The sequence below is a fragment of the Ylistrum balloti genome, unplaced genomic scaffold, assembly GCF_031769215.1.
Source record: "Ylistrum balloti isolate Yb309-2 unplaced genomic scaffold, AGI_CSIRO_Ybal_v1 Utg371998, whole genome shotgun sequence".
In the NCBI taxonomy this organism is placed as follows: domain Eukaryota; kingdom Metazoa; phylum Mollusca; class Bivalvia; order Pectinida; family Pectinidae; genus Ylistrum; species Ylistrum balloti.
The window spans coordinates 38681-110769 of record NW_026782973.1 but is presented as its reverse complement, the minus strand read 5'-3'; the positions used below and the strand labels follow the sequence as shown (position 1 = coordinate 110769).

General features: G+C 35.3%; 4 protein-coding genes across 4 annotated transcripts; 3 read left to right on the top strand and 1 right to left on the bottom strand.

Annotated features, from left to right (window-relative positions):
• Nucleotides 1–14676: 14676 nt before the first annotated feature.
• Nucleotides 14677–15429, bottom strand: LOC132564124 (uncharacterized). Its single transcript, XM_060228802.1, has one exon. It carries the CDS (start codon nucleotides 15427–15429, stop codon nucleotides 14677–14679), a length of 753 nt encoding a protein of 250 aa, XP_060084785.1.
• A 3378-nt stretch (nucleotides 15430–18807) lies between these two features.
• Nucleotides 18808–34482, top strand: LOC132564121 (GTP-binding protein Rheb homolog). Its single transcript, XM_060228798.1, has 8 exons — nucleotides 18808–18945; nucleotides 20442–20513; nucleotides 20864–20931; nucleotides 23036–23118; nucleotides 24460–24516; nucleotides 25530–25589; nucleotides 26340–26421; nucleotides 28573–34482. Exons 1-8 carry the CDS (start codon nucleotides 18897–18899, stop codon nucleotides 28660–28662), a joined length of 561 nt encoding a protein of 186 aa, XP_060084781.1. The 5' UTR covers nucleotides 18808–18896; the 3' UTR covers nucleotides 28663–34482.
• A 6659-nt stretch (nucleotides 34483–41141) lies between these two features.
• LOC132564123 (uncharacterized) lies at nucleotides 41142–42836 on the top strand. The gene has a single exon (XM_060228801.1). It carries the CDS (start codon nucleotides 41142–41144, stop codon nucleotides 42834–42836), a length of 1695 nt encoding a protein of 564 aa, XP_060084784.1.
• A 13435-nt stretch (nucleotides 42837–56271) lies between these two features.
• LOC132564126 (zinc finger protein 761-like) lies at nucleotides 56272–63973 on the top strand. Its single transcript, XM_060228804.1, has 4 exons — nucleotides 56272–56510; nucleotides 57762–57809; nucleotides 58162–60077; nucleotides 61908–63973. The coding sequence occupies exons 1-4, from the start codon at nucleotides 56272–56274 to the stop codon at nucleotides 62762–62764; spliced, it is 3060 nt and encodes a 1019-aa protein (XP_060084787.1). The 3' UTR covers nucleotides 62765–63973.
• The last annotated feature ends 8116 nt before the right edge of the window (nucleotides 63974–72089 follow it).

Here is a 72089-nt window from a genome sequence, read left to right as displayed (position 1 = left end):
CCATCCTTGATCTTCTTACTGACATATTTTCCATTGTATCACACTAGTTCTACTAGTAACGATAAGAAGAAATACAGCTGAAATTGATAACAAAAATGAAAAACAAAAAGCAAAGATGTGAAAGTTCATATGATTACAGCAAACTTAGTTAACTCAACGTGGCCGCATGTTCGAGTTAAAGGAGTTTCAAAGTTTGATAAAGATGTTGTATGATATAAACTGTAGAATTGAGAAGGGGGAAATAAGGCTTTCTGGGTCACTGAAAGATAAGAATATTGATAAATAATTCCAGCAATTTATTGCAAGGTTTTATGTACCTTTGTGAAGTTGATATAATATAAAATAAACAAATGACATCACAACACTTATATGCAAGTGTTAGCTAAGACCGCGCAGGGAGCAGGTGGAGATTAATCTATTTCTTAAATGTGTTACATATGGCTAAACTATTCGAATTTCGGGTAAGGAGGTACTTTTAAGAAAAAAATTATTTTCGGGAATATTTTTTTCACTTTAACACTTCAGAGGTTTCCGAAATCGAGTTTTCTGAGTCTTCATTACTAAGATAGAGAGAGGAGTTTGTCTAGACAGACAAAAGATCGATTTAAGCGGGGTATTTGAATTAAAGAAGTTCGATTGCAGTTTTCAGTTTATTTTTTTTTCATATTCAACGATTTAATACAGCCATATTTGATAGGGAAGCAAGCTTAGAGCTTACATCAACCCCTTTCCAAATTTTGGTTTTGTTTGTTATCTTGTTTCGTTTGGGAGCATTTTAGTTTATATCTGTCATTGGATTTTGTCGTTGTCGTGTCGCCGTTTTTGCATTTCTTCTGTTTTATTAAGGTATAAGATACTTCCTGTGTTACAGTGATGTAATTTACAGATGTAACGTGACATCCCACCATATTTCCATTACATACCTAACTTCCGTGTCTACACCCATATCGGGGAACGAAAACACACCTGGAGGTCGTTTGCTGGGTTGATAATACAACAAAGCTCTGTTGCAAAGACCGGCATATACAGATGTATGTATTACATATTACCACGCCGATACATATGCACCAACTCTGATGCCGGTCCGACCCTTTATTTTGTCTGCCATATAATATATCACCATGTAAATGAAACGCAATACGTGACTGTATTGCACAATTTCTACATACAACATTGATGTATGCTGATTGTGACACCTGCTCTCACACGCCTGTGAAAATCAGATACCTACAAATGTACAACGTGCAGCAGCACCTGTTTTCTTTAGTATCGTGAAAGCAGCTTGAAGGTGTTACATTAATTTCAATTTGAAAATTTATGAGTTTTGGGTGAAATTCATAAAAGGCAAGGAGGAAACAAAAGCTGAGCTGCCGCATTTAAAGGAACACTTTGTTTTTATTGATGGTTTTTGCCTAGGAGATTATTCTCATTTGGCTCTGCCTTCAGTGTTATAAGGAAGTGAAATGACCATCTCAAATGTATGGTACGATTTCAGTACGACAATCTATTCTTTAATAACTAGTTTTCTGAAAACATATCGCATTTCACTAACCCCCCTATACTTGACTCAAATAAAAAAGAAAAACAAACGACGCCTGTTTATCACGACCATAACAATCACCTCAACAAATATGCGAAAAACATTAATTAAATTAACATTTCCTTATAATAAACATAATTTCACTTTCATATCTTGTTTCGTCTTGCTTTTATGTCAATTAACAGGTCCAGTATGAGTTACTGCCTCGGGGACTGTGTTATATATCACTTATATCTAGGTTGTCTACTAGAGTAGAGGCTATGTACGCTAAGGACCTCATTTAAAGCAGTAAGTAGGAGGAAGAGTGGGTCGTGTGCTCCCAGTTCTGGTGGGTATATACGTGATTGATACATCTCTTGTTGTTTAAAAGTCGTTATCTTTAAAGACAAGGCGTCAGCAATATATCTAAAAGTGAAATTAAATGACTTGGCTATGTACTTGTGACCAGTTTTTATAAACTCTTCAGTTAATTCTGCACCTCGTATGAAAATAAGAACACAACACCCAACAGAGGCCACAGTTTGTTCAAATACAAATATTAATTATTTCTTTTTTTTTTCGAACAGATTAATTTATGCGTTGACGTCCATTTTTCAAGAGGTTAAACTATATATTTTTTTTGGGGGGGGGGGGGGGGGGGGGGGGGGGGGGGGGCTTTTGTATTGTTTAATATTAAAAACATATGATTACCTGCACGAACACTACACGTTGTAAGATACCTTTACAGAATTATAGAGCACTTAGGTAGATAAAACAGTGGATAATTCTTTTGTAATGCTGTAATTTGTTTGATCTTTTATCTTTTTATCTATCTCAGTTAATTGGTCTTATTGATTTGGTTTTATTAACGTATATGATGTTTTTAATATTTTCATCTTTGATTAAATCTCAACACAAATGCACGTCCGGTAATTTTTACAGACAAAAGCAAAATATTTTGGATTACTTTATAAACTTTTAAGATTACTCTGTTTTATAAAATAGAAATAAGATAATAATTAGCAGATAACCTAAGTATATATATATATAAATTATTAAAATCTATTGATTTTATTCGTAGCACTCAATGATCTTGTAGAATGTCAAACAAAATAATAAAATTGTATTTCTTGTCGTCAATCTAAATTTAATATTGGATTATCATTTCCATTTCTCATTAAGTTGAAAAGGATTCAGTCAAACAGAATGTTTCATTTTGGCATATAGCATCAAGAAATTTTAATGTTTTTTATCATCTGACGTATCGTAAGGATGGGAAACATGGAATTATACAATTTTCAAATAACATTACCATACACAAATCACATATACAGCGTTCTAATGGGAAGAGCTGTTGAATAAAAAAATGAATTTGAAAACGCATTAAACTATTCGAGTTTGGAACAAGTACCCTTTGTACAATCAGGTTGTAGACATAGTTTTAAAATCAGTGTCAAGAAAAAAGGGAAATACATCAACTGAGGCTCTGACTAGAATCTGATAACGACAATAGGGCAAGTTGTACATGACGTGTGAGCAATACATATATTACCTATATACGGGTAGTTTTCTGTGTTGAATAGATCTCCGAGATATGGGCCCTTGTAATGTCAGTGATATCTATCTGTAAAATGTATACACTGGGATCGCGTGGAGTACCGGAAATAATTAAATCCTGAAAACCTATTAAACACACGAATGTATAATAATAGGAAGCTCGGTTATACCGTAGATGGGGGAAAGATGACTCAAAGTGGCGATCATGTCGCCTGATTTCATGTGTTTGTGTAGTGATGCTTAATACTGATACATAATGTAACTAAAGATGCAAATAAGAAATGAACAAGATAAAGAGCATCATGTGATTTTATTGGATGTGCTTAGAATGTGAAACTAAGCGGATGATAAAAAAATCCTTATCATTTTGAATATGTTTATATAGAAAATAAAAAGGTTTTAAAAAGAAAAATATAAAGTAAATTAAGAAAAATAACAAGACCACAAGGACATATTACTTTAGTCCCGAACAAAGATTTTATCATAAGAAAATGAAATACATAGATATCTTAATCGAAAATAAATAGAAAAATTATGAAAACAGGAAAATCAGAAGTAAAACCAGTTTTATGTGAACTTCACCTTCTAAACTTTACACGCTAGTCAACTCTGACTTATCTAAGTAACCTTGATCGCTTGAAAATTCTTGCAAGAAAGTGTCTGTGAACAAAATGTGTGGAATCATCTAACTTTGAGAAAAAATCTGATATTTTTTTCTTCAGGTAAAACAAAAATAGATAACAGCAACAACTGAATTTGTAAATGAATTTGGGAAAAACGTGAACAAATGTAAAACTTTCCACACTTACGATCCATGAAATACTGCACCTGTTCCAGAAGGGCCTCTGCATTCTGCTTTATCTATGACATACAGTTTAACACTATATACATGTATATCCAGTCCTACAAATTACAGAACCTCAAAGTAAAATCCTGCGACGTTACAGTTGTAAAGGATACAGAATATGTCTATATTATCTCTTAAATAATCATGATGGCGAACACAAAATTGAAGTCTGCACACAAACCTGGACATCTCAGACTCCGTGTTGTGTATTTTTTCATCAGCAGTCGATATGTATCGTAGAAACATTCCTCCATATTACTACCAAATTAAGGCATGATGTCACTGTTTTTCATTGTGCGAACAAAATGGTGTACACGTCATAATAAATTAAAACCAGAAATAATTAACAGAACATTTTGTTCTTGTTTTTGTCCAAGTTTTGTTTGTTCTAACATGAAAGTAAATATTGTTTTAGGAATATATCCATTCTGAAAAGTGTTGTCTCTTACCGAATTCATAATATTGAAACTAGATTTTTCAACGTAACAGAGGAATGTGAATGAGAAGATTAATTGTGCGGGAATAAACGAACGCAATAACAAGACGACAAACAGTATCATACAATTGTTCATTGTTTCATGGTCATTTGTGTAAATCATTTGTATTTTACTAAGGAAAAAATGTAATGAATATAACAGGCCTGGTGTATTTTATCCCCGATTACTTATCATGTGGACATAGAAATGAAATGAATTTATACCTTCCAGGAAACAAGACGATCAGACAAAAGACGACACCTGAACAGGTGAAATAGACGAGTAGTTACGGTATTATAGCTTGTGTAGACAGGTAGAAAAAGTGAGTAACATTGACAGGTAATCAGCCAGGTAAGAGAGAAACCGGTACTAAGACCACATCTTTCCCTGTCCCTTCCCACGCGGAATGTAACACGATAGAGGAGCAATACTTTGACATAACAAAGCCGTATTTTGTGTGACTCGTGTGAGGCTCAGTTCGGGAGAGTTGTACATAAAAACATTTGAAATGTTTAAACTTGATAGTCTATATTGATAGGAAATAGAACATGAACACGTTTACATATTATCAAAATTTACGGCTGTTTTCTCTCTTTTTTTCTGTAAAATTATTAATTCTCTTATAAGACATCATATTTCCCCCTTACTCCATCGACTTGTCACGATATAATGTTTTCACATATATCTTAAAGTATTGATCATTGCCTGTACAAAAATGTTCATGAAACTCACGCACTCGTTATGGATTTGTCAAAAGTGGACTTCCCAAAGAAAACGTGTGTGTATCTGTACCACAGGAAAATTATATTTTTGCTGCAACAGGTTTTCTTTACTGGAAACTTAGGATTTCAGCCGTATACAAATAGGAGTTTTATGCTTTCATGCTATAATTCAATTCATATTTAAATTTTATCGCACAATTCTAATATCATAAGTAATTCAAATATATAAACAGTATTATATCATATTTAACGACATGAAACAAATCAAAACGGAATTTGATCAACATTCGTTGAAAAGTCTACGGCATCTCTATCACGATGTTCTTTTTTTTTAAACTGTTGTATGGACACACGAATAATATTGTTCAATAAATATACAGTTCATGGACATATAAATTCATGAACTTAGAATACCCACAACATCAACGAAATGTCGATTTTACACCATTTTCTGCACGTAGTGAACAATCTTTTTTAAAATTCATCCACAGTATTAAAGGAACTTCATAACACATTTAGTTTTTTACTTTTTACATCGATAATTTTCAAAATGTAAATAGACGAAAACGTATAATGAAATCAAATTGAGTTTAAATGTGGGTGTAACATACCAGGACATATGATAAGTAATGGATCAAAGCTCACAACCGGTTCAATAGCTTCAGTTTCAAAAGAATTTGACTTACTTGTCTTAAGTAACATGGATAATCATTATAGATATCACATGAGACGCTGAACACGTTTTCATTACGGAAGTGGCCGAATGCGTCACAATGTCTATTTGTGCTTTCGTCAGTGGTTTTGGGGTGATGGATGGTTAAGTACCGTAGGCTTTATTTACATCTTATTAATCATAGAAGGAATCATGTACAAAGTATATGCTAATTTTAAACAAGAGCCTCTTGAAAGACTATAATCTTAGTTTTTATTAACCTTTGTCACGACGTAGACTGCTAGTACACACATATCTTTTTATAACAATATAACCGACAAACTAAAACATGTCAATATCGCAATAGATTAATTAATCACGTACTTACAATACAATAAAGACGAATGAACATTCCTGATTTGAAATCGATACAAGGAGGGCAAATTATAAACAAGATTTAAAAAACATACAGATCTACTAAAAATTGTAAATGAGTACTACATTAGATAAGATATTCCGGAAGATTGGACATCTACAGCCTCACCTACAATGAAATTCAATTACGTTCGAAGTAATGTCACGTTCCTCAAAGGAGAGCCGATGTAGCTCATAAAAATGTTATTGCACATATAAAAGAGCACCGATCATCATTAGATCACAGGGATCAGATTACAATTTTCGACCAGTCTGTTTACGTTTTTCTGTCTTTCGTGGAAAAATCCAATGCATTCATAACCGTCTTGTATGCGACACGAGAGTGGTCAGAGTATCAAACATTTTTATGAGTTTTGTTTTTCCCAAGAAAAGTTGTTCGAGACAAATGAAAACTTATTAAGAGGTATTCTAATCCAAATTAGAAAACGTTCTCGATACTACGGTAAGACTGCGAAACTTCGAAGGATCTAAAAAGTAGAATCGGTGTTACTTGTTTCTGTAAACAGATACACTGAACTTCGTACGGAAATCAAATCAGCAAAGAAAAGGAAATACTAAGAAAAACAATAGTTACTAATAGAAAAAAAACAAACTAATTAGCAACGATTTGCAAATGTTTTCAGACAGCTAAAATTGTAGAATTGTGCTTAACATTACATGATAATCATGACATCGAGTGTTGTATCTAATGTACAAGCGAGAGGGAGAATGAACAGAAGGAAAAGAAATTAGAGAAAAGAGTCGATAAATGTATATACAGTTACTGTCGTGTCAATAATTTTCGTGGGAGTTTATTTCGTGGATATTCTTATTTCACGAATTTCTTATTCCATTAATATACTGGTAACAGAAATTGTTAATAGTGGTGAATTTCTTAATTGCTATTCATTTTGTTTATTTAATTCACGAACTTTAAGCCAAAAATAAAAGCACATTTGGAAATTTACTGTGACGTCTCAAACATTCAGACTGCATAATGTAAAATGACATTAAATGACAGTTAGTAAAACCAACTCTTTAGAAAAATATGAACACTGGTACAAATCATGATAAGATTGAAAAAAAAATTAATTAACACCAACATGTTTCAATACGTCATCCAAGGTGCTTGTCACGACAGAGCTGTCGTTATCTGTTTTTTTTTACTGGCGAAGGAGTCGACCTCTACAAAACATCCTTAAATAACCTAAGTCTAAGTAATGGAAACGTGACTTTCATAGTCTGCTTATATATGCACGTGTAACACAAAATAGCATAACAGACTTCTATGTGTGTGGCTATGGTTTTTTTTTTTTTTTTTTTAAATCATTTTTTTTTTTTGGGGGGGGGGGGGGGGTTGTGTGGGTTTTTTTTTTATAATTTTGTTTTATTTATTTTTATGGTATGCTATTCATTGTGTGACGGTGTTAGCAGATATCTAGACACTTCGTTTGTTTAGCACAATTTACGTGTTTTAGTTTTTGTTGAAACATAGACCCCCGCATGGGGCCCCAGAGATTTTTTTCAAGTCGTCTTAAATATTATCGCAGTATGAATCATAAAATTTGACGACAGAAACTGATTAAATGATGGGATGACACGTAATGAGGCATTTAATACTGACAGTTTTCTCTATACAAATCTTTCTGGTGAAATCTAAGAAGAAATTTAATGAGAAAGTCAATGACAATAACAACGTTCGTTTTGACGTTTATTGGAGTAGTCAACTTCACGATTGCAGTAAAGGATTACACCCTTATCACCGTCGGCATTACATAAAATGAATTATTATTATTATTATCATCAAATGTTATATTCACGGCATCACTGATAATGAATTATTATTAAATGTTATTTTCACGGCATCACTGATAATGAATTATTATTAAATGTTATTTTCACGGCATCACTGATAATGAATTATTATTAAATGTTATTTTCACGGCATCACTGATAATGAATCATTATTAAATGTTATTTTCACGGCATCACTGATAATGAATTATTATTAAATGTTATTTTCACGGCATCACTGATAATGAATCATTATTAAATGTTATTTTCACGGAAATTCAAAATCGCGAAAAGAAACTGTGGCATTGCTTGTTCAGACTAAGACGTACATGGCAGGCGTTGTTTATTTTGGGTTGAATTGCGATTTTGTTGGCATGTCGATATTCAGCTGCTGCTGCTGCTGCTGTTGTTGTTGTTGTTGTTGATGATGATGATGATGATGATGATGATGATGATGATGATGATGTTGTTGTTGTTTTGTTGTTGTATAACAAACAGTTCGCATGAATGCAGTGGTAATCCATGTTTGGATTATACAGTATAAGCATCAGAATACAACGACTCCAAGAATGAATTAAGAGGCTGTTATCTGATTATAAAGATCCATGTATAACAAAACAATGGTGGTAGTAGTCGAAACAGTTAATTATCAAAACACCAATATTTAGCCGTACAACATTCCTCATTCAGGTTCAGTTCTACAACACTCCAGCTGAATAACATCAGTGATATCAAGAAGTTTACAAATGTAATTTCCAAGATGTCTACCTTGGCGGCCATATTGGACCAACCCGTGAAATAATACCTAGACAGGACTAGCTCAAGATCATTTCAGATAAGTTTCAACTCAATCTCACCGGTGGAACTTGAGGAGAAGTTCAGGGTATGTGTGGTTCAGCGAAATCTTTATTGCGTAATCACGTTACAGAATTGCACCAATAACTTGAGACTTTAAACATGTGATTTTCAAGATGAAGGCCACATTGAATTTCGGACCGACCCGAAAATTAACATCTGGTCAGAACTATGTCGGGCACGTTTAAGCTCATTTCCACTGGTAGAAGTCTTAAACATGTATTGGGCAAAGAAACTGATTGTGCAATCACGTTTCAAAATGGCCTCATGACTTTTGACGTCGCAAAAAATCAACAACAACTTATCAGCTTATCGATCTAAACATTCCTACCAATATGTAGCCCTATGACACGAATGGAACTAGAAATGTGTGATTCAATATGGACAGACCCGAAAAATAAAAACATTTTGTAAGGACTATCTCAAATTTCCGTAAATGGAATTTACAAAGAAATTTAATATGTGAAAGGATTATGCACGGCACACTGCACACGACGACGGACGATATACGCATTACGAGGTGTGAACATGTGATAGATAATTGACAGACCGAGAAGTTGTATCTAACACTTAAGTTGTATGAAAGGGTGATATTCACTTGTGTATCTTTTGTACAATCTTCATCCTCTCTCTCTCTCTCTCTCTCTCTCTCTCTCTCTCTCTCTCTCTCTCTCTCTCTCTCTCTCTCTCTCTCTCTCTCTCTCTCTCTCTCTCTCTCTCTCTCTCTGTGCCTCGTTCCCTGCCTCTTTCCCTGTCTCACTCTATCTCTCTCTCCTCTCTGTCCGTTTGTCTGTCTGTCTATCTGTCTGTCTCTCTCCCTCTCTATGTTCCCCCCTCTCTCTCTCTCTTTCTCTCTCTCTGCCTCGTTCCCTGCCTCTTTCCCTGTCTCACTCTATATCTTTCTCCTCTCTGTCCGTTTGTCTGTCTGTCTATCTGTCTGTCTATCTCCCTCTCTCCCCCCTCCCCCCCCCCCTCTCTCCCTCTCTCTCCTCCCCCCTCTCTCTCTCGTATTACCCATTGAGATTTTAATAACACAGAATATATTTCTCGAATGACCATGTTACTTGCAATTAAATCAATGTATGTTAAATTGTATGAAAGAATAATCTACAGTTTGATTTGAACGTTGTTATAGAGTGCGGGGTGAGAGGTGATAGGGCGCCCTCACGGTATGCCCTATGTATTACGATGCATTTAGTATTGCCCTTAGATAGATTTCAGTGCTCGAAGATAATCAGTTTTGCTTGACTGACACCAAGGTACCCGTAAAATTCAAAAGGCAGTAAAACATTGAAGAATTTATCTTTTTTATATAGAATTTTCAATTTGTGAAAGAAAGAAATTATTAAGGTAATGGACGTTTTCATTGCGATACCTCCCTGTGAACAATTAATTTCGGCTGAGGGAAGAAAATGGATATTTTTCTGGTGGTCTGTGTGCAGTAGTTTTATTGACTCGAACTTGATCGGCTATATCTTCCTTACGACATTTTATCGGCTTGATTTTTACACTAGTCGATAGAACAGTTTGACTTTAGTGTTTATCTGACGAAAACCCGACATTATTAACACTAAGCGCTTGACCATCCCTTCTCGTGGTTTTGTTAATTATTGTAAATATTTGTCACTGACATTTAGCCCCTGTGAATAACAACACTAAATATAGTGTTTCTCTGACGAAAACTTCATACAATCTGTTTATTTCTATTTTGTTATTGTCAGGTTCAACATCAGTCATTTCTTGATAATCCACATTTTATGCTAACTATCGCTCTCTGCACCCAACTTTAAAGTCAGTACATCAAACTTTTAATTACGATCTCGAGATTCATTTGAAGTACATAAAAAGGATTAAACCAGTTTCCTCGCCTTGTCCACAAAGTGGCACACACGGAACCTGCAATTTTACCATGAAATGTTTCCGGGGTGCACAGAACGAAAGTGATTGTAAATCTGAAGTATCGATGACAGATATTTATACTAGTTTACAAATAACTAGAGACATGCATCCCGTCTCCAGGTTCCTGTTAATTACAGTAAATATTTGGAGAATATTGTCACCGACAGTACTCATCCCGTTAACCTCAGGCTGTGAATCAGGGTTTTAGATAACCACCTACTACATAGAATGTTTCTCTAATGAAAACGGCACGTGCTAATTGTTGCACCTGCCTTTTTCATATTATTTTTATAATTATTCGATATTGGTATTAAGCGACTTGACCCGCCTCAAGGTCCTTCAGAACTGCCAGTACAAAATAGAAAAAAAAATAATTGGGATCGACATATTTACATAACTGCATTGCGATGAGGAATCACAGTTGATCTGTTTGATTCATTTAATATTTCAGCACCACGGAAGTAGATCTGTGCTGATTCTCTTAATAGTAACAGACAATTCCTGATAAATTCATCAGTTAAGTCATCGCTCCCAAATTAAAAATCTGATTTTTTCCTTTGTATATAGTCTGGAGTAGAAGTTCTTCTGCTTGTTAAGATACCATCAGACAATGCTATATCCCATAATAATCACTACGTTTGTAAAGACGACATATTTCGTAAGACCAATGTACTTATGCACACTCAGTATAGAACTGCTAGTTTCCATGTATGTCTCTGGAATATTAGCAGTACTTACAACAAACTCCCAGAAAGTATATGTACATTGACAAAGCCAGCAGCCAAATAGTTTATGTTTTCAAGAAACATGGCTGTCATCAGATAACGAGGAAATTAGTATTGATGGCTAATATCGCCATGACGGTGTTGGCACTTATATAAAAAGATATCCTTTCTGTCAGAAGGTCTGATATGGAAATGGATGATATTGAAATTCTTTGTCCGCAAATTCATTTAAAGTGAGGTAACGCTTTAGTATTAACTAATGTGTATCGACCGTCAAGCTGCAACGCTGCTATCCGACTTGAAAATTTTGAACTTTTTCTTGAAGCATGTCATCAAGAAGGAAATGAACTGATTTTACAATTTTAATGTTAACCTTTATGGTGGAAGTTCTGAAACCGTAACTGATTTAACAGATATCTACAATCTCCATCTGGTGGTAAACGAGCCTACACGTGTTTCTGATACCCTGACAGATTATGTCTACGTGACGGCACCGGAATATGTAGAGCTTGTGGAAGTGGTCAAGTATGGTTTCAGTAACCACTACCTTGTATAGTTCGCAAAAGACGGTTGGGATCTAAGTTTGCTTGTACTAAAATGTGATATCGATAATTTAGGATCTTTGATGCCGAGGCTTATACTGAAACAATAGTTAGTGTACAATGGTCCATTATTTAAACAATTAATGATGTAGCTGAGACAATGGACACAGGACAAACATCATTCTTCACTGTTGTGGACGAGCATGCACCCAAGCTGGAAACACGGGAGAAAACCTGCCACAGTGGATAGACGACACTGTTCTGGAAAGTATCAGGGTTAAAGGTTAACTTAAACGTGAAGGTGACCTTGAACCGTATAAAAAAGACAACGAAATCAGGTTACATCTATGATCCGTACAGCAAAATCTGACTATTCCAAAAATGTAACCCAAACTAATTTGAAAATCCTAAAAATCTATGGAAGTTTATACGCGAGGTTAGTCCAAAAGAAACTTTACCTTCTCCAAATATGTTAACTGTTTAGAGCAAGCATGTTTTGAAAAGAGTGAAATAGCCAATCAGTTTAACAAATATTTTACTGGGATTGCTAGTAACTTACTCACAGCTGGATAATGTTACAGCTTCTTTTCAGAAACTGAAAGATTATGTTTATGATAGAACATAGGATGGTACCTCTTTCATTATTCCAGATGTATCAATTGATTTTACTGTTAATATTTTGAAACATCCAGCTGTCCATAAAGCTACAGGTGTTGCTGGTATTAGTACCGAGCTGTTGTTCATACTGAAAGAGCTCCAACTCTTACTAATATAATGAATGTTCGTCTGAAGACCGGTAAATTCGCTAAAGTCACCCCCTCTCCAACCCCTTCCTTCATCAAATGGAAGCACAGCTGATGTTGAAAATCATAGGCCAAGATCGGCATGTTCTTTCCAAAATATTAGAGAAGCATGTCAACTTTATGATGTACAAATATCTTACAGATTATGAATTAATTGTTTTGTCTCAATATGGTTTCCGCCATAAACATTCATATGAAACCGCATTGTTGTATATTGTAAACTGCTGGGCTAGGAACATCGATGATGGACTTTATACTGGAGTCTTATTCTTAGACTTACAATTTAGTTGACCATTCTGTTTTACTTGAGAAACTCTCTCTCTCTCTCTCTCTCTCTCTCTCTCTCTCTCTCTCTCTCTCTCTCTCTCTCTCGCTCTCTCTCTCTCTCTCTCTCTCTCTCTCTCTCTCTCCCTCCTCTCTCTCTCCTCTCTCTCCCTCCCTCTCTCTCCCTCTCTCTCTCTCTCTCTCTCTCTCTCTCTCTCTCTCTCTCTCTCTCTCTCTCTCTCTCTCTCTCTCTCTCTCTCTCTCTCTCTCTCTCTCTCTCTCTCTCTCTCTCTCTCTCTCTCTCTCTCTCTCTCTCTCTCTCTCTCTCTCTCTCTCTCTCTCTCTCTCTCTCTCTCTCTCTCTCTCTCTCTCTCTCTCTCTCTCTCTCTCTCTCTCTCTCTCTCTCTCTCTCTCTCTCTCTCTCTCTCTCTCTCTCTCTCTCTCTCTCTCTCTCTCTCTCTCTCTCTCTCTCTCTCTCTCTCTCTCTCTCTCTCTCTCTCTCTCTCTCTCTCTCTCTCTCTCTCTCTCTCTCTCTCTCTCTCTCTCTCTCTCTCTCTCTCTCTCTCTCTCTCTCTCTCTCTCTCTCTCTCTCTCTCTCTCTCTCTCTCTCTCTCTCTCTCTCTCTCTCTCTCTCTCTCTCTCTCTCTCTCTCTCTCTCTCTCTCTCTCTCTCTCTCTCTCTCTCTCTCTCTCTCTCTCCCCAACATTGAATTGACCTTTGTTCCTTATTATGGTTTCTAATGTACAAATGATATATGATATATTAAATGCTTTCTACCCAAGAACGTTACACCAGTTCCCGCGGTTGAGGAGTCGTCGATACTTTTGGTGTTAATTGCGTAATAATCAGATCCTATTGTATTCAAGAAAGCTAGTGATTTACAAACAAAACGTATGTTCACTTTTAACGGCAAGGTCACAGTTTGTTTCATTCATGTAGACGAGAACATTCCATGTTAGTATGGCGAAGATCCTAAGGTAAAAACATAAGACGGCTTGTAACATATTGTTTTATATGGACAACAAACAGTTCGTTGTAGCACCAGTACTTTTCGGTATCACTGTCGTTATTGCAGTTGTAATCTCAACTGTCATTGTCCCATTCGGAATCGTTAGTGTAGGGATTGTTACTGAAACCATGACGCATTTCCGTTCCTCGAACTTTTCCCGCCATTTCTTGTCGTTGGGCCATGATCGGCAAGAAACACTGATCGGCCAGGATCCTGGACTCTCTACAAAGTAAGCATGGACTGCATAAATACTGACTTACCGTAAAAGAACAATGATGTTGTTCAAACATTTTCAAGCAGGTGACTTTAACTCATTTGCTTTGAACGAATCTTAAGATACTACTCTTGGTACTTTCGGGTTCAATTCCACTAAAATATTAACGCACTGTTTGCTTACGGTAAACACCAATAAAGGCATCAGTATCTTGTTCGAGTTGTTAGCTTGGATTTTCTGTTAATGTACTGTAACGAGTTGATTTTTTTCGACATCGCAATTGATCGATCGGTGTGTTTTCGTAGACCATCACTGATTGGTGGTGTTTGGGGTGATTGGTGGTGTTTGGTGTGATTGGTGGTGTTTGGGTGTGATTGGTGGTGTTTAGGAGTGATTGTTGGTGTTTGGGCGTGATTGGTGGTGTTTGGTGTGATTGGTGGTGTTTTGGGGTGACTGGTGGTGTTTGTGGTGATTGGTGGTGTTTGGGTGTGATTGGTGGTGTTTTGGGGTGATTGGTGGTGCTTGGTGTGATTGGTGGTGTTTGGGGGTGACTGGTGGTGTTTGGGGTGATTGGTGGTGCTTGGTGTGATTGGTGGTGTTTGGTATGATTGGTGGTGTTTGGGGGTGAGTGGTGGTGTTTGGGGTGATTGGTGGTGCTTGGTGTGATTGGTGGTGTTTGGTATGATTGGTGGTGTTTGGGGGTGAGTGGTGGTGTTTGGGGTGATTGGTGGTGCTTGGTGTGATTGGTGGTGTTTGGTATGATTGGTGGTGTTTGGGGGTGAGTGGTGGTGTTTGGTGTGATTGGTGGTGTTTGGGGGTGACTGGTGGTGTTTGGGGTGATTGGTGGTGCTTGGTGTGATTGGTGGTGTTTGGTATGATTGGTGGTGTTTGGGGGTGAGTGGTGGTGTTTGGGGTGATTGGTGGTGTTTGGTGTGATTGGTGGTGTTTGGGGGTGACTGGTGGTGTTTTGGGGTGGTTGGTGGTGTTTGGTGCGATTGGTCGTGTTTGGGGGTGACTGGTGGTGTTTGGAGTGATTGTTGGTGTTTGGGGGTGACTGGTGGTGTTTTGGGGTGGTTGTTGGTGTTTAGGGGTGACTGGTGGTGTTTGGGGGTACGGATGATCAGACAATACCTCCATGTTAACTTGGTCCTTATTGGCCTCCGTAGTGTCACCTTCTTGTGATTACTTACCTGAGAAAGGTAAGGTAGTATACTTTAGGCAGGTAAGGCGGTCCTGTTTGGAATTTGATCTACTTGTACGTTGGGGCTCTGCATGGGAGTTTGATCACCACGACTGTCAGGTAATAATAAGTTAAACAAAGAACGGAACATATGTATGATACATTATTCTCTCTGTATAGTCACACATGCGCACTGTATTACTTATACTGTATAGGTATTGTATATCTCTGTATATCACTTGTAAATGTGTTGAGATATAATTTGAATGGAAATCGCAAAGCATTCAAATATGATTTTAATCGTGTGTCAGTTTTTTACAACGAAACTTGACAGTGTGTAGTTTTACAATAATGTCATTAAGTTGGTTATCGTCTCTCCTCGTTTCCTCCATCAGTTTGGGCATTCTCTCACTCGACTGTCTTTGAACATATCCTCTAATACTTTCGGACGTTCACTGTTACTGGTATTTTCAATTTCAGTGCCTCTAATTTGGTTTGGCGATAAACCCCTGTGATTACTCTGACTATGACTACATTAGTTTTGAGATGTGTCAGATAGCTGGCTGGAATGAAGTGTCCCAACGGGAGCCTAGACACCTGTTGTCCTGCATTTACTGAATACTTAGTCTGTCTTAGACTTATCATTAGAAATAAAGGCTTGAATCACAGTCTTTGGCATATTTTATATAATTTGCAGATGTATTTTCACTAAGAACAGATTTACATTTAGGACAATCAGAAATACCAAGTGGGGATGACTCTATACCAAACCACATTGCATTGTAACATTTTACATATTCGATTATTTTCCTCGCGTATTCATCTCTTGATAGATTGATAACTTTACCGTCTATATATTCATTAAACACTTCGTAATGCGAACGGTTCTGGTTTGTTGACGGGGTTGGGGAATCAGTCTGTGGTGTCACGTTGAACCAAATCGACACGGCATCTTGGATGGTGGGATACATAGGGTGTGAGTAGCTCGTGACATTCTGAGTATTTACAGCTTCAACAATTCCTTAGATATCTCCTTCCAAATCTTGTTAAAATCACAATCATCATCTTGTAACATTGCTGACCTCAGGTCTGGATAGAAGCTTTCTTTTTTACTCTCAACATTACCATTTTCTTTCCGGAGACGGTTTTCTGTGGCACCTACAATGGCGGCCATTTTTAAGCCCTTTAGCCCCAGGCTGCATATTTGAATTTTTAACAATCACATTCTAAATGTAGTATTTCTATAACGAAAACTTAACGAACACACAGCGCGCGCTAATTGCTACACCTGCCTGTTTCTCAGATTCGATATCAGTACTAAGCGACTTAACCATCCCATCTCAACGGGACTGACGGTACTCATTCCGTTATCCCTAGACTGTGAATTTTATTTTTGAATAATCACATTCTAAATATAGTGTTTCTCTATAGAAAACTGTAAGAACACGCGGCGCGCCATCCTCGATACTCGATGTATTAGTATTAAGCGACTTGACCATCTCGTCTCCAGGTTGCTGTTAATTACAGTAAATATTTGGAGAGAAATGTCACAGAGAGTACTCTTTGGATTTTAGATAATTACATTCTATATAAAGTGCTCCTCTAACGAAAACTTATAGAACACCCGACGCGCGCTAATTGTTATATATGCCTGTTTCACAGATTCAGTATTAAAATATTCATTACGGAAATGACTGATACGAAGCAACATGATTACCCGTCTCAACTTTCTGTTTAGACATAGTTGTGACTGATATTCCAGAATGGCTCGTGCATATGTTGTCTAGTCCGATATTTGGCAGTCATTTATTTCATTATTCATGTAAAGTCTTGCTTGGCCTATCATGAGTTGTAATTCTATTTTATAAGCTGAGTGAGGTTTGCTCAACATTCGATATCCAAAATTGTTGAGTTGCGCAATATTCTGCATGTTGAAAGGCCAAAATGTAAAGCTGCATGCACACAACATTAATATCCTGAATGTTGAGTTGCAGAACAATGTTGAATGTTAGAAACTCGCATTTCCTTTCCTTTTGTGAACTATATCAGTGACGAAATTTCACCAAAAGGTACATTCTGTATTTTTCTGTACTGAGTAGCATTGACATTTGGCATTCACACACCTATAAAAGTCATATAACGTCATACACAATCATAACAAACACCTGACAGATGATATTTCAAGAGGTACAATGTATCACCCCTCTGATGGCGTTTGGGTACGGTACGGCCTGCTATATACAAATCCAATGCGGCAAATTAAAAAAAAAAACTAACATAAATTTTGTATATCCAAATAGTCATGGATGATTTAATCTCTATGAAACAAACAGTTCCATTGGCCACTTTTTATGATATCACGCCAGCACATTAACTGTTCGACGTCATTTTTAGTAACGTCATATTTGATTGGCCGAAGTGGCAATTATCAGATGAAAGTGTCCATTATAAATGTAAAAAGAAAAAGATTTTTTATTGAAATTATAAGGATTTCCTCATCTGATTGTCTACGTTTTGTTGATCCATTCCGTGACTTACTTATCATATATATTACAAAACCAAATAAGATAATACGTACTTTTGGCCGGCAGATGGCAGTTGTCACGGGCACTGTCCATGCCTATCGCTCAGTAGATTAAGTCAGTGTTGTAGATCTAATAATGTCGTTATAAAGACTTTAATTCAACATGCCCATCAACATGGCGGCAGACTATGAAGTTTAATGCTATTTTCATTATAAATGAAGGTGTCAGTGATCATGTTCTTGGTATTACTTTCAAAGAACTCCATTTGTGTACATATATATCAGATAAAAAGATACATGTTAGTACTGAGTAGTTGATATGTACTCTTTGTTGCATGTATATGATCTAAATAAAAGGGACTCTGTACATCTAATTCTAGTGTGTGCAGGGATGTGGGTGGAAGAATGGTGGGTTACAACTCTCAATCACCGATGTATTTGTTTTCCAAAAAATATACCCTGTCAAAATGGCACTAAAAACAACTGTGTTCATTGTCACATGAACGTGACTCCTCTTGATTTTCAGTGATATTTCTGTGTATTTTAAAAGCATATATATCTTTCAAAATTACTTTGAAAAGATAAGGGGTAATTAAAAAAAAAAGAAACTTGACATAATACAAAAAAATACCGATTATTTGGTTGTATCGTGTGCTAACATAAAAATGAAAAATTTTGACAAAAAGTATTTATCTCAAACAGGGACGTGTACATCCGCAGTTCAAATGAATATAGCTAATAGTGTTCCTTGTGGTACAAGGGAGGTAACTCTGAGTAAACAATATTGACCGGAAGTTCAAATCCAAAACAACACCAGAAAATGGTGTAAACTTGGAAGAAGAAAAAAGAATCCATTTTCTACATCAAAGCAGATGTAACCAAGCTTTAAAACACACGAAGATGCCAACCAGACAGAGGAAAATAGCCATTATGGGCTTCCGATCTGTCGGTAAGTTTGTAATATCGTCTATTTACGACTTTCATCTTCGGTACTCGAGTTCTTACTTTTTATGTCATCGTGTTCGCTGGATATAAATTTGATATGCTGGAAAATTGCCAAATTAAAGTAGCTTAGTAATGTTCTTGTGAGAATGAGTATCGAAGGACTCGTCATACTCATGATATTTACTTACGTTATCAACATAATTAAACAGAACTGAAAAATCTGCCAGTGCGTAAATTGCATGGGAAGTCTGTCGCTGTATTCTAAAAATAGACCATAGTAAGTATTTGCTGTAAAGCATTATAGAAATAAGACGTACTACATTCAGTTTGTCATATGCCTATCAAATTAAAAAAATCTATATCAAATTAACATGTGATCATGATCAGTTAATTAAAAGGAAAATTATGTATTTTCGGTTTAAGTCCTGTTACAATCTCTCTCTCTATATAAACATAACTTCTTCTCAAGTTCCACCACTGGGATTGAGCTCAAACTGGCATGAAATAATCCTGAGATGATCCTGACCAAGTGTTGTTATTTTTCGGGTCTATCTTGAATCCAAGATGACAGCCATCTTGAAAAACATATTTCAAGTTTCTTCTCCAGTTCCACTGGTGCCACTGAGCTAAAAATTGGTGGGAATGTTAAGGAAAGGTAGCCAACAAAGTGTTGCTAGATTTCGACCTTGTCAAAACTTTAATATGACAGCCAGGGAGGCCATTTGGTAACATGATTTTGCAAGCATGGTTTTCCTTTGCAATACCTATTTCATACTTCTCAAGTTTCATCAGCTGGATTGAACTTGAAAGGTAGCACTTGTTACAGTTACCTATTCCTCACCAAAACTACAATCAGCAACATAGAAAACAGCTTCTTAAATATAAAACTATGAAATAACCCTTCTCCCTGCTGAAAGTTTTTGTAGTCTGATGACCATTAAGGCCCATGGGCCTCTTGTTTTTAAACAGAATGACAAAAGTCACCATTCACTTAATGTAAATCAAAGTGAGTTGTCTATCTTTCTGTTTCTTGTTCCAAAAAGCTAGTGAATTGGACTTAATGTATTGTTCCCTTGCTTTTTGAAACTGGGGACACAGCTCTACCCCTAACAATGTATAAATGAGTGCTTGGAAACCAATGGTATAAGTCTTGAATCTCACCAGTTTAGGGGGGGGGGTGTGCACCCTAATTTGTGGGATAATGGGGAACACTGAATGATGCATAAATTTATTTATACAAATTGATAGAATAGGATGCTTTAGGGTCACTATATATAGTGTTAATGTCAGTTGTGTTATACCCTGCAGAGGGTATTTGTATTGCAGTGAAATGTGATGTAGAATATTGATGCTCTTACTCAGTTCCTGATAAAAGTCTTCATCTAGTTCAGGCCCAGAACATCTGACAGGTTATTATTACTTTATGTGTATTATCTATATAGCTAAAACCTTTCATCTTTATATAAAAATAAATTTACGTGATTTTGTTTCATTTTACAGGAAAATCCTCTGTCACTATACAGTTTGTCGAGAACCACTTTGTGGACTCCTATGATCCGACGATTGAAAACAGTATGAAAAATATTATTATTTATACTTATAACTAAAGATATGCAAATATATAAAATTATGTTTATAATAACTATTGTATATTGTATATATATATATAATAATAAGATATATGATAATGGTATATGTAAAGAATATAGAAAATAAGAATATTTATACATTTCAGTTAAGAAAGTTTAACTAGAATGTTTGTTATAATGACTTGTGTATATATATGATATTTTTATGCATGAGAAGCATTGTAATGAGACACTCTATTAAGTGTTGTGTTTATGTAGGAGATGGGATTTGTTGTTTATACATAATAACAAACTGGACTGTATAAACTGTATCTTGTGGTTTTGTCCTTGCAGCATTTCAGAAAAACCAGAAGATTAATGGTCAGGATTACATGCTTGATGTTGTAGATACTGCAGGACAGGTATTGTAGTTACTAGATATAGACTCCAACATCCGTGTTCTCATACAGTATCTCACTGACCACACAGTGCTAGATTTTTCTGTCTCGTCAAGTCTGTCTGGTTGTTTTAAAAGAGATCATGATTAAAATGATATCATATATCTAGTTGTCAATCTGACAATGCCCTCAAGGTATACTGTGTGGAATTCATCTGGGTTGAGGTAATTAGAAGGAAAATTATAAGTTTATGTGCACTATAATGAGTTAAAACTGGAATATCACATTCCAGCCATGTATACAAGGTGTGTTTGGAATTCATGACAAGTCCATGTGTCACTGTAAACATATATACTGTATATGATAGGTGGGTTGGGAATTCATGACAAGTCCATGTGTCACTGTAAACATATATACTGTATATGTAGGTGGGTTGGAAATTCATGACAAGTCCATGTGTCACTATAAACATATATACTGTATATGATAGGTGGGTTGGGAATTCATGACAAGTCCATGTGTCACTGTAAACATATATACTGTATATGTAGGTGGGTTGGGAATTCACAAGTCTATGTGTCACTATAAACATATATACTGTATATGATAGGTGGGTTGGGAATTCATGACAAGTCCATGTGTCACTGTAAACATATATATTGTATATGTAGGTGGGTTGGGAATTCACAAGTCTATGTGTCACTGTAAACATATATACTGTATATGATAGGTGGGTTGGGAATTCATGACAAGTCCATGTGTCACTATAAACATATATACTGTATATGATAGGTGGGTTGGGAATTCATGACAAGTCCATGTGTCACTATAAACATATATACTGTATATGATAGGTGGGTTGGGAATTCATGACAAGTCCATGTGTCACTATAAACATATATATTGTATATGTAGTTGGGTTGGGAATTCACAAGTCTATGTGTCACTGTAAACATATATACTGTTATGGTAGGTGGGTTGGGAATTCACAAGTCCATGTGTCACTGTAAACATATATACTGTATATGTAGGTGGGTTGGGAATTCACTAGTCCATGTGTCACTGTATACATATATACTGTTATGGTATGTGGGTTGGGAATTCACAAGTCCGTGTGTCACTGTAATACATATATACTGTTTTGGTAGGTGGGTTGAGAATCCATGACAATTTCATGCATTACAGAATATCAGCCCTTGACTTAGATAAATTGATGTCCAACACAAAACATTGTCTTTACTATGTTAGATAATTATTTTGGATAAGAATTGTTGAATAGTAAGCAAATATCATGTGATATGATAGTATTTTCCTATCTTTATTAATCAACTCTTAAGATAATTTATCATTTTGTCTGATATATTCATTGGGAGGGTTGATTAAAATATTTTTCAAACTTTTATGATATTTGTATCAATATTCTGAAGGAGGTTAATGAGAACAACTTTTCTAGAGAAAGAGAAAAACTGAAATTTAACGTTTTACCAGTATATATGAGTAAAGACTGAATCACATTCCACAGAGCTGCATCTGATTTAAAGTTTAGAGAGTATTTTATATACTAATAGATAATTTGTTATACATGGTCTTTGTGATTGAAATCCTTTCTGAAAGTATAAATGAACATTATAGAAAATAACAATGATTTTGTAGCAGTTTTATTTCTGTCGAGTAATAATGATTTCGTAGCAGTTTTGCTTCTGTCGAGTAACAATGATTTCGTAGCAGTTTTACTTCTGTCGAGTAACAATGATTTCGTAGCAGTTTTACTTCTGTCGAGTAACAATGATTTCGTAGCAGTTTTACTTCTGTCGAGTAACAATGATTTCGTAGCAGTTTTACTTCTGTCGAGTAACAATGATTTTGTACCAGTTTTACTTCTGTCGAGTAACAATGATTTTGTACCAGTTTTACTTCTGTCGAGTAACAATGATTTTGTACCAGTTTTACTTCTGTCGAGTAACAATGATTTTGTAGCAGTTTTACTTCTGTCGAGTAACAATGATTTCGTAGCAGTTTTACTTCTGTCGAGTAACAATGATTTTGTAGCAGTTTTACTTCTGTCGAGTAACAATGATTTTGTACCAGTTTTACTTCTGTCGAGTAACAATGATTTTTCTCTTTTCAGGATGAGTACTCCATTCTACCTCAGACTTACTTTATGAGTATAGATGGTTATATACTCGTGTACTCTGTCAACTCGCGTAAAAGGTGAGATATTATACCAGTACATCATCTTTTACAGATGTACTCTGTCAACTCACGTAAAAGGTGATATATTATACCAGTACATCATCTTTTACAGATGTACTCTGTCAACTCGCGTAAAAGGTGAGATATTATACCAGTACATCATCTTTTACAGATGTACTCTGTCAACTCACGTAAAAGGTGAGATATTATACCAGTACATCATCTTTTACAGATGTACTCTGTCAACTCACGTAAAAGGTGAGATATTATACCAGTACATCATCTTTTACAGATGTACTCTGTCAACTCAAGCTCAAGCTAGTCAAATCACTGTCATACAGGAATTAAATGACCTGAAGATGCAAGATGCCTTCACTGTTCAAAGGCTATCATAATAGCTGAGCTGGTCAGTCCACAGAGAAAAAGCCAACTTTAAGACTGATGACCTCCCCTCTGACCAAAGAAAGGTCACTATCTATATTAAGTCTATTGTAATGGTCAAGCTGGTTGTGCACTGTGAATTAGCTTGCATTAAGACTTCCTCTCTGACCAGACCATGGTCAATAGTTATACATAGGTGATGGTAATGGTCAGTCTGGTCATGGGCCTTTGAATTAGCTGACCTTTAGACACAAGACCTCCTTACTTACCAGACCATGGTCAATAGCTTTACATAGACTAGGTAATGGTAATGGTCAGTCTGGTCATGGGCCTCTGAATTAGCTGACCTTTAAATACAAGACCTCCTTACTTACCAGACCATGGTCAATAGCTTTACATAGACTAGGTGATGTAATGGTAAGTCTGGTCATGGGCCACTGATCAACCTTTCTTAAGGTCTAAACATGTTTACCAGCACAGAAGGTTTTTCAATATGTTTAAATGGTTGTTGATAGAGGCAACTTACTGGAGCAGAGAAAAAATGATCTTTTTATACAGGAGACCTATATATAGAGGCTCAATTGCTGTGAGTTTGTATTACGTAGAAAACCAAAAAAATGGCCTTTACAGACAAGTGGCTTTTGTATAAAGGTGGGCTTAAAGACAGGTTTGACTGAATTACGGTGAATTGTATTAATAGACAAGTGGTTTTGTGTAAAGGTGGTCTTTAACCCTTTCGGCGCCAATTATCTCTTACAATGTACAGCTCAGTGCCAAATATTTTACGAGAAATATCCGAAAACATCGGAAAAATTGTCGACCAAAGTCGCCTACGGCGGCCTGTCTGCATGTCGACCAAAGTCGCCTACGGCGCCGAAAGGGTTAAGACAGGTTTGATTTCTTTTTTTGTATGTTGTTTTGGTTTTGTCCAATCTCAAAATTTGTAACGTTGGCTCATTACACACATTGTATTTTCAGCTTTGATGTTGTCAAGGTGATTTATGACAAACTGTTGGACATGAAAGGCAATATAAAGTAAGTGACTGCGGGAAACTCTACAACACCAGGGCCCGTATTCACGAAACCGTTCTCATGCTTAAACTCAAGGTTTTGTACTCAAAATTCAAGTTTTGTGTTCACCTATTAAATTCTCATGCTCAAGTTGTATCCATAGAAAATTCTGTGCTCATTTTTTGAGCACGTTCTTAAGTTTGTTTGAGCATGGTCTTGCCCATGCTTGGGTATCATTCTCATCATGGTGGCAGCATGTTTCATACAGAGCGAAATCTGTGAAAGAAGTATTCAAAAAGTAAGAAAAAAGAGAAATATTTGTTTATGAGGGTAAATGTGGTGTATCAAGTATTTACATAAATTTCTTATACTTTCGAATTTAGCATATCGGTGATGTCATCCCATGTATTTTTTCCTTTTCGCAATTAGTTTTATGGCCCCAGAACTAGTCATTGATCCAAACAGTACATCCTCGCTGGCAAGTACTGCTTGGATCAAGGAGACTTCTTCCGCTGTACTTCACTGTGCTTTCTTTTTCTCGATGGCCATTATTATGTCATCTGCTCGAATACAGGTGCATGTACACGAAAAACCGTGTGCCATACAAAATAATCTCCAAACATTAGAGAGTTCTCTTAGTTACCATGCTCAGCAGAGCACGTTCTCAGAAAGTTTGATGAATACAAATTTTGAGTACGTTCTCACTGGAGCACAGACTTGAGCATGAGCACAAAAGTTGAGTTTGAGTGTGAACACAGTTTTGTGAATACAGGCCCCGATTATTATACCTATATAGGTGAGATTTACATACATCTAAAAATAAATCTCACCCAAACTATTCATAATTTTATAAAGTTAACAAAATATGTTGAAGACATGTTTACATTTACATATAGAGTATACAGTTAATGGTATTCCTATTGATGAAAGGTGAAGAACTATACAGATACTGTAGACATTTTTTGTATTTTCTTTTTAAACTGTTTGCCTTTGTATGACTGAAGTAACTTTTTGGATGGGGGTTATCTCCCTTACAGAGTGCCTGTTATACTAGTGGGGAACAAGAGGGATGTAGCTGAGCAGTTTCCTGGTGAGAGGTAGGTATATATTCCCAGACTCTTATTGTCTGTTCAATCTTTTAATAGTACAGAATTTTTCATTGTTGGGCTCACATTTTTGATCTTAAGATGTTTGTTTTAACTGGACATTTGATTTCGAGGATAAATCTTGCTAATGATTTTCATTAGTATTATATAATTCAAGTCAGTTTTAGTTGTTTATCATATCATGGAGATATAAATTTAGATTTAAAGCTTTGCTGTCATCATCATAGTTCAGGGTGGGGGGGTATCTAGATTCTAGATTACCTTTTGCCCACATGCTGGGTTTCATAATCTGTATGTCCATTTCATATGAAGGTTCCCCTTTGTCCCTAATTATGCATATCATTTATGGAACCATCTTTAAGTTGTAGCCTGTAATTGCTCTATTTTCAGGAGAATGTAGATATAAATTGTACTCCAATTTCTTATATACACTCCCTTTTGTACTTAGTATTTTATATACATATCTACATCTGGATATTATATGGATACTGTATATTCTGATTTCACCAGTTGTGTCGCAAACTTTATTTTTTTTCTATAACCAGGTAAATGAAGCGGTATATGTAACAGGCGACTCCAATTTTATATGTTAAAGCACTAGTTGTATGTTGTTTTGATGTCACACATGCCAGCTACTTACACCTTAGATAGGGATATTCCATGCTCACAATATGGAGGATACTGCTGCCTTTGATGGGAAAATGTATTTTGTAAATTTTATTTTGATGCTGTGATTTATAGGGCGGTGCCAGAAGATGAAGCTAAAAGTCTTGCTAAGGAGTGGGATGTTCCCTTCATGGAGACATCAGCCAAGGAGCATGAGGTCTGTTTAAGTCTGCATGTGTAACTTTATAACTGGTCTGTCGAACTGTTACCGTAAACAGAAATGTTGAACTTATCACACAGGGATTATTTATACATAGTATCTGACCTGTGTAAATTTATTTAATGGGGTTGCTAAAATGAGCGTTAATGGGGATGTTTTAATAGGCTTTAATGGGGGATGTTAAAACGAGCCTTAATGGGGATGTTTAAATAGGCTTTAATGGGGGGGGGGGGTGTTAAAACAAGCCTTAATGGGGATGTTTAAATAGGCTTTAATGGGGGATGTTAAAATTAACTTTAATGGGGATGTTTAAATAGGCTTTAATGAGGGATGTTAAAAAGAGCTGTAATGGGGATGTTTAAATAGGCTTTAATGGGGAAGTTAAAATGAACTTTAATGGGGATGTTAAAATAGACTTTAATGGGGGATGTTAAAATGAGCTGTAATGGGGATGTTTGAATAGACTTTAATAGTGGATGTTCAAATGAGCTTTAATTGGGATGTTTGAATAGGCTTAATTGAATTTTTAATTGTGGCATCTCATTTTTTCTTTATCACAAATCAAAGATATATGTATTTCCATTTTGTAGATTTGTATGTAAGTAGATTCAGGAAAAGTTTTTCTCAATGTGCTTGGTCCGCAATACCTGAGTTAGTATAATGTTGCGTATAGATACAGCACAGTTGAGGTGATTTGGTTCTCAAACCCTGAGGTAGTGACAAACTAAGGGTGAGTGGAAGGGATTAAAATCACCTAGGATTCTGCCCAAGCAATGTCATAGGAACATAGGACTTGGTTTTTCCCTGGGCAATATTGCAGAAAGATAGCTTCCACAGGGATGGCCAGCGATGAGGTTTAGAGGCTAGGCGATGTCACATAAAGATCATTCCTTTTATGATGACGAGCTATGAATAGTTTCTAGGCAACCTTTCCTTATATCTGCAAGTTTAGAAGTGTTCTTGATATTGTATGTACTTTACGAAAACCTTCACAGGCCTAACACGTGTTTTCAGCCCATTTGACAGTTGTATGATAACAACTGACCGCCTTTTACTATAAAGTCTTACCATTTGCTATTTCCTGTGCCAGTAAACTGCATCAGTTTCATATTGTTAAAAAAGCGGTTCTTTATCATCTTTATCCTTTTACGCGGAGAGTTGATAGGACAACTTAAATGTTCAAAGAATATTTGTTGGTTTGCCACATTTCTATATTCATGAACTTGCTTCAACGTAATACTGGTTAGACAAATTGTTTTTGTCCATTCTCGGTGTATTGTTGACCTCTTTCCAGGTGCCACTGGTGTATTCAAATGACAGGAATGATACAGAAAAAACATTTCAAATATATTTTTGAATCGGCGATTAACACAAAACTTGCCTTTATGAAAGGAAAGTTAGCAAGAGAACCAAGATTTGCACTGTTATGCTATAGGGAGACATTCCCCAGTCAGCCAGGTGTATACACTGTATTTTTGTTATGAAGCCATGTATTTCTTGTTGTTAAGCAAACCTCACAATGATACACGTAATTAATCATATCCATCATATTATTTCAATTTAGCTATGTGTAACATAAAAGGTTCAGCAGATCGGGTGAAGAAAACCAGAAATTTACAGCCATGATCGGGGAATAAAAACTTAATAAGTTGTAAGCTGGTAATACTCAAATGGGTAAATTTTCATCACAATTTTGTTTATATGTTAATATACTCATCTGTTCTTTATTACACAGAATCATAAACAAAAGTAATCAAGATATTTTAGAATTATTTTTTTTCATTCTGCATATGTTCTCCCATACATGCAGAGACGTAACACTGTCTTCCACAATATTGTTTCTCAAGAAGCTGAGAAATGGACTGGTCTGTGCTATTGTGGTGGTGTCCTTAATCAAGACCGTTACCGCGATTGCTCTGTATGATATGTGAAGGGCGTTCCTAATGTTGTTCATTGAGGTAGCCACCAGTTTTTATAAGGAGACCCTGCTGCTATATGATCCAGCTGGTCGATTGGACGATAACCCCAGCAAACAAACCAATAAAGTATCAGTATATTGAAATATAAATAAGTAATCACAATAGGAGGTGATAATTAGAAGGGAAAAAAGTCTAGCACATCTGATGACAATTTTCTTTTGTTTTTCAGAGTGTAAAAGAAGTGTTTTCCAAAATCATCATGGCAATCGAGCGAGTGGAAGGAAATGAGCCAGAGAAACCCTCGTGTATACTGTCATAGTGATCGTTTAGCACACCATCATACAAATCTATAGTAAACATGACCTAAGAAATTTTACACATGTGAACTAATATATGACATCACACTGACTTCATCTGTGACATCACGCTGATTTTATCTGTGACATCACTTTGTGACATCACATTATGACATCACACTGATATCACAAAGTGAAATTACATTGTGACTTCATCTATGACTTCATGCCCTGATGTCACCTGTTACACAATGCTGTGATGGTATCATCTGTTCACACCTGTAGAGCTATCTTATGTAAGGTATTATTTGACCTACTAACAAGGATTTGTCTCCCTATTGACTGGTTTTGTGTTTGTTGGGGATGATTAATTTGGTGTTGTTGCTGTATTTCAGTATTTTCAAGTCTTACCAATCAGTTTTTTGTTGTTAAAAATAGAAATTTGTATTAAAATACATGTAAGTACTCTATTGATAAAACTTGTCAAAATTGGAGACACAGATCAATAAATCTAATATGTAAAATATATTACTGTTGGGCCAAGTAATTCACATTCAAGAGAAGATATTTGCATGAGAATCTTGTACATGTATTTCAGGTCAGAAAATGAATTGGTGTTTTGTATTTCACGAACATGTTACAGAGGTCCTTCTTCAAGGACAGAAATCGTTAACACAGATAACAAATGAAATGATGATACTATGTGTCATTGTACATGATTTTTGATTGGTTGTTCAAGTGAAGTATTGTCATCACTACTGATTAATTTGTTTAATTTCTGGGGGCTAATATTTTGTCTCAGTTTGGTTCATTTCACAGGGATTAAGTTTTGCTCATGTCTATGAGCTGGTGTCCATGTAAACAGACAGATATTTGGTGAGATATTGACTGTACAAATTTTAGCTGGGTATATAATTTAACTCTATCTTTGTTAACTGCAAATATAGTTAAATTAAATCTCCTGCTAATATAACCACCCATACCTTGATAGAATGTATTTTTAGTACAAACAAACATGTATTAACAAACCAATGTGGCTGATCATGAAGCTCTGTAAGATTTTAAATATGAAATAATGAAGCATTATATCTCTGTAAAACATAAGGAACCATTTAATATCTTAACAGTTGATACTGATGTCTCCAAACGACTTTCATTCAATATATACTGTGAGACTATAAATTGGTCCAAAATGTCTGCCAATGGACAAGTTTTGTATGTTGATTTATTGTTGGTGTTTCATTCCTGTGTAGTGAACAGAATGTAGGCATGAATCAATCTCCTGTCACTTTCCGTTTTGATTTATATATCAGAAATGTGTATGTTTCCTGACATCAGTTAAGGAACTGAATGGTATTTTGTATGAAATGAAGTTTGTGATGTAATATTGAAAAAATTGAATAGTGAAACAAAGAAAAAAAAAGATGCCATTAAAGGACTGCAGTAATTGGTATTGATTGATTTAGGTCTTATAGTTGGTGTAAATGGATGTATTTTAGCAGAATCAAATTATCAGGCATCAATTTTGAACAAATTAGCACAGTGATGAATTAGTTTGCAAAAATAACTTCATTACTGATATATAGAAACTGGAATTCGTACAATCATATTACTGCACAATATCTTAGGTGCAAAAAATGTTAAAATTGATTACAGTTAAAATGTGTACCTTTATAGTCTAAGTTATTACAGTAAGAAAGAGTATGAATTTCTCAATCATAATTTCTCATCTTAAGTCATTAAAAAGTACTAAAAAGGAGAGAAAATAAGTCAGATCATGCTAAATTTTCACCTATTTGGGTAATTTATGTCATTAGCAATGTAAATGTAGTGACTTTTACAGAATCTGATTGTTCTGACTCCATGTTTCAAATGTGGTTTATTGAGGAGTTACTTCCCTTAGAGGTTTTATGACCATTTCTAGTGAGAACATTTCCCGTTTTCAATATCCTTTATTAGAATTCTTATTTTTTGTTTGTTGTATTTGGTAAACTTGTATTTACATTGGTACAATGGTTCTCAGCAGTATATTCTTTATCATTACCTTTTCGTGTGGTAATGATATGCAAAGATAAACAAAAATAAAGACAATTAAAAAGAATTGTTAAGATTCACTCCGAGTGCTGCAATTATAATTTTCATGATATCAATGAAAATTTGGGATTTAAAAACCAATAACTGAAAGTAAAATTTGATTCATTTATTTCCTGAAACAGAACATAGTACATCACTTTAAATAGCAGGTTAATGTGATTATATACAAATTTCATAAATGATTAAAAAGATTTTTTTTGTTCAAACTAATCGCCGAATCAGCCTTAGTTTGAAGTTTTGAAAAATCCTTAATTTTAAAAACCACCATGTGATTCAGTTTTATAATTGTCGCACTAATACATGTCCAGCTAGTCAGACTCACTACATATAGATACAATAAAGATGCTGTAGATGAAGATAAGCATAGATCCAGCTGTCTGTTTGCTTTCTCTAGGAGTGCTAATACAAAGACAACTGCTGCTTTTAATCTCACACATGTTAGTTTGTACAATATCCCCTGCTTCTGTAATCAGTAATAATCTTTGTCTCATATTGGTTTTTATTTATGAAACTAATACTTATATTCAGGGATGATCTTAATAAAAGTAGCAACAGTGCAGAATAAAAATTGCTCTCAAGAATCAGGGAAAAAACCTGATGAAAAAAGTGTATTAAAAAAGCATCATTAATGTGAAAAAGAAATTGTGTTAGACTAATAAAAAATCAAAATATACAGACTATAAAATAATATGTTGTGAGGTTAAACAGAATTAAGGGTAGGAAGTCATTTACAGTATTAGGTGTCTCTTGCCAAACGTTCACGATGTTTTTAATTGTTGTGTGTAGTAGTGTTATCTCCCTTGTTTTTTCTGTCTGAAGTTTAGTGATGTTTTCATTTTCTGTTAAAAATGCTGATGAGTTTATGCTTCCACAATTTCCTAGGGAAGTTGAAGAGTATATATGGTATTACCTATGTTCGTGGTATATATAGTGTTACCTATGTTTGTGTGTCTGTCCTGTTCAAAATGATTGTTATATTTCAAGACTCACTGGACATTTTTGGCTCATATTTACTCCATAATACCATAACATTCCATACCTGATCGGATTCGGGCGGTAATTAGTTTAAGTTTAAAAGTCAGAAGCCACATTTGAAAATTCTTCAAATTTATGGAACAATGATATTGATATGTATGGAAGCAGAAGCATTCTTAAACATTTTCTACTTTAGACAATGTAGTTGTATTTGTTTCTTTGAGAATTAAATGCAATTTGATTTTTTTTCTTTTCAATTTTTGAAAATAATGACAGTAGAAGAAAACACTGCCTTGCTAGCTTGATGTTCCAAGCCCTATGTTATACACTGTTTATTGTATTATGATAGTAGTAAGTATGTAACTTTTACTGTGAACAGACATTGATTAAACAAATGTTTTATTAGAAGTTTTGTAATCATATTCAGATCTTAAATACAGGACATTTCACTTCTTCATTATTGTACATATATAAACTTGAAAAAGAAAAAAAATAGCATCATTCTTGATTATAGTTTTTTTAGTTGCGGTAATATTCCAGCATCATTCTTTTGATTTAAAATTCATCTCTCTGTTATGAACATGTATTTCTTTTGTTTCTGCAAGGATTTCCTATTTTGATCCTCAAGTCTGACTGCACTCCTTAGTTAAGTCATCATTATTCCTGATAAATGACATAAGTGTGTTGATAAGATAATAATTGTTTGTTTGAAGTGTGTTTATTAGGTAGAGTTTTTTAGGCTGTAGTTTATAAGACTTGCTTATACATTTAGTAAAATTGAGTTCACCTTGCTTAATGTAACTACATGTTGTTGGTTAATGTCACTGATTGATTATTATCACTGATTGGTTAATATCACTTAATGGTTAATATCATGTGGTTTTATTGAACATCTCTTAATATCATGACCTTTTGTTGAAGTTTCCAGTATCTTACAGACCTACAAGGCAATGAACTCCTGGTCCACAGATTTATAAAAGATCTCTATAAGAAAACCTTGCAAGTGGTTAAAAGATTTCTGCATTTTTTTTTTTACTTTTTCACTTAAATTCATTATTAACTGGGATATGTATACAATAAAACACTGCTTTCTATTAAAAAACATGACTTCATGTAATCATGCTACAATTTTTTTATTTAGAAATATATTATTTTGTACAAGTTGCCATTAATTATAAGAGGAATGTGTCTGTTATATTCAACATATACTTGAAGGCATATCAGTATCATCCTTTGTCAGTTCTTGTCCTTGTCCTTACTCCAAAGCCTCCTTGGATATTCTCAGACACTCTTTTGATAATCTGTTATCGCAAAAGTTTGCATATACTTAACCTCATGGAATGATGTTATATACCATACTTATTTGGTAATAAGTCCATGCCTGGTAATAAACCCACTCAAATCTAGCTGTAGATATACCATACCATCAAATCATTTTCCTGTAATAAGTCCCAATTTAGAGGCGATACCCCCACGACCACCATCACCACTAAACACACACACACCTGCCACCACAGGTTTATTGTGGGGTAGAAACTCCTCACTTGTTGCCTACTTTAAATGGAGGGAGTACCCTATATTATATGTAATAATGTTACACCCAGGTAACCCTTATTTTGGTAACAATTGATATGCTACATATTGTTTCACTCCTCTTTATCGTGAAGGAAGTTTTAACATGTGAAATAGTGTATTTGATAAAGTATTTTTATCATATTAAATTTATCTTATATACTTTAATACAGGTGTGTAATTTAGCTATGGAACACCTATAACTCTCACACTTGTTTTCACCAGTGACAATACTGATGAAAATTTCACAGCAGTGTTATATCTGGTGTCAATTCTCTGTTTTGCAGACTAGATATATCAGATAACAGGTTTTATCCAGCTCATTACTAAAGGAATCAGAGCTGACTAGATATATCAGATAACAGGTTTTATCCAGCTCATTACTAAAGGAATCAGAGCTGACTAGATATATCAGTATTAGATGTAAGTTACCAAATTATTGAGCGTATTTTATTTAAGGATTAACATGTAGGTACCAGACCCACTGTCAGGATACAAAATCGTAAAACATCTAACTCGTTTGGATATTACTACTGAGATGTTAAGCATTTATTTAGTAGATATAAACATATCAAAGACTCTAAAAAGGTCAAGAGGAGTTATCCACTGCATAGGGACTTGGTACATGTTCAACACTCATACTCTGTTGTAATATAAGTACCGACCATTGTGGAGGAGAAGTACCCAGCCCCTGTGGTCCAGTATGTTGTATTTTCAGTGTGAATGATTGTAAGTCAGCATAAAAGGTACAACGAAGTCAAAAGTTGATGAAAGGGAGATAACTGTTCACATGTATATGAATTGAGACACTTTCAAATACATGTATTTATTTGTTTTCAAAATTCTTAGAAGACAATTAGGTAATTAATTCTTTTCAACTTTAACTTTCTTCTCTACTTAAACTTTCTAGTCATGCTACATTTATGTTTATTTGTATTGAACTGAAAGAGCTCATTGGATGAGGTTTAAGTGTATATAGTGATTGTACAGTATAACCATTATTGAATAACCAAGTGACATCCAAACACACCTCAAGAAGTAGTATCACCTTATCACTGGTGTCATGAACTGTGTGTTAATTTTATGAGGTATGATTTTTTTTTCTGGAAAACAAGTTATCTCCCCTGTGTATGGTTGTACTGTCATACCAACATATTGTAAAAATATCATCCATGAAACATCAATAAAATGTCAATATTTTCCTTGTTGTTTGTTTGTATTAATTAACTGATGTATGTGGTCCTTCTGTATGTGTCTTTTTAGCAGCATTTTCATAATAAATTTTTCAATGGGAACTTGCATGGTCCAAGAGATTATGAAATTCTTTCAAATGCAGAAAAATAATATGGAATTGATGAGTCAGGACTTCACTATGGAAGTCCAGTTTTCCTCATGCTAATCCTTCTGTGATGTTTAAATATTTTGATATTGTTAAATCACATGTGGGAAAGTTGCATGTATGAGATCGTTAAATACTTTTCAGTTTCAACAGTATATACTGTTTTATTGATCACACTCAGCAAGCTTTTGATGGATTAGAAAAATCACAATAATTAAGAGCTGAAAGACTCATGGTCATGATCTACATGTTATCTTGATGCTGAAAGTAATGCATACATTGTATATATAATGCGAGATTGTAATTTAGAGTACATGTATCTACACCTCCCTTTTCAGCATCTGCCTCTCAATAAGTTACAAAACCAAAATATAGTACATGAACATTCAAGATGCTTATATGGTCCCAAATTATTTCCTCTGTTGTCAGTATAAGTTGGATTATCATCGTTGATCCATACACAGACAGAAAATACAAATTTGAAAAACATGTATTTATCAATATTCCCCATATGTTGGACATGAACCAGATTATCATCCTAGCTAAGTGACAGACCTTTCTCCCCACAATATCAAGTACTTGGATTCTTTAGTTTGTGGCAATATTAAGACCAGTTTCCACCCATTTTGAAAAAAAGTCCCCTTTCTGATAGAATTAAACAAATTACATATCTATCTGAACAAAGTACAAAATCTTAAATGCTTTATTGCATAACTTAAAAGGGAGAATTCCATCGAACACGTCAGACTGACTTAATAACATGCAAATAAGGCAGCTATATTTAATCTTCGAATCCCATAGCTCTCATGGTGCGCAGCACATGTAGGGAAACAACATGGCCGAAAGAAACATACTGATTAGCTTACTGGGTGCAGGTGTATCGACTATCATTTCTGAGTTTATGTAATGGCCGAGGTATTATCAGTTATTATACTTCGACAGTGAAGACGTGTAGTATCTCGGGTTGGTTTTTGTCTGGTTGTTAATTCTGGAAATGTGTGATTGCAAAACGGATCGTTCAAAACCGCGATCGAATCCGAGATCCGTGAAATACTACTTTCTCTTTCATCAACATTATAAGAAAGAAAACGAAAAGACGGGTGTAGATTCGGATAGTGAATTTGTATTTTAGATAAAATATTTGCGCGAGCTTTTAATGTACAATAACCATTTTTAGTTATAAAAGTGTTCAAAATTTTTTCATGTTCATTAATAGATGAAAAAATTGGATGACAACGGAAACCTCGCGTCGATTATAGATAGTAAACCAGTCTCTAGCGTTATGATGGGAAATATAGGATCTTACAGAATTTTCTGTTTCAAATTTGGCAAGAGATTTACAAAATGAGCCCTATTTCTTAATATTGATTTGCTCTTCATATTTTCTTTAATTTGTTTGTTTTGTTTTGTTTTCATTTTAGCTAGTGTTTGGCGAGCTTTACTTAAAGAGCCGGACACACTCCTCGACCGATATTATTTTATATAAAAGAAAAAGAAAAAAATCATGATTTTCTATTTTTCTAGGGAAACAAAAGTTCTGACTAACCCTGTAATGCCCTAATTTTAAAGTAAATCGCTACCAATCTAACGTAATAAATAGTTTTAAAAAAGAATTGGAAACGACTCAGTTTGGTTATTCATAATTATGCGGGAAGTCCTGCCCTTTGACGCATGCGCAAAGAACTGTAAATAAAAAACCAACATGGCAGAAAACGTGCGAGGGAAGCGGGGAAGAAAACGTGTTTTGACGGAATCTGAGGCGAAAAGAAGGAAGATGGCTCGAGATCGTGATATATCAAAGGCAAAGATTTATATTGGCGAGCATACGGAAAGATGGAATGCTATGAAGATCGAACTGAATTTAAAAACAAATCACGAATTAGCAGATATTTTGCTCGAAAGGTAAGAACTCAATCCACAAACATAAAAATACGGGACAATTAAAGCTTGAATATTTATGTTTGGTTATTTTGTGCACGTGATTAAAGTATGTTTGTTGCTTTTCATGACACAAAATGACATGACAGCTAAAGAAACTAAGACAAATACAAAATTTCTCATTTCTATGATGTCTCAAATTTAGAAACAAAATCTGGTATCGTTTTTCAACGCAAATTTATCCCATAATCCTGTGCATCATTTTTAATGCAACAGATGATATAGATACAGGTGTGACAAACTATGAACACTCAACAGTCGAACGATTTCATGAATAAGATAGGTGAACAACAATTGATCGCATCAATGTATTTTAAAATATAACCTGTGTAAATAAAGGTTAAATGGATTATAATTATCGACTATCTTTATTGCGTTTCTCCTCCCTGCCTCACGTCTTGCAGGTCTGCCTCTGCCTCTCCCTTGGGTTCTTCCTCTGGCTTCGTGCCCTCGACTGGCTGGCTCATACTCTGTATCGCTCTCTGTTTGCCTCTCTAGTGTAGTATCACTCTAAAATCATATTCATAAATATACTTATTATCGAATATTCTCTTTAGTTGGATCCATTTCGCGATGTTCTATATGTTCGTTACAGTATCATAGCACCCATTTGAGGGCCTCTTTGCAATTAACCGTAGCGATGTCACATGGACGTACTACTCACCTCTTCCTTCATTTTTTTTTTTTGGTTCTGACCGCATCTGAACCTATCACATAACTTTTCCTCATCAATATTCATATCCTGGAGTTGATTAATGAGAATAATTACGGCACTGATATCTCCGGTACCCTTTCAATTTCGAAACTATATACAAGTCTTTATTCATATATTATCTATTAGTACACAACAACATTTCCAGTCAAAAAAATATGAAAAAATATCTATAAAGGAGTGGGTCTGGCTCTTTAAGAGACATCTGCCTTAGGTATGAGAACAAGAATTAGAAAATGTAAGTTATCCTTTAATACCCAGCAATATAGTTTACTTAGTAAAAATGATACTGTGTCAACAGGTAGAAAGAGGTGGGAATACTTTGACTTTACTGATAATATCTGGAGAAATATTTATAAAATGCCTTTTCAAGTAACAAAAAATACAAAATTACAGTGGTTCCAATACAGATATTAATTAGCACATCTTAACGACTAACTTATATCTACATAGATCTGGATTAGTAGATAATCCATATTGTTATTTTTGTAAGTCAGAAATAGAAACCAATTGAACATGCAATATGGGAATGCATTCGGGTGCAAAACCTCTGAACAAACTTTGAAACCTTGTTAGATTTATTATTTATCCCTTTTTCTTTTAATAAAGAGACATTATATTTGGTATAAATGAGGAAAATCGAATCCGATTCAATGTAGATAATCATGTTATCCTTATCATGAAAATGATAAATATACCCGGTAAACATAATTTTCAAAAAGACTGGGAAAAATGGCAAAATCTTCAAAATATCTCCTAAATCCTTATGCAGATACTTATTGTCAATAGAAACATTATAATATAGATATTATTTCATTAAACTATTTATTACGCTTTCACCGAAACAGGGGATATTAATTTGGGTTTGTCTGTCCGTCCGTCCATCTGTCCATCTGTCTGTCACACTCTCGTTTTAACTTCCCAAATATCATCCAACTTGGTTAGCAGATGCATCTTGGGGTCATTAAGACTGAGTTTGATTATCAGTGTCATCTGTCTATAATTATGCATACTAATGAGGTATCCTTTGATTTCATTGGTCAGTTCATTTCCATGCTCTATCTTCCCTAAATATAATCTGATGAAACCTGGTTAGCAGATGCATATTATGGCACATAAGACCGAGTTCAGCAATCAGCATCATCTGTTAATATCTATGCATACTAATTAGGTATCCTTTCATTTTGTTAGTTTTTGTGCTCTGACTTTCCTAAATATAATCTGATTTGGATGTAACTTTAAGTCCCACAAATATTCATTCTATATAGCATTATGACATGTTTACTCCTAACCTCTAAAATATTTACTTATGTTTGGAAAGTGGGGGATATAAATTCCATCAATTTACTTGTTAAAACTATTATTATGTTAGATTGGTAAAGATTTACTTTAAAATTGCGGTATTACAGGGTTAGTCAGAACTTTTGCTACCCGAGAAAAATAGAAAAAAAAATTTTTATATAAAATAATATCAGTCGAGGAGTGGGTCTGACTCTTTAATAGTAGAAATCAGACCTTGTTACTGAAGAAAGTTGGTTTGAATGTTAAAAATTTGTCTGAATTCTTGTAAAGTATAAAATAAGTTGGTATTATTCCCACTCATAAGATCGTTCACTACGACTATTCCTTTCCTGAACCAGTTTCATAGAAAACACTGTTATTTATTTATTTTGAAAGATTTGTTGTACCATATTGGCTTTTTTTGCAATGGAGTTATCTCCCTTGTATTGATTTTCACTTACTTTGACTAATTTGTTCCATGCATTAAATACATCTTTCCAAAACAGATTTTTGGTTATTTTTCACATTTTAAAATATAATCAGTTCCATATTTTGCTAAAGTGTCTTTATTTATATAAGTTTTTAGAATTTCCTGCCATTTACCTGATGTAATATACAATCTTCTTATCCATGTCAATTTCAATAAAGGACCTTAAATGTATCATTTTCAACCCACCATCTGTATAATTCTTGATTACTATGTCCCTTTTAGTTTTATCTACCTTGTTATTCCATGAGAAGTTGAATAATTCTTTGTTGAGATTTTAAAGAAAATACTCCTCTGGATTTGGTATTCCAATAAATAGGTGATTTAGATAGGTGCAAAATAAGCAATGATTTTATGATATGAATTCTACCTATTGGTGTGGTAATTCTAGACCAAGTACTGAAAAGTGGATAAGTGCCTTTATTTGAACTATGTTTTATCATAATTCAGCCTAGGGATAAGGTGTAAATCTACATGAAAATTGTTGCCAAGGACATTAAATGCTCCAATTCCCCACTGTAATTTCCATTTTGGATATAGAATTTACTCGCTATATTTTTTACTCCCTATCCATATAGCCCGAGATTTTGATATATTTTCAAACCTGAGTTTTTGGCGAAATTATTTAGTTCATTTAATGCTTCTTTCAGAGAAATTTTAGTTCCATCTAAAATTAAAGAGGTATCATCAGCATACTGAGATATTAAAATGGAACAATTATTAATACTGATACCCTTTACCTTTTTATTATTTCTTATTCTAGTACCTCTGCACACATTATAAATATATAAGGAGCTTTAGGATCTCCTTGAGGACAACCCCTTTCTATTTTAAAAAAATCTGATAAATTCATATATCAGCCATGTGTTTTCTCTCCCATAACGACCTGAAATAAAGCCTGTCTGGTCAGAATTAATTTATTTACCTAATACTGTTTTTATTCTATTTGCTATGCAACCTGATGCAACTTTATAGATAATATTTAAAAAGAGATACAGGTCGCCAGTTCTATTTGTCTAGACCTGAGGATAATTTGATTTGTTGACAAACATGTCTGTTTAAGCCTTCTTTTAGCGACTCTATTTACCTGTTTATTTCCTTGGTGTTATTAATACTATTCTATAATACGGGATTACCGTCCACGTAGGTGCCAATACTCCTAGCAGCCTACCTGTACTTAGCCAACTTGTAAACGAATTTGACCAGGGTCGGTGCCTGCAAGGTCAGCATGGTCAGATCATGATTTTACTGTATCGTTGGTAGTATTCGCGGTCGATGTAATGTCCCACCAAACATGATGACGGTGACATTATCTCATTTAATGTTGCAGAATAGGTTGAAGCTGTAGACAATTCGCTCGCCGTTGTCCGCCTTTATCTTCGCTAAATATTGTCTACATGTATTCTCTATGTATCTTTGCTTTCATACCACGGCCGTAACATTCACTAACAAATACGTTTGCCATTCTGTTTGAATTGTTTTATGTTGTGATGGGGTATACAAATATTCACGTGATTCTTTCATTTAACTTTAAGATGAAATATTGCTGGTAGTATTTGTCTCACTGCATATGGTACGTTCAGTAACCTATAATCATGTTTACTCGAGTCATCACAGATGAATGTGTTATATAAAAGTACATATATTTCAATAAGTAGTTTCCAAATGTGGCTGAATTCTACAAAGCGTATTATGAACTTAGATCGAACAGAGCCCGTACTGGACCGACGTAATTTAAAACCACACCGTAAACAACTTTAAATACAAAGATTCGTAAGCGATAATCTGTTTGGTTGGTATACCTAAGCTAAATATTATTTAATACCCTACAACGTCATAGAGTTCAAAAGTATTAGTCTTTATGGCTTGTATCGTTGGTCCAAAATCTAGTATAAATATGCGGTTACCTTGTACAACACTGAAGTATTGCTGGGCATGGCGGTCGTCCACTGCTATTTCTAAACCAGAAAGAGACAATCATGAACTTTGCTGCTCCTTTTCAAACAAGTGTTGACGTTTTCTAAATCCAATAAGGTATTCTGGATAATAAGCACATATTAATTTTAAGGAAAATTTGCTTACAAGATCGTTTAAAAGTTTAAAAATGGCTGGTCGACTTGCTAAAAACGTGACAGAGGAATTTTTAACGTGTTCAGTGTGTTTAGAACGATTCAAAGATCCGCGGACGTTACCTGGATGTGAGCATTCATTCTGTCTGGCTTGCTTAGCCGGACATATAGACAGAACCCGATCGGACGACACATTTTATTGTCCAATCGACCGGACAGAAGTCAAAGTGACCGACGACGCCAATGATCCTTGGATTATTGCAGCACAGTTCGGTGTTGATCAAACACTCGATGGGTTTTTACGTGTCGTGCACAATGATATACGACGGAACAGCGACTGTCTTGCTTTTTATTGCTTCGCTTGTAAGACGTTGACGACTGCAGAGGCTGCGGTGGAAGGACACAAAACAGATGACTGTGAATGTATAAAGGTTTCCAAAGCCTACAAGCGAATTTTACCGTCTCTCGTGGGCTACCGACAGGAGCTGGAAAAGATGCTTCTTGAGTCCGACAGATGGCGGTGGCAGAAGAACGGTCAGATGGGTCTTACTGAATCTCAACAAGAGGTTCTTCAACAGATCGAGTTATACGAGTCTAAACTTGAGACGTTCTACATGCAGACAAAGGAAAAGGTGTCTTTGTTAAAAGGACAGGTCATGGAATATGTAGTCGAACAAGACACAGGTGAGACTCTCGATGATATGGAGACCGTTCGAGATCAAATCAAAGATGCTTATATTGATCTGAACGACGCGATGGATGACGAAAACATGGATTCACTCCTGATGTCATTCTCAGACATGAAGCCACAACTCTCACGACTTCGTAAACGTCTAAACTCTACGCTCGGCAAAAGTACACGGAAGTGTAGCTTTGAATTTGTACCTGATCCAAAACTTCAAGAGCTTTTTCACAATCCACTTAACTTCGGCACTTTGCATTCTATCGAACACTTCAATTTCAGTGGACATCCGGAAGAAGACGATAAAGTTAACTTTTACGATGTTGCCGTGAATGAAAAATATATTGTCATTGCTGACGGCGAGAATGGCGTCATACGGCGATTCCTCATCGACGGAAGTTACGTCGACAGTATGTCCATCACGAACCCATGTAGGATCACTTTCACAGCAGAAAGCGAGATCGCAGTCACCAGATTCTTCAAGAAGAAAATAACAATCGTATCTCTTGGTCGAAAAATGCACGTGAAAGATCATATAAAGACCAAACGACCCTATATTGGGATATGTTTCCTTAACCCGGACAAATTCGCCACGTCCTACTACAATGACGACGAACCATCGGGGATTGATATCATTTCTAAAAAGGGGGAAATTCAACACTCTCTTCTCAGTAACACTTCCGGTGCTGGAACTGATCCACTTTTCATTGTTCCGATGTTCATGACAAAATCATCTTCCGGTAACATCGTCATTTGTGACTTTTGTGATACACGTCACGTGATCTGTGTAAGCGATACGCTCGCGCCTTTATGGTGTCGTCAGGTGGAGAGTATGCCTTGTGGAGTCACGTGTGACGCAGACACGGTCTACGTGACATTGCCTGACGTCAATCACGTAATTGCACTTGATCAAGAGGACGGCGAGAAATTGAGGAATATAGTGAAGCCTACAGACGGTGTTAAACGTCCGTACGCGACAAGTGCTTGTGGTGGAGAACTCGTCATCACGGAGGACAGCTCCGATAAGATTCATATTTTCCGTGTATGACGTCATATATAGCCAATAAGTGTTGACATTTCAGTAATTATATCTTTAATCAAAACCCAGCTGTGTCCAGTATTCCAGGCTGGGCGTCACATATATAATGTCTGTTTGTTGTGTTGCGTCAGGATAAACGCTTTTCTAGAAAGGACACAAGACAGACATATTCCTAGTGTTATGACAGTAGATTTTCTGTCGATCAAGTCAAGCATTCGAGGCTTGGCGTTACGGATATGATGTCTGTTGTGTCACGTCAGAAGAGACGTATTTGTAGAACGGACATATGACAGACATGTACCTAGATTGTTCAGAAAGTAGATTTTCTTAAACTGAGTCTTTGTTATGTCATGTCAAGCGAAACGAAGTTCTGGCACGCATACATGACAGACATGTAGAATGTTAAGACAGCAGATTTTCTGTCGGCCGAGTATGTTTTGCCACGTCAGGAGAGGTATTTTTTAGAATGGGCACATGACAACCATGTACATAGACTGTTAAGACCGTAGATTTTCTGTCGGCCGAGTATGTTGTGTCACGTGAGGAGAGCTATTTTTAGAATGGGCACATGACAACCATGCACATAGACTGTTAAGACAGTAGATTTTCTGTCGGCCGAGTATGTTGTGTCACGTGAGGAGAGCTATTTTTAGAATGGGCACATGACAACCATGTACAAAGACTGTTAAGACAGTTTAGCATTCAGTCCTTTAGGTTTTTCTACTACATCGTTGTATGCACAATTACAAGCTTGAGTGTATAAGTTGTGTTATGATAATGTATAAATGTTATTGCTGTTTGTATTTTTTGTTTGTCGTCGTCGTCGCTTTTGTATATCGTCGTTATTTTTGTTGGTGGTGATTTTGGTCGTCGTCGTCCTTGTTGTTGTTTGGTAATCATTTTGTATGTAGAACACTTATTTCTATATGATATAAACATAACATGTTGATATGTTCTTTGTTTTTGTTTTGTATAACACCACAAGGTAAAGCAGCCTCGCTATCATACAATATAAAACTGATCAGAAGAATGAGGCAAGCTGCCATATTAAATAGAGGTGATTAGACAATAGGGTTCCAACAAATGCTTTGCAAAGGATTGCAATAGTTGTATCAGATTTGAGAAAAATAGCAATTTTTAAAACCTTGGCCAAGTTCAAGTATCAAATAGGTCGTCAGCAAAAATACCCGCCTCTGTCCTTTTTGATAGGAAATATTCATTATGCTTTGGTGCCATATGGAACATACATATTATTATATCGATGGTTGGTCATGCCCCCATAACCTAAACCGCACAAATTCCCTTATTAATATAGGCTCCGATGTAAAGGTGATCTTATGAATTTTCCCTTTTTGTACTCTGTCATAAGATATAGAGATCACTCACCACTTGAAGAGATTCCAAACAATCGAATCAACGGCTTGTGGAATATATGTATATATATTTAATTACTTTAACGCCACTTCTGAGATTTAAGAAAGCAACCTATATGTTGTACAAGTTTCTCCCATGAGTTAGCCTGACCATGGCTTCGGTCTAAATTTGTTTATGGAGTTTGCCCGTAAACAGCCAGTCATTTTGAGGCGGAGTGTCATTGTAATAACTGGTAGTTAACTGAGACCTCATTGAACAATATACTCGAGGCCGTCACATGTCACCCAGAGCAATTAGAGTAAAGTTTCTTGATCTAAGGATACATTCACGACAGCCCACACCTGCCCGTTTCTCAACTTCCTGAAAAATACAGCGTCAAAATAATTTCTCTTTATTGGCGTAGAAGTAGAAAGGAATCTCGAAAAAAATTACTGTCCCTCAAGGTGAAATGAAGTTAGTTCGTACTCATCACGAACTCAGATGAGGGTATCTCTCAAATTATTTGAAAAGGTTATATGAGGCGGTGGCTTGTTAACGTCATTAAGACACTGACACTGAAAAATACAGAGCCTGCATAGATATATAAATGTGTACCGGAATTATGACGGCACTCCGGGGTGTTGATGGAGATCAAGCTCGGCCTTGAAAGAGAAGTGTTTTATCATCTGAGTTAAGCCTGTGTTTATCAAACATGCCATAGAATGGTTGTTGAGACGGTGTGAATTAATTTGAAGGAGAAATCTAGTGATTTACCATTCTTTGAGTTAAGGTATATTTTTCATTGTCCAGTCTGTTATGATTTTTTATCATACTAATTAGACTAACCCACACGCTTGTGTCATATACAAGTCGTAAGCTTATAAGCCTGTATCTTCCTGTTGACTGTTTAAAATGTTTCAATCTGTCCACATACTATAAACTATTTAGCCCTGGTAATTGTTTTGTCGCTCTTCTTTGTACATTCCAAGTATTTGTTATGTAAGAGCTCCAAACACTTGCTCCTTACTCTGGAGTTTCAAACACTTGCTCCTTACTCCGCAGCTCCAATTTTTTTTTTCAATACTCCGGAGTTCCAAACACTTACTCCTACTCCGGAGCTCCAAACACTTGCTCCATACTCCGGAGTTCCAAACACTTGCTCCGTACTTCGGAGGTCCGAACACTTGCTTCGTACTCCGGGGTTCTGAGTTCCAAACACTTGCTCCATACTCCGGGGTCCCAAACACTTGCTCCGTACTCCGGAGTTCCAAACACTTGCTCCGTACTCCGGAGTTCCAAACACTTGCTCCGTACTTCGTAGTTCCAAACACTTGCTCCGTACTCCGGGGTCCCAAACACTTGCTCCGTACTCCGGAGTTCCAAACACTTGCTCCGTACTCCGGAGTTCCAAACACTTGCTCCGTACTTCGTAGTTCCAAACACTTGCTCCGTACTCCGGGGTCCCAAACACTTGCTCCGTACTCCGGAGTTCCAAACACTTGCTCATCTAGATAAAAGTGTAATCTTGACTTGTGTGTAAGGATTTTGAGTTTCATTCAGCAGAAAATGTATAGTTTGTGATAAACAGTTTTGGACATGGATTGAGCCCCTCGACTGACCACTACTCAGCACTGGTCTTTATACGTATAATGCATACCTGACCGAACCTTTGTGTTGGCAGACTTAGCACACTCTATTCGAAATTGTATAGTTACATATACATACCCTTGTATTCTCTGATATCTCAACCATGCCAGCAAGTAGTAAACCGTCTCGTGGTCAGAGTGTGTCCAGCCAAAGGACCAGTGCTATTGGAGCAAATTTGAACCTATCAGTGAAATCTACAGATGATCGAAGAATTCTTACAGAAGATGTCTTGGGCAAAAAATTTGAAAAACGTCTTGATATTCAGAGTGAACATGCCGAATTTATTGAGGAGTTCTGGAGAGAGACAATGAAGATTTGAGACAGACAGTGGCGTGACTCGAGGACGAATGTGATAATGCGAAGGACCGACATATGGAGATTTTAGGAACACTACTCCAGTTTTAACTGGTACCGATCTGCTTTTTCGTGACAGTATGTTGGATTTTCGAATATATGTGATGTGTGTGTGTATTTGGGTATATTATGTGATCTGTGATGTGATTTCTTCCGCGTTAAGAAATGGATTTCACTAAACAGGCTTTCTAAATCTAAGATAAGGAATATATATAATCAATTTTAACAATTCTTTTTCCTTATTGCCCTTTAATATTTATTTTAAGAATAGATATATATATACTGTTAATCAGACCCTGATTCCGATATATTATTATATTTACTCTTTCTATTATAATACGGGCATTTTTTTCTAGGTATCTATACATTATCGACCAATGGTTTTCGAGTAATGAAATGATTTCCCTGTCCGTTACTGAAAGATAATTATGTATTTTATGTTGTCCCAATCCAAAATACACAACTATTTTATTGGAATTGAGCTTTTCATAAATCTATGAAATATATACTCTTCTATTTAATCCGGGCCTTGGTGATTTTATGAAACTAAAATAAGAATGATTTAGAGTAGCATAAAGTTTTGACGGAAACAGCCGGGGTGCTCGGTGCTGCCCCGGAAAGAAGACGGCGGCTGAAAGAAGATGGCGGGTAACTTATGTAGGTAAGTATCTATATCTCTCTATATATATAAGCTGAATTTAAAGTCAATACTTATACTGAACTAGCAATTGCATTTTTTGCAACAATTCATTTGAAATGAGCCATCGCATGTATTGAATTTAGGCTCGACGGCGACGCGCAAGCTGGGCACTGCCGCCATGGCACTTTTTTTTTCAAAATAGTTTCAAGACTTTTCCTTTGAAGCAGTATGCATTTGAAAAATGTTATGTAAGCATCTAGCACATTTACTTACGCTACCGTGAATAGATCTAGGAATCTATCTGTGTCATATATCGATTTTACTTTAAAATATCGGTCACTGTCCGTGCTATTGTAGATCAAATTTTTGATCGGAGAAGTACCCCAAGGCCAGGGTATGAAATCGTACGGGAACTCTACAGCTATGCCAATTGAAAGGTTTACATGTGAAGTTAATATATATAGTTTTAATTTAAATTTAGTTTTTGTCTTTCTGACATGATGTCTCATTGATTCTGTTGAAGAGTGATGCATGTGAACGATTGCAATATAAAGATTGGGAATAATGAAGATGTCAATTAACATCTGAATCCCGGAAAGTGTTGTAATAAAGATTAGGATAAACCTAGCAAAGTGTTAGATCCCAGTGTGAATGTGTAAAGTGTAAGGTCCCAGTGTGAATGTGTAAAGTGTAATTGGTACAATTCTTATTATGCCTGAACTTTTAATATATGTACTGCATTTGTTCATCTCAGAAATTTCAGTATTATGTCAACTGCATCCACTTTCAGTTCAACACTTGATTCATCAATTTTACACAGCCCTAGACTCAATATTTGTCATTAATTGTCGACTGTTTTTTAGCGTTTTAGAGTTTAGTTTCCATGGTGAATGGAATGAAATGGGATAAATAGTCTAACCAATACCCCTCGAGAGCTAATTAATTCATTGCAGTATTATCACTTTGGGCCTTATTAAAAGTCAAATTGAAACTTTAAGAAACTCAAGTGACAGTAAGTACAACAATAAGATGTCAATAATCAATGAAATTGATTAATTGAGAGGACATTTTCTTAGTACAGTTAACCAGGCTTTGTAGTGGTGTGTTCAGAACTGTAGTTCTGGTTAAGTAACCATTAATTATGTCCTTTCAGCTACAATGACGTACATTTTTGAAATACCTCTACTGTACCTAAATGTGGCATTTGTAATAGACATAGTCAAAGTTAATTTTGTGATAGACGTAGCCAAAGTTAATTTTAGGATCAGTTAGGACAGCTACTGTTTGTAACAGGCATGTGTTCAATTACATGATGGTGTAATTAATTCAATTTAAATTATGTTATGAAAATGGCATTGCCATTACAGGTATTTTCAAAATAATTAGATTACCATTACATGACGGTCCAATGTAATTAATTAAATTACACATTACTTTTCAAGTCAAAATGATGTTTGAAATACAAACGTCAAAATAAATTATCATACTGCACAGATTTTAACTTTATGATTCAATCTCTGTATGACCATGGTCGAGATATTATTATTTTGCTAGCTGTCCATCGCTTAATAATTTGACAGTCCTGAACGTCAAAATAAGTAATTACAGTATATTTAATATAGACTTCTATTGGGAAGTTCAAGACTATAAGCTTATACAGAAGTGTATATTTCTTGCACATAATCATAGCAATAATGAAATATAGTTATTTATTTCCCTTACTCTCTTTCAGCAGGTGGATGTCCCTGAAGAAATATATCTGGAATGGTAGAAGGTATCTCTATTGATTCTTCTAACTTAGAATTGGCCATTAACAATGGGTTTGAGGACTTTATGGTGGAGAAAAACGTCCTTCTTTCCGGCCTCCAATTAGATGTTGAAGATGATTATTCACTTGAGGAGATGCTAACGACCATGTTGCCTTTTAAGGTCACAGTACTCTCTAAAGGCGGCAATATATTCACCATCACAAAAGAAGAATCAACAAATCGCTGAAACTAAAAAAAATGTGGAAAAGATCTTTGTATACTGCATTTGTAGTAAATTTGTATACAATACAATTTGTGTACATAGAAAGGTTTACTTATTTATTTTTTTTGTCTGAGTTCAGTGTATACAATATAAATAAAAAAAACTTTTTGTAGAAAAGATCACCGCATACTGAGTTTGTTGTTTACAAATGTGTAGAAAAGATCGCTGTATACCAAGTTTATAGTTTACAATTGTCTAGAAAAATCACTGTATACTGAACATAATACGACTTCTGTTTAAAACCTTCATTTAAACTTAGGCATGTATTTTTTTATGTATCTTAAAAGTCTGTCTATAACAATTTTGTGTATGCAATCTTGTACTAGGATATTGACATGACCAGATTACATTGCTGATCAAAGCATGGAAAGAATACTGTATCTAAAAACTGAATAAAACAAGATATAAGCATCTGTATCATGTTTTTTTATTATTATTATTTTTCCATGATGTCTGTCCACATGGAATTTGTAAGCACTCTTGTGCATTCTTATACCACCAAAAGGGTGGGTAAACTGGAATCAGGTCTATCCGTCCATCCATCTGTTTGTCTGTCTGTAGACGCATCTTGTCTGGACAACTCCAATGAAACTTTTCAGTAATATTCGGGACAATGTGTAGATGTGCATGCACCATTTTCCCTCGAAATATTGATTGCCATGGCAACTGGTCAATATAGATGGGTTTTGCTCGTCGGTCAACTTCTAAACCTGTGGACCAATTTCAACAAAACTTTGCAGGAATGTTTGGGAACGTGCACATGCCGCTGTGTTTCAGAGGATGTTTCTGTGCAAAAGGTCACCATGGGGAGATAACTAAGGCTGTGGGTGTTGGGGGTATTAGTTATCATTTGGATTACAGTTTCAGTTATCCCTGGGCAATGTGGAGAGGATATAGTAATGATTTTGAGGATTGAATGTAGAGGTCACAGTGCTTGCATAAGTACTATATGATTACCTTGTAAACGCTTTGAGACTAAGACAGTATACCTTAATCAAATTTGGAACGTGTATCCCTTATGAGAAGTCGGTTTCTTTAGAAATTCAGGGTCAGATGTCAAAGATCAAGGTCACAGTAAAAAAAACGGATAGATGCATGGGGGTGTTCTTTGCATTACCCTCATTTTTCTATCAAATTTCACAACCTAAAAGATATTCACATCTTGCAAATTTCAAGGTTCAAGGTCACTGTTAGTATGAAAAAATCATAATACAAGAGGAATAAAATATCTTGCAACAAGTTTTAGAGAACAAAGAATATATAAACATGTCAACAGAATTGTAGAACCAGCAAAACATGTGTAAAATTGAAACAAAGACAATATCTACTCAAAGATTCCCTGAAAAAGTACAAGGAGAATAAGACCAGGTGTTCCGAAAGAATAGGCATCTTTTATTTTAAGTTATGGTGACATATCATGTTTGTTTTAGAAAATTGCCACTCTTATGCAGTCATTTACAGACAATCTGGAAAATGAAGCTGCCCAATATTTGTATGTAGCATGTTATTTTCATGATGGTCTAACTAATGGTCTTAAACCAATAAGATATGCAGTCTTTAAAGTGATAATATGGTGTCCAAGATCAACATTCCCTACAATGTATCCAAAGAAATGGACAACTTCCCTATCATTGCATCTTGGAGCCTACTTTGGACATGTATTACATAAGTAATACTACTATGCTTGTTATTTCTGATATCTACTGGTCATTTTTTATGGGCTGCAATGATGTACTGCTTGCATATAGTTGGTTTCAGTATATAGCAAGCTAATAACAAAGAATTAATTGTTTTAATGGTCTTAGCATACCAGTACTTTCAGTACTTTGATTATAAGTTGAAATAATAAACTTTCCATATGTAAGTAAGTCATGCACATACAATCATACACCATGAAAGCAGACAAGGAAGAACAAAACAAAAGACGACAAGATAACGCAAAATGTGGCATTTTTTCTTTGTCCAGCTGTTTAAAAGCAAGGCACACGATCATATATATATCTGTGTGTGTTAATGTTACAACATGTTAATTTATATTTGTTATTTCTAATTGTTTCATACTAAGTATTGAAATTCAGGAGAACTTGTGCTATAATACTAGCTTAATGCCTGTACAAAGCTTTGTGTAGATAATTACCTTGAATGGTTTAAGTGGTTTAAGAGAACTGGTCTGAAAAAACTGAACTTTGTGATTTGGCCTATCTGTTTCCATGGTAACATAAAAAAGTATTTAAATGGAGAACTTCTCCATAGCAAAAGATACTAATAGCTTAATAAGTGTAAAAAGTTTTGAGCAATTACCTTGTCAGAGTATTGGCTCAGAAAAACTGAAATCTGTGATGGTTATCGGTTTCAATAGTAACAATGAATGTATTAATAAAGTCTTTTGACAACATATCAAGACTATAAAAATTTATAAAAAAGATCTTCAAAATAAATGCACAAGAGTTTCCCTTTAAGAGTTACATATATTGCAGAGAGGACTATCTATCATCTTTGCTTTAAAACAGAAAGGATTTTGTAGTCAAAATATGGTGAAAGACAATATATTAAAGTTTTAGTCGGATTTGTAAAGGCGGTTTTCATGATTAAAACCAGAATGTTCTCTCCAACCCTTTTTTTTTCTCTTTGCTATTGAGAGTTTTCATTCTGTTAATTAACAAATCATGCTTTAGAACCTTCAGTTTTTTAAGCAATGTTGACTTGTCTTGATAGCAAAAAGAAGGTAAAGTTACAAACACTGCTGAGACTATTGTGTTATACATTGTAATTCAGAAAATCAATATAAATGTAAATGTTTAAATGGAATTCAAAAGTCACAATATATTGCATAAAATACATTTTCTGAAAAAATAAACCCAACAAAAAAAACTCACCACTAATAGTTATCTTATCATCGTGCCTTATAAGTGTCTGCTGGAAAATTTCTAAACATTTCTATACTTGATCATAATTAATTTCAAACAGTTATCGAAAGAATATCGACATCTTACAGAATTAATATAGTTAGGAGACAGCTTTTTCGCCAAATTGGTTCCTTTCAGCTGCTTTCGGGTAAGAGACGATGTCTTGCGGAAAGTGACGAAATGTCCTGAAGGTTAAACTGGAAATCAGGTACATCGGTGCACAATCGTACTCGTATCTTGAAAGGTTAAAATTAAAATTTTTCAAGGGGATATTCGTTACATGCATTTAAAACCATTAAAGTATATATTTGTTAAATTCATTTGAATTATTTAAGACTTTTAGTATGATTTCATTTCCACATGAGAGCTTGAAACCATATTTTGTTGGTCAAAATCATTTTAATCCATTCAACGGGTCCGCAGTTCTCATTGCATGCTACGGTAAGTGTATTGTGGGTTATGAAGTTCCAGCCACACTTCCGTTTAAAGTTGATCGTATGGGCAAGTTGTTAGAGTTAAATAACCAAACACACAATACCATAAAATACTCGCTATAAGATGCTTTTAACTCAGCTTTTCCTTCTCTGTATTGTCCCTTCTTCTGTATATCTTCTTGGAGGTTGCCTCATGCACTTAGTTTTTTAATGTTTACCATAGATAATGTTTGTATACTTTAGGTGAATTGTCAGGGCCTTGGCAATTAAGTGAAAAGAAAAGATGTGTTTTCTTATGTGAGGGATAAAAAGTATCATATTTATTGCTTGCAGGACACTCATTTTACTTCAAAAGAGGAAAATTGTATCAAAAATGAGTGGGGTTATGATAGCTTTCTCAGTTCTTTTTCATCTAATTCATGTGGGGTCGCAATTTTTTAAAGTAATTTCGAAAACAAAGTTTACAAAGAAAAGCGTGATTCAAATGGAAATTTTTTGGATATTGATATTGAGGGTACTAGAATAACTTTAATTACTATTTATGGACCAAATCACGATAATCCTGATTTTGATAATCAAGTCTCAGATGCCATAGACAGTTTTGGAAATGTAAAGGTAATAGTTTGTGGTGATTTCAATTTGATATTGAGTCCAGATTTAGACTACGATAATACATATAGAAATATAAACAATGCAGCTGCTAGGGACAGGGTTTTAGAAATAAACGATACATATAATCTTATTGATATTTATAGAGAACTTCACCAAGATACCAAGAGGCATTCTTGGAGAAGAAATAATCCTGTAAAACAGGCCAGACTGGACTTCTTCCTTGTTTCAGACTGTCTGTTATCTAGTGTTAACAAATCAATTATTGAATCTAGTTATAGATCTGACCATTCAGCTACAGTTACAGCTTTACAGTTAAATGAATTTAAAAGAGGGAGGGGTCTATGGAAACTTAATCATTCTTTTGTTGTGTGATCCTGAATATTTAGATATGGTTGAAAAATGTATAGAGAATGTTAAGTCACAGTATTGTTTGCCTGCCTATAATATTAGTGCTATTAAAGATATTCCTGATAGTGAGATTCAGTTTCTGATTAATGATCAATTGTTTTTAGAAACTTTATTAATGGAAATTAGGGGCAAATCAATATCTTATGCTTCATATAGAAACAACAGAACAGCCAAGAGGAATATCTAAAGACGTTGATAGAAAGTCTAGAAGCTAGCTTAAATCTAGACCAGGAAGAATTAGATAATAAAAAACAGGAATTAGAGTCTTTACGATTGAGAAAGATAATGGGAAGTTTAATCAGATCAAGAGCTAAATGGATCAAAGAAGGGGAAAAGCCTACTTCCTATTTCTTGAATTTGGAAAGTCGAAATTTCACTTCTAAAATAATTCCAAAATAACAAAAAGATAATGGTGACTTGATTACAAACCAGGAGGATATTTTAAATGAAGTTAGATTATTCTATGAAAATTTATGCAGATTTAGAGAAGTTTGTGCTGTTGATTTATATTATCATCTTCAGGGTTGTGGAGTACCAAAATTAAGTAACACAGAGTCTAAGAATCTGGAAGGTTTGATCACTATAGAAGAGGCAGGTAAAGTTTTGAATGATATGAACACTAATAAGAGTCCTGAATCAGACGGTTTCATCCCTGAATTTTTTAAGACCTTTTGGAAATTTATAGGAGTATTTGTTGTCCGTTCAATAAATTATTGTTTTTCTGTTGGTCAGCTTTCTATCACTCAGAGACATGGCATAATAACCTGAATTTCAAAGGGAGATAAACCATGTAATTTCTTAAAAACTAGAGACCTATCTCTTTTTTCCTACAAAATAGCTTCTGGAATAATTTCTCATAGGATAAAATCCGTTCTAGGAAAGCTTATAAATGAAAATCAGACAGGTTTCTTATATGGGCGCAATATCGGCAAAAATATTCGTACTCTTTATGACGTAATGTCTTATGCTGATTTAGATATTCCAGGAATGTTCCTTATGGTCTATTTCGAAAAAAGCTTATGGAAAGAGAAACAATCGTTCACTGTCTATGAGAGTGTATAGAGGTACAGACTCTATTGGAGGGATTTGAATCTCTTCTTGATATTCTTCTGATTCCTTTCTGGATAAACAAAGAAACATTTATTTGGAATTATCCATTCTAATGCTAACACTGTACATAACAAAATTTTAATTCTCATTAACACTGTTTATATGTCAAGATGTCTACAAAAATCTCTTAATTTAGATGCTCTTATAAATAAGATTTAGGATCATTTCCATGTTCAAAAGTACAACATTTCTAGTAAAAAAACACTATCAACTTTTGAGAATAATTGGAAAAAAAGGATTCCCATTTTAGAACTATAGTATGTATGCTAACAAGTCTATTCCCAATGGTCATGACCTTGACTTTACCAAACTGATTTTATATTTATTTAATTTCCACAAAATTAGCTCTATTTTTATTAAATAATTATTATAACCCTCCCAATTCTCTCTCTCTCTCACTCTCTCTAAGTCATAGCACACAAGTGTGAGAGAGTGTGTGTATGTTTTTGTTTGGATTCTCTTGTATATTGTCAGAGACGTCTCTGATATTGTGTAATATGTAAAAACTTGTCAAAAAAATAAATGATTTACATTTTTTAAAATTTCCCTGCTGTATCACTAAATTGTATCTTTGTAGCAACATCACAGTCTTATTACGGGAACGTGGTCACGTAAAACATGTAGTCTCATCCATTACATAGATAAATGAATTATTTAAAGTATAAATTACGTTCAGTATTGTAATTCACGAGTCGGCTATCTACTGAATCTATTTAACTCCTTGTTGTTATGGCTTAAAGCGACCATAATGTTAAAAAAAACACTACGAGAAAACGATATAAAACGTTCTATTTTCCAATAATATGTTACAAAGCTAAGACTTTCTGTTAATTACTAAAATTAAAAGTCACTGCAACCATTTTTATTGATATCTAAAGAATAAAGAATGTAAACAGTGCGGTCCTGATCTAATTCATACATTACCGTTCGTAACCCTGATGCTGCGCATGCGTGTAAGTCTAGAAAGAAGCAATATGGCTGACGTAAATACGAAAAGGCGACGAGGACCTAAAAGATACCTTTCAGAAAGTGCCAGAAAGTGTAGGAGGAAGGAGTTAGACCAGAAAAGAGGAAAGGCCAGAATTTATGTTAGACAGGAGATCGAGAGATGGCGAAAGATGAAGGAGGATCTTGGAGTGAATACGGATTCGGAATGTGCGAAGCTGCTGCTTGACTGGTTAGCTAAACATCAGCATTATAATTATAATGTATCCGCCTGTCATTGATCATAATCCAATATCCAGCGTTTGACACGTGAAATGTTATGAACAACACTACTAAAAGTGTTATCCGATAACAGTTGAATGAAAATAGTTGTGCTATTCGCTTAAATTTAATATCGACAACGTGTGTTCGTTGTTGACTGCAAGTTGGGGCCCACTTGGGGGTATTCGTTCTAAGTGTAAAAATATGACGGTACTTTTGTTACTGTGAGAATAACGACCGTGGCGATAAACATAACCTTCATAATAAACACACAGACACATGTTGAATCGTTAACAATATCTATTAATGTGTACATACAAAGTATCTGTGTATTTCTGCACAATGAGTTTTTGCTTTCCCGATTGTAATTAACCCCTGTGGGGCCCACTGGTTAAGCGCCCTCGATTGCCATAGATAATTCTCCCATGATAAGCCAAAACAAACCGAATTACTAAGATTGATTGCTCAAAATCATATATTATAACACTATAGAATAATTTACTGCAAACAATAATTAGCAGAAAGGCGCAAAAGCAGGTGTACTTACGATTTCATTTTCATTGGAATCGATGAAGCAGTATTTTTATAGAAATATGATTTGACAATTGTAAGTAAACATTGATTTGAAAAAGAGTTTGGCAGTGTTTAAGATTAAAATTTGCCATGTGAATAAATGTGTCATATTTTTTTGGTTATCCGGATCGACCCTACGGTTTTATATTTAGACGTTACTATAAATAAACATGGCGGCGGGGAAGAAAGAGCGAAAGAAGGATGGAGTACGGGAAAGTCGGCGTGGAAGACCAAGAACCCGCAATGTCGAACGAAGTAGAGCATTAATACAAACATTTCCAAGGAAAAAAAAGAATTTTCCACGTCAAGTATTATTAGAAAACGATGTTGACTGTGAAAGATTGAATGCTATCAAAACAACACGAAAGTTAAAAAGCAACTCCGATGTTGTCCGTTTCCTTCTGGATCGGTAATGGCAAATTTGATTACCCTTTCCGCATAGTTATATCTTGATTAACTAATATCTTGATTGACTAAAGTTTTATAAGACCAAAATAGATATGATTAAAAAAAAAAGATATAATTATAACTCATGCCATCTGAAATAGCGTCGTGCCTTAAAGTAGAGAATGACTTAATAAATACGTTCTCCGAAATGGAGCAGGTTTAAGCTGCAGGATTCTTTTAACAGACGCCTTGTAATAATGTCATAGTGGACAAAATTAGGTGCTATCATTAATTGACAGACTCCTTATCATGTATGCTATAGGAATCAACAATACATAGTGCACCTGGGTGGTTATAATAACAATACCTCCTTCTATACCTCTGTACCAGAACAGGGAACATACACATTCCTGTTGAGTGCTCCAGCCGGGAATCAAACTTTGGTCACTGGCATGATAATACCAGCTCTGCATGCTGAGTGACAGAGTCAATATTACACACTATATACAAGCCACAGCAAGCTGCTCCTAATTGGTATACACCACTGCCCCTGTTTTTCTAGAGATTTCCTAAATCTCAACCCAAGACTGAAAATACCACAACTCGTCTGATTTCTTTGGGTGCCAGTGTAACAGAACAGGGAAAATACACGTTTCTGTCAAGTGCCCCAACTAGAAATCTTACTCCGGCCTCTGGCGTAATAAGCAACCGGGTCTGTCAACTGAGCCAAAGAAGCATGCTGCATCAGCTGAGTAACAGAGATGTATTTAACACTATATACAAACCACACCAACCCGTTCCTATAACTCTTCGTCCAGGTATTAAGGTTACCTTGTTACCCGTAATGTAGCACAAATGGTGTTATTTAACATTTGTAACCAGAAACTGGCTTGAACTAGATTGAAATGCCCTGCCCCTGCAGGGACTTGAATGAAGGGACCTTTTTCCTCTCAGGATCTTTACCACTAAGGTTATAGGAAATTACTATTTCCATTTGCTGTGTCCAGTAAAATTACCTGTATACACAATGTAAACATATCACTACATGTTCAGATACCTGTCTCAATTTTTTTTTTTTTTTTTGTTTGCCATTTAATTAACAGGCATATAATCCTCATCATTATTCTTCTTAATGACAATATTTGAAAAACTCTTAATGTAATGCTGTCATAAACGGACGTCATAATCAGACTGGTGCTCTTCAACACAATACATACTTAAAATCTATTTTTATTAATAATACATCCTTATCTCTCATTTACTTTTGTTTCAGTTATGAAAACATCAGCCGGTCAGGAATATCGTCTACAGGTAGGAGAAGGTAAGTGGAAAATGTAGATGAATTGAAAATTGATATAGAATTTCTATTTTAGGGAAACGTAGGAAATGAAAATGATAAGGTATTATTGTGTAAGTGAAAAAAGTTACGAAAGTCGGGCAAGTTAGAGGTAATAAGCACTTGAATGATAATGGTCCTTTGAAATAAATCAGAATCCTTTATACATTACCATTGAAACTAGGGCGAAACAAATTATGGAAACTTGTGTAGCTATGTATGTGATTTCATAACATGTATAGAATGGTAAACATGAAAAATATCCTGAGAAAAGTTAGTAAAATAAAAAAAATCAGGTTGTGTGTCGTTCACGGTTTGAAATATGTTTATGTTTAAGGAAAAACTTACCAGAAGAATTTGATGACTACCAATTCCACTGTAAGTCATGTGGTTCAGAAGATATTGAGGTAATGGCCAAAGTGAGGGCACCACCACAAACATCATTACCTGCTGATCGTGTCAGTGTGAAAATTGAATGTGATGATAACATTATGAGTAATGACAAACATATCAAGGAGACCAGGAGTGCTGCCAAAAATGCTCTTCTGGAACCTCGACCAACAAATCTATTTTGTAATGCATCTGTGATTAGGGATATCAACAAAGCAAATTGTGAAGATGATGAAACTGTTCCTTATAAAAAAAGAAGGAAAAGAACTTTTCCAATAACAGCTGATGAAACAGCTCCTATTACAACACCGAAATCAAATACAAATATCAATGAAATTTCTTCTACTGTGACAAAATCAACCACAGAGACTGACGAAGTTGCTGCTACAAAATCAACCACAGAGACTGACGAAGTTGCTGCTACAAAATCAGCTACAAAAACTGATGAAGTCATTGCTACAACAAAAAATTCAACCATAGAAAATACTGCCACAAAATCAGCAGAGCCAGTGACATGTGCAGATACTGAGGAATCCATGGAACAAACAGCAGTTGAGAATAGTGATGATCAAGTGGACAAGGTCACATATAATCAAGAAAATCTGGTTGAAAATAAAGAAAGTGATGAAGACGACGGTCGACGACGCAGTACAAGGCTAAAAGGAAAAGATCGCATATCATTTACCAAGATGATTGAATTGGATATAAGTGATGAAGATTTAGACAATAGTGAAGATGATCTTGATGAAGAGGAAGATGACGATGATGAGATGTGTGATGAAGATGAGATTGAAGAAGGTGAAAGTAGAGAGATATCAAAGATAAAACAGAAGAAAAATGAGGTTAAAGATGTTGATCCTGATTTTGACCCAGGGACAGATGACGAGGATGTCAAGGTGGAAGTTAGTGATGGTCACAGTGCAGAGGAAAGTGTAGGTGGTGTAACAACACCCAAATTAAAGAGAGGTCGCAAAAAGAAATGGCTTGAGGATGAGAGTGACCCAGAAAACTTTTGGAGAGTCAGAAAAAAATACAAACTTACTGTAAAGGAAAAAGAGGCAAAAAGGATAGCTAAGGTGAGAAAGAAAGAAAGAAAACAACAACTGAAGGAGCTACGAACTATTCACAGAAGTGCTATTGAAAAATGTCAAGATATGACTGTTAAGTTGGAAGATCATGAGGACAAGTATGAACTAACAGTGTTCACCTCCCAAAGTCAAAAGGATAGAAATCTAGACTTCGAACATAAGTCCTACTACAGGTACACATGTAAACTATGTGACGGCCAGTTTAATGCTTCAGACAAAGCCTCTATGGAGAACCACATCAAGTTACACCTGCAGGGTCAGTTAACATGTGGTGACTGCGGTTTGACATTTAGTAAGCCACTCGTGTTGTTTCATCACAAGATTGAAAAGCACATAGAGAAATTCTACACCTGCGAATTCTGTGCTGAACAATTTTATACTCAGAGAAGTCTTAAAGTGCATTTGGCAAAAAAACACGACCAAAAACCATTTAAGTGTCCAAAATGTCTTGAGTATTTTAGCTGTCGAGCTGATAAAAAGAAACATGTTACTGTAGCACATCCCGAACTTGCTGCTCAGTGTGAAAAGTGTGGAGAATTTTTCTTCGGCCCTGATAGACTGCAGTGTCATGTAAAGGGGATGAAATGTAAAGAGAAGTCATCCTCAGAAGGAAACAAAATCCCTTGTGAAGTATGTGGGAAGATAGTTCTTAGGTCGGGGATGAAAAAACACATGGACACGATACATCTCAAGATCCACAGCCACAAGTGTGAAATCTGTTCATTCACAACTAACTCTACTCAGTCCATCAAAAATCATAGGATGAGGCATACAGGTAAGATTGTCTGTCACTTACTGATGAATACAGGTAAAACACAGGTCTATCCTTCACTGATGATTACAGGTAAAACACTGGTCTATCCTTCACTGATGAATACAGGTAAAACACAGGTCTATCCTTCACTGATGATTACAGGTAAAACACTGGTCTATCCCTCACTGATGAATACAGGTAAAACACAGGTCTATCCTTCACTGATGATTACAGGTAAAACACTGGTCTATCCCTCACTGGTAATTACAGGTAAACACAGGTCAATCCCTCACTGGTAATTACAGGTAAAACACAGGTCTATCCCTCACTGATGATTACAGGTAAAACAGAGGTCTATCCCTCACTGATGATAACAGGTAAAGTACAGGTCTACCCCTCACTGGTTATTGCAGTTAAAACACAGATGAGGGTGTGTTACCAGTATGAATAAAAAAAAGTATGTATCATTGAAGGAGTGCTCTCCCTTGGCTGGTAAAGAAATGTTTAGACATGCTCTTCAGAATAACATTAAGCTATCATCATCAGTGTAATGTTATTGGTGTATTCTTTATTTGGAGGGGGGATAAAGTTTACTGTAGTTTTTATAGGAAAATTACATTTATTTGTTTATTTTCTATTGGAAATAGTTCATACTTTGCTAGAATTAAAGTTTAAGATGACACTTTGATGAGATGCACTAATTGACCTCAGCTGACCTCCAGAGGCTGGTGGGACAGGACCACAAATGGGTCCAATTGACTGAAAATTTCAAAACTCCTCTTCTCATGTTACATGTTACAAGATATATTATGACTCTGGTGACTGTTAAAGCTCTTGGGCCTCTTTTTAAGATAGTTATAGAAAAAAATTCCAGGCTTTCACTAGAGTTGAAGTTCAAAGCTATTGGTAACTTAAGATAGAATAAAAGTTCTTATAACACAACCAGTAGACAATTAAAGTGTGATGTTTCAATGACAACACTGTCATCTTCATCAGACAAATTACCTGTGTGGAGCATACTAGCACTGACGTACGTAATGTATGTGATCTACACGGTCACCTTCGTTAGACAAATGACCAATGTGGAGCGTACTAGTACTGACGTACATAGTGTACAAGATCTACACAGTCGCCTTCATCAGACAAATGACCAGTGTGGAGTGTATTAGCACTGACGTACGTAGTGTATGTGATCTACACAGTCACCTTCGTCAGACAAATGACCAATGTGGAGCATACTAACACTTACATACATAGTGTAGGAGATCGTGAGGAATTGACCAACTTCTTCGCCTGTACTTTATCATTGTTGAAAATAGTGTGACAAGATAGTAAACAGACTAAAAAACACACAAGATGGTAACGATGTACTCAAATCAATTTGTCTATGCTTTGGTTAACACTTGGTCATAGATGTGTGAGAGTCTGTGGTCCAGCTCTTCTCTGTTCAGTACTGGCCCACTGTGGCATATCCAGATGTCTTCCTTAATCAACTGTCTGAAAAGGTTGTTTTTCCAGTCAAATATTTTGGAATTTCCAAGTCAATGATATGTTTTTGCTTCATGGAATGATACACTATTTTCAACCTTAGAGTTTAAAGGATTATATATAGTACAACAAAAAAAGTTGGTCAATTTGTTACTGCCTCTTGCACTATTTATGTCAGTGCTAGTACACTTTGCACTGGTCATTTGTCTGATGATTGTAACAGTCATTGTCACACTAATCTTCTCCTGCTTGTGTTATAAGAAGTTTTATATCATTGACTTTACCAACCAGAAGAAAATGTTTTGAGATAACTTCAGATAATAAACCTGTAATGTTATCAAATTTATATATTTTCTTTCACAGGTGTCCACCCATTTAAATGTCAGTTGTGTGACTTTTCCTGTGTCCAAGACTATCAGTTGAAGAGTCATATGCGGACCCATACTGGTGAGAAACCTTACAAATGTGATCAGTGTAGCTACGCCTCAGCTTGGAATGTCCAGCTCAAGGAACACAGAAAGGCACACCAGAGTCCTACACAGAGCACCTGTGACATATGTAACATCACATTCAAACATGACCGTGGAATTTCGCTTCATATGAAAAAGCATCATTCTAATCTAGTTACAGGAGCAAGTAAAAAGGTTGAAAGGTCAGGGCCTTGCTCGGAAGCTGCTACCAACAAGGCTGTTAGTGCTAACAAGGATGTTAATCAGAAGCTTGGTTCAAAAATTATAGTGATTGGTTCATCACAGTTGGAAGGAATCACGGGGCCGAATCACATTCCTGAGGAAGTACAAGATCAACAGATAGATCTCCAACGGACACCGGCTACTCAGTATGTGGCAATGAAACAAACTGAATACCACTCCGATTTGTCGGGAACATCCAACCAAGCTGAGTACCAATCACGGGAAAAAACACAGTACCATTCCCCAAAACAGGTCGAGTACCAACAACAAACTGAATACATTTCTCCAAAGCTGACAGAGTACAATTTAAGTAAACAGACTGAGTATACTTCTAAAGAGATAGAGTATGGTATAAGCCACACAGAGTATGTGACTACAAGTGATCAGACATATTCGGAAGTTCATGTCAATTACTCACCTGACAATGCGGAGTATGATGCCACCCAGCCAGGCTACATTGTACACATATCCTGTCAGCCTGACTATATGCCTGCGGAACAGGTGATTACCACTTCATCTGACGTATGAGTTCGTTACCTGCATAAGATGTAATTAGCCAAATGATATATGCAAGAGGCTGTTTTTTTCTTAATCAGTTTTGGAAAATTAAAAAAATGGCAATTTGTTGGTCGATATTTTTTGCCATTTTTTTTGTGACGGTGCTGACATTGTGTTACATTCATTAGTGACTTCTTAATTTCTGGTTGGCAAAAACATAGATGGATTTATTTTCTGATGAGACAATGGATAGAGGTTAGGTTGAATATAACACTCTGAGTGCATTGTATATATGTACATTTTACATATGTTAATGTCTGAGAATTGCATTGAATTCTTCAGCTAGTTTCCTTATTAATTCATTATGTCTTTCATTTAAAGAATGCTGTAATAGTTATATACTGTGGGTCGGGGGGGATCTGTTATTGTATAAAGCTGTAAATTTACTAAACTACATTAATTGTTTAAATAACTGATGTTCTGTACTTTATCAGATACTTTAATCATAACTTGTTAAATCTGTCTTGTCTGAAGCCTGAATGATTAGAATGTGCATTAAGGCATCAGTGTCACCATTAGAGACATGATGAAATCAGAGTCTACAGTGGACACTACTGTATATATGTTGTAATTGAATTTTGACCAAAGATTATTTGTTCTGATGACGGCTAGTCTAACTTAGCCTAAACATGTTGATAATAAAACCACGGAATCCTGATGTTAATACTCCATTGTTGAGATTCTGTTGAATGTTATTGGGTATCTACCTAGATTCCTTCATGATCAAATCTACTACTGAAGGCAACCAGGATGTTAGCTCTCCCTGTTAGGATTATATTGAAAGATTTAAAAGTGTACATATATATTGTAGCTTAAGTGATGATATTTGAAAAGGTGAACATAGTTATTTATGTTGTTGCCTGGTTGTTATGACTTGATGCCTGGTAATTTTATTATATTCAAGCACACCTGTCTATAAAGGCCACTTTTTTCTGTACCCCTGAGTGGCCTTTATGAATAGGTCTATAATGTACAGAATTCAGCATTGCTTAGACAATAATGATGTACAGAATATTTGATTGATCAGAATCTTCGGCTTTAATCACATGTGCTTGTCTGGCACACTGAACAGTCATGATGTGTTTTAGAACTGTGTAAGAAAGTCCTGAAATGTTTCTATATCCAAACAGTCAATATGCTAACAAGAACAAGATTGAAATGGTTGAAATTATTATCTAATAAAAGTCAAGAAAATACTTTGATTTAGTCCATTGACATCATACACTTTGACCAAATATTTGACTGTAAACCTCAGAGAGTAAGGAATCAGTAGATTACTTCTCTCTGTAAGGAACAAGTAGATTACTTCTCTCTGTAAGGAACAGGTAGATTACTTTTCTCTGTAAGGAACAGGTAGATTACTTTTCTCTGTAAGGAATCAGGTAGATTACTTTTCTCTGTAAGGAATCAGTAGATTACTTTTCTCTGTAAGGAATCAGTAGATTACTTTTTAGGTCACCTGAGCCGAAGGCTCATCATGATTTGTCTGTCGTGCGTTGTTAACTTTTCACATATTCGACTTCTTCTCAAGGACCACTGAATAGATTTTGACCAAACTTGGCACAAAGCATCCCCATGGGAAGCCGCTTCAAGTTTGTGAAGAAAAAGGGCATGACCCCAATAGGGGTCACAGGAGGGGGAAAAGGGTGTAAAATTAGGTAAATCTTTAAAAATTTTCTTCTCATGAACCAGCAGTCAGATTAAGTTGATTTTTGATATTTAGGGTCCTTATGGCATGGTCTACAAAGTTTGCGAATGAAAAAAAAATTGGGTCAAAAACGGCCCCACTAGGGGCCACTCAAAAGGGTAAAAAAAAAATTAGCTTTTACCGATTTCATCCAAATTTGGTAGAAAGCATCCCTTAGTGAAGGACATATGAAATCATGTTGAAAAAAGTGATTATGTCCCCTTTGGGGCCCATAGGTGTAAAAGGGGCCATATGTAAAAAAAAACCTTCTTTAAATGACTTCTTCTCAAGAACCATTGGATGGATATTGACCAAACTTGGCACAAAGCATCCCCATGGGAAGCCGCTTCAAGTTTGCGAAGAAAAAGGGCGTGGCCCCAGGAGGGGGGAAAGGGGGAAACTTGATACGAATGTTCTACACATGGTCCTGACAAGTGTTTTAACTTTTGGGGGTGATTCAAAATCCAAGATGGCCACCCTGGCCTCTGTTTGGCTAAGACATTATGGACTTCCTCTCGAGAACCTTTGGGTGGGTCATGTTCAAACTTGGTACAGATGTTTTACACATGGTCCTGCACAAGTATTGTTACATTTTTGCAACATTTGAAAATCCTCAGATTATTGACATATATTCCTCAGGTGACCGTTTAGGCCCCTTGGGCCTCTTGTCTCTGTAAGGAATCAGTAGATTACTTTTCTCTGTAAGGAATCAGTAGATTACTTATCTCTGTAAGGAATCAGTAGATTATTTGTCTCTGTAAGGAATCAGTAGATTACTTTTCTCTGTAAGGAATCAGTAGATTACTTTTCTCTGTAAGGAATCAGTAGATTACTTTTCTCTGTAAGGAATCAGTAGATTACTTCTCTCTGTAAGGAATCAGTAGATTACTTCTCTCTGTAAGGAATCAGTAGATTACTTGTCTCTGTAAGGAATCAGTAGATTACTTTTCTCTGTAAGGAACAGGTAGATTACTTTTCTCTGTAAGGAATCAGTAGATTACTTTTCTCTGTAAGGAACAGGTAGATTACTTTTCTCTGTAAGGAATCAGTAGATTACTTGTCTCTGTAAGGAATCAGTAGATTACTTGTCTCTGTAAGGAATCAGTAGATTACTTTTCTCTGTAAGGAATCAGTAGATTACTTGTCTCTGTAAGGAATCAGTAGATTACTTTTCTCTGTAAGGAATCAGTAGATTACTTTTCTCTGTAAGGAATCAGTAGATTACTTTTCTCTGTAAGGAATCAGTAGATTACTTTTCTCTGTAAGGAACAGGTAGATTACTTTTCTCTGTAAGGAATCAGTAGATTACTTTTCTCTGTAAGGAATCAGTAGATTACTTGTCTCTGTAAGGAATCAGTAGATTACTTGTCTCTGTAAGGAATCAGTAGATTACTTTTCTCTGTAAGGAATCAGTAGATTACTTCTCTCTGTAAGGAATCAGTAGATTACTTTTCTCTGTAAGGAATCAGTAGATTACTTTTCTTTGTAAGGAATCAGTAGATTACTTCTCTCTGTAAGGAATCAGTAGATTACTTTTCTCTGTAAGGAATCAGTAGATTACTTTTCTTTGTAAGGAATCAGTAGATTACTTCTCTCTGTAAGGAATCAGTAGATTACTTCTCTCTGTAAGGAACAGGTAGATTACTTTTCTCTGTAAGGAACAGGTAGATTACTTTTCTCTGTAAGGAATCAGTAGATTACTTTTCTCTGTAAGGAATCAGTAGATTACTTTTCTCTGTAAGGAATCAGTAGATTACTTTTCTCTGTAAGGAATCAGTAGATTACTTTTCTCTGTAAGGAATCAGTAGATTACTTTTCTTTGTAAGGAATCAGTAGATTACTTCTCTCTGTAAGGAATCAGTAGATTACTTTTCTTTGTAAGGAACAGGTAGATTACTTTTCTCTGTAAGGAATCAGTAGATTACTTCTCTCTGTAAGGAATCAGTAGATTACTTTTCTCTGTAAGGAATCAGTAGATTACTTTTCTTTGTAAGGAATCAGTAGATTACTTGTCTTTAAGGAATCTTTTCTTTGTAAGGAATCAGTAGATTACTTTTCTCTGTAAGGAATCAGTAGATTACTTCTCTCTGTAAGGAATCAGTAGATTACTTTACTTTTCTCTGTAAGGAATCAGTAGATTACTTTTCTTTGTAAGGAATCAGTAGATTACTTTTCTCTGTAAGGAACAGGTAGATTACTTTTCTTTGTAAGGAATCAGTAGATTACTTTTCTCTGTAAGGAATCAGTAGATTACTTTTCTCTGTAAGGAACAGGTAGATTACTTTTCTCTGTAAGGAATCAGTAGATTACTTTTCTTTGTAAGGAATCAGTAGATTACTTTTCTCTGTAAGGAATCAGTAGATTACTATTCTCTGTAAGGAATCAGTAGATTACTTTTCTCTGTAAGGAACAGGTAGATTACTTTTCTCTGTAAGGAATCAGTAGATTACTTCTCTCTGTAAGGAATCAGTAGATTACTTTTCTCTGTAAGGAACAGGTAGATTACTTCTCTCTGTAAGGAACAGGTAGATTACTTTTCTCTGTAAGGAATCAGTAGATTACTTCTCTCTGTAAGGAATCAGTAGATTACTTCTCTCTGTAAGGAATCAGTAGATTACTTTTCTCTGTAAGGAATCAGTAGATTACTTTTCTCTGTAAGGAACAGGTAGATTACTTCTCTCTGTAAGGAACAGGTAGATTACTTCTCTCTGTAAGGAATCAGTAGATTACTTTTCTTTGTAAGGAATCAGTAGATTACTTCTCTCTGTAAGGAATCAGTAGATTACTTTTCTCTGTAAGGAATCAGTAGATTACTTCTCTCTGTAAGGAACAGGTAGATTACTTTTCTCTGTAAGGAATCAGTAGATTACTTCTCTCTGTAAGGAACAGGTAGATTACTTTTCTCTGTAAGGAATCAGTAGATTACTTCTCTCTGTAAGGAATCAGTAGATTACTTCTCTCTGTAAGGAACAGGTAGATTACTTCTCTCTGTAAGGAATCGGTAGATTACTTCTCTCTGTAAGGAACAGGTAGATTACTTGTCTCTGTAAGGAACAGGTAGATTACTTCTCTCTGTAAGGAATCAGTAGATTACTTTTCTCTGTAAGGAACAGGTAGATTACTTGTCTCTGTAAGGAATCAGTAGATTACTTTTCTTTGTAAGGAATCAGTAGATTACTTCTCTCTGTAAGGAACAGGTAGATTACTTCTCTCTGTAAGGAATCAGTAGATTACTTTTCTCTGTAAGGAATCAGTAGATTACTTTTCTCTGTAAGGAATCAGTAGATTACTTGTCTCTGTAAGGAATCAGTAGATTACTTCTCTCTGTAAGGAATCAGTAGATTACTTTTCTCTGTAAGGAATCAGTAGATTACTTCTCTCTGTAAGGAATCAGTAGATTACTTTTCTTTGTAAGGAATCAGTAGATTACTTCTCTCTGTAAGGAACAGGTAGATTACTTCTCTCTGTAAGGAATCAGTAGATTACTTTTCTCTGTAAGGAATCAGTAGATTACTTTTCTTTGTAAGGAATCAGTAGATTACTTTTCTCTGTAAGGAACAGGTAGATTACTTTTCTCTGTAAGGAATCAGTAGATTACTTCTCTCTGTAAGGAATCAGTAGATTACTTTTCTCTGTAAGGAACAGGTAGATTACTTTTCTCTGTAAGGAACAGGTAGATTACTTCTCTCTGTAAGGAATCAGTAGATTACTTTTCTCTGTAAGGAATCAGTAGATTACTTTTCTCTGTAAGGAACAGGTAGATTACTTTTCTCTGTAAGGAATCAGTAGATTACTTTTCTCTGTAAGGAACAGGTAGATTACTTTTCTCTGTAAGGAATCAGTAGATTACTTTTCTTTGTAAGTAATCAGTAGATTACTTGTCTCTGTAAGGAATCAGTAGATTACTTTTCTCTGTAAGGAATCAGTAGATTACTTTTCTCTGTAAGGAAACAGGTAAATTACTTCTCTCTGTAAGGAATCAAGGAATAGATTACTTTTCTCTGTAAGGAACAGGTAGATTACTTTTCTCTGTAAGGAATCAGTAGATTACTTTTCTCTGTAAGGAACAGGTAGATTACTTTTCTCTGTAAGGAATCAGTAGATTACTTCTCTCTGTAAGGAATCAGTAGATTACTTCTCTCTGTAAGGAATCAGTAGATTACTTTTCTCTGTAAGGAATCAGTAGATTACTTTTCTCTGTAAAGAACAGGTAGATTACTTTTCTCTGTAAGGAATCAGTAGATTACCTCTCTCTGTAAGGAATCAGTAGATTACTTTTCTCTGTAAGGAACAGGTAGATTACTTTTCTCTGTAAGGAATCAGTAGATTACTTCTCTCTGTAAGGAATCAGTAGATTACTTCTCTCTGTAAGGAATCAGTAGATTACTTTTCTCTGTAAGGAACAGGTAGATTACTTTTCTCTGTAAGGAATCAGTAGATTACTTCTCTCTGTAAGGAATCAGTAGATTACTTCTCTCTGTAAGGAACAGGTAGATTACTTTTCTCTGTAAGGAATCAGTAGATTACTTCTCTCTGTAAGGAATCAGTAGATTACTATTCTCTTTTTAGGTCACCTGAGCCAAAGGCTCATGGAGCCCAAGGAGGGGGGAAAAGGGGGTAAAATTAGGTAAATCTTTAAAAATATTCTTCGCATGAACCAACAGTCAGATTTTCCCTTAAATTCAAAATTAATGATTCTGAGAGCAAGGTCTACAAAGTTTGCGAATTAGAAAAAAATTGGGTTATAAACGGGCCCTCCAGGGGGCACTAAAAAGGGGTCAAAATTCAAAGTTGACGGATTTCAATTAAATTTAGAATATAGGGTCCCCTAGTGAAGAACATGTGACTTTGAGTTGAAAAAAGGTGCCTGAGGGGTTCTGGGGCCTCATGGTGGGGGGGGGGGGGGGGGGGCAAAAAGGGGTCAATTAGATGTTTTTTTGAAAATGGGTTCTAATGGCATTGACCATGTTTTTGGGTTACAACCACACTAAACACAAAGCATCTGTGTAATAAGACACATTTAGTTTGGGGGGAAAAAAGTAATGGCTGCAATAGGGGCCCCAGGTGGGGGTAAAAAAGGAGTAAAATTAGGTAAAGTAAGCTTCTTTAAGTTTACAATAGAAAAAGGTGTGGCATCACTGGGGGCATATTTAAGGGGTAGAATTTGTTGAATCTTAGCAAATCTTGTCCTGAACCAAAAGTGTAACTTCATAAGATGATCTTTAGGCAAAGGACTGCAAAGTTTGTGAGAATAAAAATAACTGGTCCAAAATTAGCCCTTCTGATATTTGTTACATATTAATCTTTAATAAAGACGTGTGTTTATGACAACCATATAGGCGAGAAAAAATGTGTAGCCAGTTCTTTCATCAAACCTGGATCTTATTAATGGCTGAACCTTCTATGTTTTGAGCTACATGTATAATATGGTTCAATACCTGTGGTAACACTACATTTCTCAGCCTTGATACATATATATTCTGGTCTCAGAAGTACCACAAGATTTTTCACATTGTTTTATGTGAGCTTTTTTAGTTGGATGCCTTATTGTATAAGGCAAGGAAAAGATTGTGGATAGACTTGAAATTGATCTGATTTATGAATTGGAGATGGCCGTAAGTGTATCTGCAAAACAGATGAAGGCAAAGAAAGCTCTGAAAGGGCTGAAGAAAGAGTTGATCAGTCGGCGTGACAAGTCTAAAGAACTGTATAAAGTCTTAATGGAAGAGGAATATGAAATTCGTGGAAGACTTGTAAAGGTAAAATTGAGATTAATTGGTACTTTGATTTAACGTGCATTGACTCTGCTTTCTTTTGATAGTTTATTGATGATGTTGGCAACTTTTTAAAAATTATCCACCAAAATTAATATTTGTCTATTATTCTACTTCATGATTTCAGATATTCACAAAAAATGTTCCTTTCATACCACCAAAGTGAATGCAAAATGTTATTTTTGGGAGCATTATTAAACAACTTTCACAAATATAGGTATCAAAGATTATTAGGTCACCTTTAATGTTTTCTATGTAACTTTTACCTTGACCTTCATTTGATGACTTAAATCAAAATTTATAACATCATAATGTAATTGTGTACGAAAAAGGCAACATCTCTAAGGATACATCTTGACACATTTATTGCAATATTGCACAATTCATGAACTGCTAATTGCTCTCTTCATCAATGGCCCAATTTATCAATAAATTTTGTATTAAAAGAGGCACATTTTCATATTAGTTTATATATAGCTACATTATCTACTGTAATATTGGACAAGAATTTGGATGGAACATTGAATATAGATCTATATCATAATCAAATACTTGAGACCAGTGGTTCTTAAGTAGAAGACACAAAAAGATTTTTTTTTATTATTTAGCTGACTTTTCACTCATTGATTTGGACACACTATAAAGGCCTCAAGAATCTCAAACGTTTTGCCCTCATGTTCTGTGACCATGGTAGAAATGTTGTCCATTGCATTTTGAAAAAAAATACATGAGACATATATGGACATATCAGTAGATGGCTGTTCCAGGAGCTACTCTAGAAATTTATAAATTAGTAATTTGGGAAAGGAACCTTTTCAGAAATTAGGACAATATCTATGATTAGCTTTCCTGAAATTGGAGTTGGGGTTGGAGTAACCCTAAGATAATAATGCAGACACTTGCAGTGCTAAAATAAACTGATAAAGAGGTTTGATGTATTACCGGTATGTATCCTACATTCTTCCTCCTACTTGGTTAAGGGAGGTAATCACTTTGTCTGGGGTTGTATCCATTGTACATCTATCTGTGTGTTCATAGTGTGCAAAACTTGTATGAAAGGTGCCTTATGAACGGAACCTGTTTATATTCATGCCATATTATCACACCATGAAGTTCAACACAAGATTAGAATTTGGTGGTCATCAAACCAATGTGAAAGGTCAAATGTCAAACTTGGTGGTGAAAGGTCGAAAGTCAAACTTGACAACATTTGAATTAGAAAGCTTGTATACAAGATAAATCATGATGATGAACCCATAACAATTAAAGTTTCTATTTACGTTGTGACATCACACCACTAACTTAAATGCCTGATCAAACTTTGGTGGTTGAAGGTCAGAAGTCAAAGGTCACAATTGACCACATTTGAATTAAAGGACATGTGTACAATAGTCCTTGATTCCTATGACAGATTTATATATAAAAACCAAAAAGTTCAGGAGAATGGGGAATATGTTTATGCGAGTCCTTTCTTACTTTGTTTTTATTTGTTTCATTACAGGATACAACAAAGATTTCTGAGGAGTTGGAAGCCTTCAATGTAGAACGAATTGGAGTTATCAATAGAACTCTTGCTCGATTTTCCTTGATCCTGAACAAACAGGAAACTAACAGGTATTGTACCAAGTTAGCAGTAATCTGTCATCAGTGAAAATCTCCATGGATCTTGTACCAACAGTATATATGCAATGGGTGAGTTTTACCCATGTTACTGAAATGTCTCCTTTGTTTATTAAATCTTTGACCTTAATACATATCTGCAGGTGTTATAAAATTTGTGTTTCAGGAGGGAACTAAAAGAGGCAACATTTGATCTGGTAGCAGCAGCTTCAAC

Coding starts and splice junctions, on each gene's coding strand:
- LOC132564121 (XM_060228798.1), top strand. CDS start 18,897: ATGCCAACCAGACAGAGGAAAATAGCCATTATGGGCTTCCGATCTGTC. Junction 20,514..20,863: donor TGATCCGACGATTGAAAACA/GTATGAAAAATA, acceptor TTGTCCTTGCAG/CATTTCAGAAAAACCAGAAG. Junction 23,119..24,459: donor TCTGTCAACTCGCGTAAAAG/GTGAGATATTAT, acceptor TTGTATTTTCAG/CTTTGATGTTGTCAAGGTGA.
- LOC132564123 (XM_060228801.1), top strand. CDS start 41,142: ATGGCTGGTCGACTTGCTAAAAACGTGACAGAGGAATTTTTAACGTGT.
- LOC132564126 (XM_060228804.1), top strand. CDS start 56,272: ATGGCGGCGGGGAAGAAAGAGCGAAAGAAGGATGGAGTACGGGAAAGT. Junction 56,511..57,761: donor GTCCGTTTCCTTCTGGATCG/GTAATGGCAAAT, acceptor CTTTTGTTTCAG/TTATGAAAACATCAGCCGGT. Junction 57,810..58,161: donor TCGTCTACAGGTAGGAGAAG/GTAAGTGGAAAA, acceptor TTTATGTTTAAG/GAAAAACTTACCAGAAGAAT.
- LOC132564124 (XM_060228802.1), bottom strand. CDS start 15,429: ATGGAGGTATTGTCTGATCATCCGTACCCCCAAACACCACCAGTCACC.